Source organism: Pelophylax lessonae (genome assembly GCF_965119305.1).
Source record: "Pelophylax lessonae genome assembly, chromosome: 3".
Lineage (NCBI taxonomy): Eukaryota > Metazoa > Chordata > Amphibia > Anura > Ranidae > Pelophylax > Pelophylax lessonae.
Window position 1 is genome coordinate 427,131,884 of NC_138770.1, and position 72,089 is coordinate 427,203,972.

Below are 72,089 nucleotides of genomic sequence, written 5' to 3' on the forward strand. Positions count from 1 at the left end.
TGATTTTTTTACTTGACTAAAGAGCTTTTTTATCACCTGCGTATAAGATATTTATTATTGATTTTTTAATCAACTCAAACGTTTTTTGATTGGATACTTTTTATTTCTATTTTCACTTTATGGGGTCTTATTTAAGCTGACCAAAGCGAGTTATTAAACTATTAGCACCCAGCACTTTTACTCACTATATGTGATTAATTTTGAGTTGATTTTATATCTGTCATTTATTTACCTTACACCCACTGCAACTGTTGCATTACATTCTATCTATTGCACTTCATTTATTGTGCACTTCACGCCACCTATTGCATCCTATCTCCCAATATTTAGTTTATCGTATTCATTCACTGTGCACTTTATAGCATCTATTGCACTATTATTATATTGCACTTTATATTGCCTTATCAAATCTATTTAATTTATTTACTGTGCACTTCAAGGCACTTATTGCACTATAATTTGTACTGCACCTTATATTGCCTTATTATAGTTATTTAAAGGGATCCTTTTAGGCACAAGTCACAACTTATTTAGTGCCGTATGTTTGCTATATGTGATTATTGTTTTAATTTTTAGTGTTACTGTACAATACAGCGTAGATTCATTTTTATTTATCCTTTGCTGATATATATCAAGGGGTCACCTATTACAGATGTGCTGATTTTATTAACTTTTATATATATATATGTTTTAGAAGGCATCTGTAACGGAGCTCCAATACCCAGCCTAGGTATCTCCGCTGTATAATCCTTAGAGCTGAGGAAGTACTAAAATATCCAAGGCAAAATCCCCCCCCCAGTAACTGGACGACATACAGTTCTGGAAGTCAAACTAGACTAAGTTTGTTTATTGAAAAGACAAGGGATCTACAATCTAGGAAAACCCCTTCCTCTTCGAGCCATCCTACACACAAAACTGAACATCCCATAATAACCTTACTCACAGGAACAATAGAACAATGGAATGCAGGTATTTAACAATAACAAACCCCCACCCATCTCCTGAGGGACACTGCTCCCTCACTCTTTCAACAAAAAAACACACTCTTAGTATCCATTCCACTACAGCATCTTTATAAGAATTTTACAGGTATTTTATTAACCAACATTTTTTCCACCAATACATACCCAATAATATTTCTTTCACATACTGGCAGCGCCAATCACTTCCCTTTCCCTTCACACATCTATCATATAGCCCTTTATAGGACTATATTTCGAAGTGGGCTGCAGCCAACCTTTCTATTGTATATATACCTCCCTAACTCTAGTCTACCCATCCTAAGCGCGGAATTTTTAGTTTTTATTCATGGTTCCAGTAATCCATGTCCTTAGTCTGCTTGTCTTCAGCAAACTGTTTGCTGGCTTTATTGTGCATCATCTTTTGTAGAGGCTTCCTTCTGGGACGACCTTTTGGGCCATGCAGACCAATTTGATGCAGTGTGTGGTGTAAGGTCTGAGCATTGACAGGCTGACCCCCCCACCCCTTCAACCTCTGCAGCAATGCTGGCAGCACTCATACGTCAATTTCCCAAAGACAACCTCTGGATATGACACTGAGTACGTGCACTCCACTTCTTTGGTTAACCATGGCGAGGCCTGTTCTGAGTGGAATCTGTCCTGTTAAACCGCTGTATGGTCTTGGCCACCATGCTTCAGCTCAGTTTCAGGGTCTTGGCAATCTTCTTATAGCCTAAGCCATCTTTATGTAGAGCAACAATGCTTTTTTCAGATCCTCAGAGAGTGCCATGTTGAACTTTCAGTGACCAGTATGAGAGAGTGAGTGCGATAACACCAAATTAAAAACCCCTGCTCCCCATTCTCACATGAAACCTTGTAGCACTAACGAGTCACATGTAGGATAAATAAATACAGTATGTAGGATCATTAATAGGGTATTATGTTACACGCACAAAAAAAAAAACATGCAGCATCAATAAGCATGTAATCACTGAATGGGAAACAAATAGAGGGTAGACCCTCAGTTGATGGAACTTGGGATGGAATAACAAGATTTTCTTCATCCACAGAATATGGCTGGGTGTCAAAAAAAGACTGTTTAACCACTTGCCGAAAAAAGTGGCTTGTTATCGTCTGGCGACGTAGACCTACGTCACCAGACTCTCCCCTCTCTCTGTATTCAGACACAGCGTGGGTCGGGCCAGGGGAGGAGAGGCGGTGATCACCGCCGCTCTTCCCCAATTGTCTGGGATCGAGTGAGGAAATCCGCCCGCTTGTGTAAACAAAGCTGGCGGATCTCCTATGTGACAGACAGGGACAGATTACAGGATTCAGCATGAACCTGCGACCTGTGTCTGTGTCACACAACCCCTCCCCCCACACACGTCAGTAAGCATGAGGCATACATTTAACCCCTTGATCACCAATAAAGGTAACCCCTTCCCTGCCAGTGTCATTATTACAGTAACTGTGCATATTTATAGCACTGATTACTGTAGTAATGTCACTGGTACTTCCAAAAGTGTAAAAAATGTCAGTTAGGGGTCCGATCTGTCCGCCGCAATGTCGCAGTTCCACAAAAAATCGCAGATCGCCACCATTACTAATAAAAAAAATTAAAAAAACAATAAAAATTACATAAATCTTTCCCGTAGTTAATAAACGCAATAACTTTTGCGCAAACCAATCAAAATACGCTTATTGCGATTTTTTTTTTTTACCAAAAATATGCAGCAGAAAACAAATTGGCCTAGAATGTTAAAAATTTTAGATTTTTACATTTTTTTTGAGAATGTCATTTAAAAAAATTTGAAAAATATTGTTATTTTTTCAAAATTGTCACTGCTTTCTTGTTTATAGCACAGAAAATAAAAATCACACAGGTGATCAAATACCACCAAAAGAAAGCTCTGTTTGTGGGGGAAAAAAAGGACGTCAATTTCTTTTGGGTACAGCGCCGCGCAATTGTCCGTTAAAATCACGCAGTGCTGAATCGCAAAATAGGGCCTGGTCTTTGAGCAGCCAAATCTTCCGGGGCTAAAGTGGTTAAGCAACGGAAGCCTCTAAACTGTCCCCTGTTTAGCTTACCTGTAAGAAGAAAAACTTACCTTGAAAATATCTTGTCCAGCGCTGCCATCTCAGGTGTGGGCAGCTGAAGCCGGACCGTCCCTCTTCGTGTCCTCTTCCATGATGTCAGAGTCCCAGAATGCCCTGCTCATCACTTCCGGGGCAGGCGCAGCTGGTTCTGCGCATGCCCAGAAGCTGTAATAATCCATTGGCAGGGAATGACACGCCTGCACCGGAAGTGACGAGGGACACCGGTCAATGCAAAGTAGGAAGTGACGTCGGGGGTTGCGGCCGCAGGAGGAGGAAGTGGAAGCAAGGTAAGTTAATTTTCTGAAAAAATAAGGTAAGTGAAATAAAAACAATTATAACTATCCAATTCGTTTTCAGGATCGTTTAATTTAACGGAAGGTGCAAGGTTCAAAAACAGGGTGGAACTCCGCTTTAAATACCGCATGCGATCTGCTTTTGTGAATGAAGCCCAGCAGGTGAGAGATTTTGGAGAATAGGTAAATCATATTGTAGTATGTGTTTTTTTTAGTGACATTTTTGTTGATATAGTGTGTTTTTACTGCACATCAGCAAATATCCAACAACAGAATTAAAAAAGTTTTTCATGTATACCAGTAAAAGAGAGAAGATTTCAGGTATTATGTTATATTCACAGTAATTACAGGGTGTAAGATTGTTAGAAGATCTGAGTATATGACAGACTGTGAACATGGCTTCACACCAGAATAAATACACATCATACTTTCACACTCTTTTATAGGGATCGGGTGACATTAACTTCTTTATGCGGCAGATATCATTAAAACTGATCTTTATTTGCTGTTTGGCATTTAATAACATGTCAAGCTTTGAAAGATATCCACTAGGAGATCATGATTTTATCCTGGCCTTACAGGAAGTGTAGTGATGCAGCAAAGCCATCACTTGACCTGTTAGGCTCCATAGATAAAGTATTATCTCTTCGGTTGAGTTCTGTAGATTGATGTTCCAGTTTATATCCCTGTAGCTTTATATGAAGCCCTTACATTTCATTATTTCTTGTTAGAACAAATATAATCAGCAACTCAAAGCTTTGGAACAAAGAGGTTAGATGGGCTTTAAATCCATTTCTGACAGCTATTTGTTTCAGGTCATCCTTTACTCATATACAGACATATTTTAACACACATTAAAATGTGTGGATATATGAATATATACTACAGTCTGTGCACACATACACATGTGAATGCATTATAAATTCTCTAAATTCTGCGATTTAGCTTTTTTTGCATAGGATCAATGCAAGATTGTATGATCATATCCTTTAGTCTATCAACCCTACTGGGTGAAATGGCAAGTATTGAGCAGACACTTTATTATTTTTTTTTAACTTTATGTTGTTTTAATATTAAATAAGTAAATCTGGTCAAGAAGGACAGCTGGTTTGATGTTAAAAATAACTTTTAGGGTTTTAGTCTACTTCTTTTTTGAGTAATATGTGATGATGATGCAATATAAATCAATATGGAACAATAGGTTGTGATGTAAAAAGGCTCGTTCACACTTGACTATATATCTAACGCGTAACAAACGCTCATGTAGTGTTAGTATGGGCGTTAGACTCACGTTAATGAGCTTCAGTATGGGCGTTAGACTGGCGTTTTACACTTGTTAATGACTGACGGAATATCTATCCTCCATTTTGTTCCCTCGACTCCATCTTGTGATTAAAACTCTAAACTCAGCATAATTAAAAGCCTATCTAAACAAATGTTACTGACCTTCATCTGTTTTTGTCTTATCAGGACATTATGTCCTTGTGGCCGCTTTTTAGAATAAGCTTGATTTTGTGCCAAATACTCCCTATTCTAATTGTGATTATATGTGAATACATGATTTGAAGCCTTGAAGCGCGTGATGGAAAACTACTAAAACTAGTCATATATTACTCAATGCCAAATATACTGAAAAAGGGACTTCCCCTTTTTTCCTTCTATAAAAACAATTTCATTGTTTGAATAAACAGAGCATTCTTTGCTATTGTACCTGCAGTCTCTGTGTTTCCTTGAGTGCTATCTGAAGGAACTTTGATGCCTAGGGCCATGCGAGTCTGAATTATTGCCCAACAATGACAAGTTAAAACTACTCCCTAAACACCCTATGGGCAGTTTTGAAGCATTTGACGAGCGTTAAGGCATGTTAAAATTACTCCACAAATGCCTATTCCATTATAGGAAATAAACAAATCTTATTGCCCCGTAACTGTACCCCAACTGCCTGCCAGGGCATTTGCGAATCGTTATCATAGACTTGAATGGGAGGCGTTGGAAGGCTTCAAATGCCTCCTGACTCAACATGAGGCTTCAATTTTGAAGTGACTCAACGCTAACGCTTCATCTTTGAAAGTGTGAACAGCACTATGTGCTATCCAATGTATCATTTGCATAGGCGTTTGAGGGCATTTTTAACTACTCTCCAAAGCCTGCTTTTAATGCCAGTGTGAACTGAACCTAAAAGCAAGTATGTCACATACCTGACTGGAGGCTGAGGCGATGAGAGGGCTCCCCTTGCAGCTGAGTGTAGAGTACGCCTGAAGGTGGTGACAGAGGGTGCAATGATGCACGGGTTGCCTGCAGGTGAAGCTGTCTGATGAAACCAAATGTGAGGACACCCAATGGTAGAGAAGGTGGTCACAGCCAATGGTTCTCTGGAGGTGCTGGCGGATCTTGACAGAAGGGTAAGCAAGAACAAGGTTAGAAGCCAGGCCGGGGGTAAAGAGCAGAGGCAGGTAGTGTAGCCGAGATCAAGCCAGGGTCAAAACACAGGATATCAATCTGAAATAGACAGGAGCAGGTCCGAGAAGCAAGCTGGGTTCAGAGCCAGGATAGAAGCCAGAGCAGGTCAGGGGTAAGCTGGGTCAGTAACGGGTAATCAAACAGAAGTACAAGGCACAGGAACACAGGATACAAAGCTGAAAATACTCCAGCAATTTATGATAGCCACTGATGTGCTTATATAGGTAAGTGAACGCCGGCAATTAGCATGCTTTTCTTACGCCAATGCTTTTTGCTAATGCGCATGCGCGAATTAGCACGGCCATATTGGGCATTGGCATAGTTACCAGGAAACTCAAAAGTCATCCAGGTCTGGATAAATGAAATTGTCTTTGAAAATAAGATAAGCCAAGATTTGTCCTCCAAAAATCATTGACATCAATCCCAGTCCTAAAGAGGAAAAAACATAGATAACACTGGTTTAAAAGCCAAGCTTCGGAAGACATGACAGCGAAACTACTTACTAATGTCACAATAATGCCCTATTTTGCATGAATGCAGGAAAGGACTGGGCCAGGGAGCAGGGGGCAATTGCCCCCTGGGCCATCTTTATGCCCCATAAAAAGGCCGCAACACTTCTGCCACAGACATGTCTAAATTTTTCTGGTCAAGAGAAGTAAAAAAATCCCCACCACTGACCTACTGAGTGTGGGTTGAAGACAAGGACAGAGTGCAGCCCGTCCCCCAGCATGGATGGTGTTAACTTTGTTTGAGTAGATGCCAGTTCCATGCCCCACTGGATACTCTCCTGCAGCCCCAACCAAGCTTTCCCAGCTCCCCCCAACCGCCCCCTGCTGGCCAGGTTGGGAGCCCAGATTCAGTCGGTGAGTAGAGAGTACCTGGAGCGGAGCTTCAGCCTGGAATGGGGGTCAAGAGGAGGCCTGGAAGAGGAAGAGTGGGGCCGAATCGCTGCACCATGGACCTCTGATTTGTGCTTGCCCCCTGGGCCGAAAGTTGCCAGTCAGCCCCTGCATGAATGTAACCAATTAAAGTGATACTAAATATGCACTGTTTAATTTTTATTATCCCTTACATTTCTTTATATGGATGATGGTACTGTAAATATTTTAATAAAAAAACACCTAAGTACCTTTTTCCTAATCAATATACAGCTGTCACATAACCCAGCTCTCTCTCAGCCTGTCTGCAGGGTAACATAAGCAAGAGGAGCCTCTACTCCTCTGCTGCTGATCACATGTTCAAAATAAACAAAAACAGCCTTTGGAATGCAGAGTAAAAAAAATAATAACAATAATATCACTTTATATTGATAATCCAACCTGTTTTATTTGTTATACAAACATATATTTGAAATCAAATTTTTATTATTTTTTGGCAATAGCATGGTGTGGGTGGATTTCTGCCAGTCACAGGTGCATCATGCCCCTCCAGCCTGTGTCTTAGAATAAAAGGGAGGTGAAGTCTTCATTAATCTACATGTAATATCTTGCTCCCATTGTGTTTACCTGGTTAGTGGACATGGAGGAGAAGGGGGTGGGCAGTCATTTACCACTGTGTATATGCCCACATGTGTGACTCTTTAGTCACATGGGCTGCTCAGATGTGATAGGGAGGAAATGCTCAGCATAGAAACACACTGAAAACTGAACATTAATATAGGGACTTGGATTGAAGGGGGAAATAGAGAGCAGTGGGATCAACCAGGTTTTTGCAGAATACAAAAAACAAGTCCCATAGTGACTAAGTGAGTTTGAAAAACATATAATACACCATGTATCGATAGTTTATTATGTGGGTTTAATGACACTTTAATAATGATAATAATTTCAGTGTGGTATTATTTAATTCCCATTAGCAGGGTTCTGCACCATAGACTGTTTGCATCACTTTTTATAGGGCTGTCAGGGTGTTTAGTCTTCATGAATAAATTGCTGACATGTTAGGAAATACAGCAATTTTAATCACTTTTCAAAAAACTGCACCTTTAATCATTACACAGCTTATCCAGGATTCCAAATGAATGATGAGCGATGCCACGGCCACCTAGACAAGCAGGTCAGAAGCTGGCGGCTAAGATAAATATTTTTTTTATTTTAAAGGTAATTCTTTTTTACCTATTGTTTTAACATAGGAGCTAATAAATAGCAGTACCTTCATGAAAGGTATCTTAAATAATTAGTTATTTTTATCAAGGCCAATTGAATTAAACAATGGCTTGTACAGAAAGGCCAGTTATGTAGTATATGCTTTCTATAACTGATAGCATTATTACTAATATCTCTCTGATTTTTTTTGGAATTGTTAGCAGTACTTCAAAGATATTTAAATGCATGCCATAAATTAAGATTGTTTTTTTTTTTTTTTTTTTCAGAAGAGCTTTTAGAAATTAGATGTCTTTTTAACAATATCTTTAAAAATAAGGCATATTACAGATAGCCACCCTTCAAATATGCTTAACCATTTTACCACTAGAGGATTTTGCTGTCTTACGTCTGGGCCACTTTTTGCGATTCGGCGCTGTGCGACTTTAACGGACAATTGCGCAGTCGTGCAATGCTGTACACAAAATTTACGTCCTTTTTTTCCCACAAACAGAGCTTTCTTTTGGTGGTATTTGGTCACCTGTGCGATTTTTACTTTTTGCGCTATAAACAAAAAAAGAGCGTTTATTTTGAAAAAATAGCAATATTTTTAACATTTTTTAATATGAAATTCCCCCCCCCAAAAAAATGTAAAAATCTAAATTTTTTTAAATTTTTGGCCAATTTGTTTTCTGCTACATATGTTTGGTAAAAAAATTCACAATAAGTGTATTTTGATTGGTTTGCGCCAAAGTTATTGCGTTTACTAACTAAGGGAAAGATTTGTCATTTTTGGTGTTTTTTTTTTTAACGAGTAATGGCGGCGATCTGCGATTTTTTTTGCAGGACTGCGACATTGCGGCTGACAGATCGGACCCTTGACTGACATTTTTGACACTTTTGGGGGGACCAGTGACATTACTGCAGTAATCAGTGCTATAAATATGCACTGTTACTGTAAAAATGACACTGGCAGGGAAGCGGTTAATTTTATTGGAGAGGGAGGGGTTAATGTATGCCTGGTGCTTACTGACGTGTGTGGGGGGAGGTGACTGAGTGAGTCAGGGACAGATCGGATGTTCAGCTATGCTGAACACTGCGATCTGTCACTCCCTTTCACTTAGGAGATCCAAGAAAGGAGAGAGCGGCGCCAGCTTAGTATAGTACAAGTTTATTTAACACTGTTAAAATTGGTGACTCACTGTCCGAGGTTGGGTGAGACCGGTACACAAAGACTGTTAGGGTCATCCATCTTCCTCTTCCAGGATAGTGGTCATAGGAGAAGGTGGTGAGGTTCCAGAGGTATAGCCGAGCCGCTGTGGGGCTGCTAGTTGTCACTGGCCGCGGCGGAGCATGCACAACAGGGCTCCTTGTACAACTTTGTTCCCCCCCCACACAGCCCCATAACCCCCCCCCCCTCCCATCCACCCACATTCCTTGTACCACCTTAGGATATTAGAAGAGCGCCATGACACCCCCCACTTTCATGTCTGTACTTAGGAGATCCGCCCGCTCTGTTTACACAGGCGGGCAGATCTCCAAACTAGATTCCCCGACGATCGGGGAAGAGCAACGGCGATCGCCGCCACTCCTCCCCTGGCCTGACTCCCGCTGTGAATGAAAACAGGGGGTTATCGTCGCTAGACGATAACAAACCACATTGCTGCAGTAGCAGCAACGTGAGCAGACGTTAAGTGGTTAATGGGTATGTCACTCAAAACTAACACCTTTTTAAAAGTCAGCAGGACTTTTGAAGGGAGATCTTTATGAGACACTGACCATCCCCTTTAACATGGCAGTAACATGGCATCCTTGGTTTAAATCCATGCAATGGTACCAAACAACCACATAATTTGCACCCTGATGGAACATTTTAACAATACTGTAGTAGGTAGAATAGGCCAGGTGACAACACTGCTTGTCATAAAGCTAAGGATGTGGGTAGAGCCTTGAGAGGGAGGGAAATTATTTAACAAAAAAAAAAAGCAAAATTATTTAACAAAAAAATATATTTTTTTTTCAAAATATGATTTAACAAAAATATTTTTTGCTGTGAGAGCAAATGTACCAAAGTCAACCCAAAGAACCTAAAGCACAACTCCTGAAATATCTTTCTTTTAGTTTTTCACAGAGTGGGGAAAGGTTAGAACATTTGCCAGTTGTATACTAAGGTTTCTCTAACAATTAGAAAGATTTTTATAATTTTATGTGTAGTCGCTATTGTGTAGAGACAGTATGTGAACAAAATCTATCCAACGCAGTATTAAAACATTTTGTTTAAAGTAGGTTGGGTAAAGCTGAGCACCGTTTCGTATTTATTGTTGTGTCCCTATTAGGGAATTGTCCTCACTTCTGGTTTGGCCATCAAGAAATCAAAGTGAGGGGGAAATATACCCAGGAGAGACACAGACTACAAAAGACTGACAGAAGTTCTTATCCTCCCCTTCCCAACTAAAAAAAAACATGTTTTAGCTAGAGTTAGGTTATCAATGTTCAGTTGCTGTCACTGCTTACATGAAATATCCAAATTAAGGGCCAAAGAGAAAATTACCTAAAGAGATCCACCAATGTGTCATGCTAGGAAGTTGCTTCATAACTGCAGAACAAACACATGTAAATAATTATTGGTATGTTTTTTTTTACTTTGAGTTGTTTTCTACATGATTTTAAAATGAAATAATTCATGCACAATGTTTGGGGTAAGGTGGGAATTTCAATTTGAAATTGGCTCAGACCCATGGGCTTTTACTTTATTAGCTGTGTCAGGGGTTGCCAAACTTTCTAAACAAAGGGCCAGTTTAGTGTCCTTCTGGCTTTGGTGGGGCCAGACTATGATCAGTGGCAGTGGAAAATGCCCCAGTGTCAGTGGGAGTAAACAATGCCCCATAATTGGTTTTAGAACAATTCTCCTGCGCTCGAGTGAAAAACAGGCCAGAGGGAAGAGGAATATTTCAGACTTGAGTGGAAAAAGCTTGTGGTCTTGCTGCCCCCTCAGGATCAAGGGTATCTGAAACCAACTAGGGAACAACAACAAAAACGCCTGCTCCCATTTAATCCCTGGCCTCTCCAGAGTGTGGTTTAGCAGCATTTTTTTTTGGCTCTGAGAAACGCGTCAGCCTAGACACAGCAGCCTCATGTGGCACACGGCATACCATTCAGCACAGTGCGGTTCCTTGGCTACCTTGGAGACTTTATGTGTATTATGTTGATGTGTGTCCATTCACACCTGCTTTGTGAGTATAATGTATACTTTCTAATATTTTTAATAAAATATTTAGTGGTAATGCACTAGGTCGGTGCGCCCCTTTTCTTTTTGTTGTTGTTCCATAGTTGCAGGGAATAGTGCCCCATTGTTGTTATTAGTGTTAGAAATAGTGCCCCATTGTTGGTTATCAGTTTCAGAAATAGTGCCCCATTGTTGGTATCAGTGGAAAGAATAGTACCCCATCTTTTTTGTCAGTGAGAGAGTAGTGCCCCAAGGGCCAGATAGAGGCAAGCAAAGGGTCATGTCTGGCCCCCAGGCCACAGTTTGGAGACCACTGACCTAGGTAATGAAATGGGTTCAGTTGGTAGTAATATTAAAGAAATTACTGAATTCTTTAAAGTGATTTTAAAGGTTCAAAGTTTTTTACCTTCATGCATTCTGTGGATGAAGGTAAAAAATCCTTCTGTATGCAGCAGCCCCCCAAGCCCCCTCTAATACTCACCTGAGATCCCTCTCAATCCAGCGATGTGCAAACAACTTAAATAACTTTGTATATTAATATTGCATACATTTAGTATATAATCCAACATAATGTATTGAGATTTACAGAAAAGTACTGTGTACTGTCATTTAAAGCTTAAAAGGGAACTTTACCCATAACAACTTGATAAAAAATAATGTTCTTTAGCAAGGAACATACATTTTACATTACTAATTATGCTACCAAAATTAGTGTGTGCTGTAGATTGCCTCAAGCATTCTTCAGTTTCCTCTTGCTGGAGGCTGCCATTTTGTTGAAGCCCAGAACCCCTGAATAGCAGAAAATCATAAAGCGGAACTAAACCCATTGATTTAACAGTTTCAAAAAGTAGTTACATTCCTGGAATGTCAGGATTGCTAACTATCAACATTTGCTTGTGTCCTCAACCAAACTGTCAAACCATCAAATGACTGGCTTCATACCTGATCACATGTGAAGCACCATGGAAGTTGCAGACCAAACAGAAGCAGCTTCCTTGGCTGTAAAGGATAGGAAGGTTTAATTCCACTTTAAAACTGTCAGCAGATCGGTGTCTATAAACCTGGCAGTGCCTAAAAAGGGAGAGCAACTGAGCATGTGCAGAGCAGGGTGAGACAGTGTATTACTGGATTATAAACAGTATAGACACCTATTTTTTATGTTTTACATTGCTATACCTGCAAAAGGGGCCAACCTGATGTGATCTAGCAGGATTAAATTTTCTGACTAAAGTTCCACTTTAACTCTGGGTTTCTTGTGACTGTTTGGACCAAGCTGATCCAAATTAAGTATTTGCTTTACTAACAGATGCTCCTGCTGCCAGCACTATATAAACCGTATATAGCATTAGTGATGCATTTTGGCAGGGGTATGGGGACTTTCTGCCCCAGAACAAAATTCAGTCAGTCTAAGTGTTGAACCAATGGCTCCTGCTGCTGTGTCTCTGTGTCAGGAACCATGAATCAGACTGAGATAGAAAATGCAGTTAAAATCACACCTTTAATGCAATGGTAAAAAATGGTACAGAACAGTAAACGTAGTCAAAACATGAGCCAGGAGTCAGAAGCCAAAATGGGAATTCAGATGAGCCAGTGATCAGGAAATTAGCGTAGTCGGAGTAAGAGGAACATGATCAGGAACCAGAAGGGATGTCAGTCGGGCAAAGTCTTTCATAGTAACACAGCAGAGAAACTTCAGAAATGTTGACGATTAACCAACAGCTGAGCAGCCTGAGCACAGAGAACAGAGCTGCTGCAAGCCCAGCCCTGACACTCAGCCAATCAGGAGGGACAGTCCCGGACACGAAGGTCTCTCGTGCAACATCGCTGGATAAAGATGGTAATTATTAGGGGGGGCTGAAGAAGGCTATTGCACACAGAAGGTATTTTTATCTTAATGCATAGAATGCATAAAGATAAAAAAAAAAAAAACCTTCTGCCTTTAGAACCACTTTAACTGGGACTGTTGTTAAGTGCACCAATGATCTTAAATAGCCCCAACGATAGCTGGCAGAAGAACCTCTGAAAGGACTGCCCCTCCCGTAATAATTATTCTGCAAGCCCCATTTGTTCCCTATACTACAATCCTTCTATTTTTTGGGCCAATGCACACCCAATAGGTATTGGACTTGCAAATATAATTGTGCTCTGGCAGTATAACTCCAGCACTCGGCAGCTTAAAATGTATTACTGCTCACTGCTGAACTTGTGGCCTTGCTACTATTTGAACTAATCTGGACGCTAAATGTCATCTTATGCCTAGTCACCACTGTTAATCACTTTTTATGCTAAATTGTGTTACCATTATTATTCAATGCTTGCCTAATTACCAACCATATAGGGTGACAATATGGTAAGTTTGCCTTTACTACCTGGTTTGGTGCCTATTATCTTTGATATAACCTACTATTAGGTACTACAGTAAGTATCACTTGTACATTTCTCTGATATTGTATGTTTGTACACTTAACCTAGATTGTCAGAGTTGGCTGAGGATCTTGAGAAGGTTGAGAAAAAGAACAGGGGACCCATCCTGTCCAGCAGCTCCTATGGGCATAGCACTATATATTACTGCTTGGTAAGCACTGTTCCCTGACAATTATTACCAAATTAATTTTATCAAGTCATTATTAAACAGCTCTAGCTACTAACTCAGTGGAATTCAACAGCAACTCACCCATGCAGACTATGGAGACTACAACAATTTAGCAATGAGACGTAAAGAGTTAGTGAATATAAGTATCAATTCTGACTCATATATTATTGAAGATGAAATGCAAGGTCTTATGATGGCCTAACTATGATGAAGTGCTTCCTGTATGAAACACATTAAAGCCCTTGCAGGCATTTAAACTATGTATTCTTGTATTTCAGTCCTCAATAAATTCATTCAGTGTTCATCTATACATTTATTCCATTACAGCATCTTTTTTCTTAATACAAATAAGCAAAATACAAAGGATCAGATGCCACAGAAAACACTGGAGTAGGGTACACATTTGTCCCTGGGTATACAGATATGTTCCCTCCACAGCTGAACTCCTAGAGCCCTGTTGCAAAATGTGAGCATCGACAGACCTACAATAAACACAATTCCTTCATACAGTATAGCAAAATTGTAACTAGGGATGAAGTTTAAGTTGATCACTAGTTCAAGACAAACCCTAGTCATTCACTGTTCGGAAAAAAGGCAAACTAATACAGCTGATTTCTGCTTTAGCAACCAATGACCAATACTCTACTTCCTAGCTTTTGAACTATGGTCAGGTGGTTAGATGGGCCATCTATGGGTCATCAGATGGTTAGATGGGTCTTATGTGCCAACCCTCTCCCAATAAAAGATAGGGTTCTTAGAGTTGAATGGGAGAGCTGACAGTGTGTGAATAGGTAAAGATAATTGTGTTATGCAGTGCCAAATTGTGGTTCATTTTGTAGGGAGAGATAGTTCCTACTATACAATGCTACACAACAGGGGTCCCCAGACTTTATAAACAAAGGGCTAGCTTACTGTCCTTCAAACTTTGGGGGGGCTGGACTGTGGCCAGTGGGAGAAGAAAATGTCCTGGTGTCAGTGGGAGGGAACAATGCCCCATCATTGGTATTAGGGCGAGTAATAGTGCTGTCTGATATCATTGGTATCGGTGGGAGGAAAAATGCCCCATCATTGGTGTCAATGGGAGGAATAGTGTCCCAACATTGGTATTATTGGGAGAAATAGTGTCCCATCATTGGTGTCAGTGGGAGGAAGAGTGCCCCATTCTTGGTATTAATGGGAGGAATAGTGCCCCATCATTGCTGTTAGTGGGGGGAATAGTGTCTCATTGTTGGTGTCAGTGGAAGGAATAGTGCCCCAATGTTAGTGTCAATGGAAGAAATAGTGCCACATCATTGGTATCAGTGAGAGGAATAGTGCCCCATCATTAGTGTTAGTGGATGAACAGAATCCCATCATTGATGTCAGTGGGAGGAACAGTGTCCTATTATTTGTGTCAGTGGGAAGAATAGTGTCCCACCATTGGTATTTGTGGGAGAAATAGTATCCTATCATTGGTATTAGTGGGAAGACTAGTGCCCCATCATTGGCGTCAGTGGAAGGAATAGTGCCCCATTGTTGGTATTAATTGGAGGAATAGTGCCCCACTGTCGGTATCAGTGGGAGGAATAGTCCCTTATTGTCCCTGTCAATGACAGGAACTATGTCCAACTGTTGCTGATGATGGGGGGAATAATGCCCTGAGGGACGGATTAAAGTAAGTAAAGAGTCAGAGTCACATCCAGTCCCCGGGCCAGTGTTTAGAGACCACTGCTATACACTAAGGTATAAACTACTGTGTTGTCTTACTGTAAATTGCAGTGTTGTGGGCTACAAATAAATGTGTCCACCGAACTGTATTAACAATGAATAGACTCAACTGTACCTTATTAGGACTACCTGTGATGCTGTCTGTGAGAATCACACTGCTCCATAACACCACATCTCCCAAGCATGTATTTGAAATAATTGTTGTTTTATCCTGGTAGGTGTGAGGAGGAAGTGAACATTTGTAACGTCCTGCTCAGACCACCAGTGGAATTGTGTTGGATTTTCAAGACCAAGGGGGAAAAGAGGGTAGTAAAGAAAACATATTTTTTAGATCATTCTCAGCCTTAATCTACTCTTACCACAGCATTAACCAGGAGCTGCACGACTGGACAAAGAAAAGTTATATATTGAAAACCTGAAATACCAGCTAAAGGCATACTGTCCAAATACAAGAACTGTGTGCATTCTGACATGTTGTTCATCTTGTAAATCTTCTAGATATCCTTGCCTTGTGTATGTATTTCAAATCTGTCCAGTAATCCAGCATGAAACTCCTCTTGCACGTTGCCTATGAACAGGAGTTTCCTGAAATTCTGCTACTCTCTCTCCTTAGGCAGAGTGACTGGTTTTGTATCCCCCAATGTTAGTTTTCTGTAGTGGGTTGACCTGCCAGGCCCCTCCCACAGCTCTGCTCAATGCACAGGCTATGTGCTTCACATCAATGATATCACTGCTACAAATACAAGGGAATATCTTAGTTTGCAAGGCACACAAAGTGGATCAACACCTTTTGTAGCTATATAGAAATGCATTAAAATGAAAACTGTGTGCCCAGATTTCAGTTTTAATGTATGAATTTAAAAGGTTTCCTCATTTCAATTTTTCATGCAACAATGGCTGTGGCAAAACTGGTATAATGTCCTTTTTCTAAATTTTGTGCTAGTCTATTGTTGCCTACACTACATACTGTATTTTTCACCGTATAAGACGCTCCGGAATATATGACGCACCCAATTTTAAAGGAGGAAAATCTAGAAAAAAAAGATTCTCAGGTCTTTGCTGTCCTCAGGGAAAGTTTTGAGGAGTTTCTAGTACTCTGCTGATGTATAATCTGTGTGTGGAGAGCCAGGCTGAAATAATCATACAAAGCGCCAGTCACATGACATAAGGGTACGTGTTTATCACCTAGGGGGCTCACAGAGGTGCAATGGAGGTTTTTACCATCCTGTTTGTCTTGCCTTCACTGTCTGTGGTAACTGGTAAGCGGGTTCGTTCTTATGCTGTGCTGCCTGGAAAGCTGCTCCGCTCTCTTGCTCTGGCTCCCGCCCACAGCCCGCCCACCCACACTGCTCCAAACCAATCAGCATTGCCGCTCGCCCCTGCCCCGCTCGCCTCGGCCAGTCAGCAGCATAGGGAGGTGACACACACACTGGAGCCGAGACAGAGATGGTGGCCAGTGTTATTTGAATACTCCCGAGTACCAGCCGCGGCCGCCGGCCACAACACTTACTTTAATGGTTAGTTTAATGGTCGTTAATGGGGCAGTTTTAATGCAGGCAAAATGTGTATTTGTCATATAAGACGCACCAAGTTTCCCCCCCCCCCCAGTTTTGGGGAAGAAAAAGTGCGTCTTATACGGCGAAAAATACGGTACTTTTGAGAGTGAGGCTCCATTTACACTACAGTAGTTCAATTTCAGATGCTACTTGAGTTGCACAGAATGGCATGACAATGGAAATCACATTGTTTTTAATGGTGCCCATTCACATAAATGCAACTCAGCACAGAGCAATTTTGGAAAAGGTTCCTGAACAACTTTGGTGCGATTCCAGTGCAGTTCTGGCCCCATTGAAAATGCAAACCATATTCAAGTTAAGTCCATAATTGCACTGAAAATCTGTTTAAAATTGGATCACAGTTGTGTAAACCTAGCCTGAACCAAGGGCCAGTCTTTAAGCTTGAAAAGAAGAGGTTAATCACTCTGGAAATAGTTACAGTATATGTTTCCCATAATAACACAGCAGGAGCCTAGAAAAAAATCCTAATCTGGTATGAAAACCAGTATACTAAACAGGTAGATCTTTTCCTTAAAATGTAATAAGAAGTAGAGTTTGACTTACCCAGTGCTGTTATCCCTACATGAATCACAGTAACTGTACATGCATAATCCCAAATCCATTCCTCAACAATAAATACAAAAAAGGCACTGCTTATAAGGAATGTCGTCTCCAAAGAGATCAAATTTCCTGAGGACAAAACAATTGTGAAAATTGCAAGACTTTTATGACTAAGAAACCTGTAGCACTTTCAAGACTTGTCAAGTTTCAGGGGAGAATGATCTACTTACCTTTTCAAAAGTTTTATTGGGAAAAAAAAAAGTTGAATAGTCTACCTTTCAGTTTGGGGGGACAAGGGGACTTTTCAAATTGTGATTAAGATAAATAGAGGGTTTTTATGAAGAAAAAAAACGAAACAAGTACTCCCTGAGTTCCAGCATACTTTATTAAATGATATTTTAAAGGAATAGAGACTGATGACTTCAAAAAGTGATTGCTCACAAAATCTAATGAATAAACTCTGCTTACTTTACCCGATCATGTCCTATGGAAATTAACAAAATAGGAGTTTTACACAGAAGACACCACATTATTTATTGAATTAAGTGAATGTCCACATTGCAAGGTAAACACTAACTTTGCAAAGTGAAGTTACACTTTTGCATCAAATTAGCCTGACTTCCTAAGTACCTAACCTTAAAAATAAAACACATTAATCAAGCTGTCCAGATATTAAAATGATCTTATGTTGCTGTTGTTGTTTTATTATTATTATTACTGGATCTTGAATGTACACAGAGCTGAGTGTTTTTCTTTCCTTCGGGGCAATTTGGATTAAAACCACCAACAATTATTGTGCAGAAAAAAGAATAATGTTTTGGACAAGGCAGCAACTAAGGGACAACAGCAACCAAGGGACAAGAAAGCAAGAAAGGATGGACAGGGTAATTACCACTAAACTTTATCAATTACATCAGACTCTCCTGTTGCACATTATTCATTAATTTATCATCCTTCTTCACTTGTTCCTGCTCCAAGTCATCTTCCTACTATTCCTAAACAGAGACTTGAATGGGGGCCAGATAACACAGTGATCCGGGAAAATTTACAGCTTTGGTTTAATTTGATTATCTGCCACTGATCACCAACATTATGAACCAGTAAGGCTTCCCTTGAATTTGACTGTGTATAGGCTACAAGAGGCAAAACTATAAGGGCTTGAGTTTGCTTGAGTTCATAAGTGGTTGGATCACTTGATAAAGAGAAGCAGTAATGGAGTAAGAGTAAAGCTTGGTTCACACGACTAGTTTTTGTCCTCTGACAGCTTTGGTCAGAGCCGCTGTACTAACAATCCAACGTTAGTGTAGAGAACTCCCCAGTTGAGCTGTTATGTTCTGACAGGCCCCCCCCCCCACCAGAACACTCCGATCAGTGCTCTCAGATGTTGGCTGAGAACACTGGCTGGGAGTGGGAGCCGGTCGGATCTAGGTTTTATAGCATGCTCATCCGACAGAAGCCAGCCAAACAGCTGTTGGACCAGTTGACATACACGCAGGCCGAATGTCGGGCAGTTTTTATTGAACCACTGTTGTCACCCGACGTTCCGCCCGCATGTACAGGGCTTTAATGATTTGCTATTATTCATTAATCAGTAATTGTTGTCCAAAGTCTTACTGGATGAAGCAGTAATAGATGACCCATTGTCATCTTCTTTACACAAGTGGTCAAATAGCAGTTACAATAAAAAAAATGAATTATTGAAAAACTAGTTTTAAGCTGCCACTTTTTAATATTTATTGTCAATAAAATTATGAAAACTATTTTCAGAAAGGCTTTTTTAGGGTTCACATAATGTGTTAGTTACATTTACCTCAGTATTATCCTTTCAAAAGATACAGCACTTTTACAACCCCATTTTGAACACAGTGGTACCAGTAGCCAACCGCTTTAAGTCCCTGCCTGTTAAATGATTTGACATAAATGGCCCCATAGACTTCTAATATGCCATCTAATTGAATTCAAGTAAAATGCAGGGCCCAGACTTGGTGGGTATATGGTACTGCTGTACTGACGGAATTTTTAAAGTGTTTTACTGCAAAGAGCAAAACAAGAAAGAAGGTGTTATTCTACAAACGTGTGTTGCACATCCTTCAAAGCTTTTCTCAGTATTTTTTGGAGTTCTTTTTATATTAGAATAAATGTGAAAAATTCAAAGTTACCTAGGTACTTTCTATTTGACCAGGAAGGCGTGGTTTTAAAATCAAAAGGTCCAAGTTCATCAAAATTTTCCAATCTGTAAATATAAGGGAAAAGGTAACTCATCCTGAGAACATAAACAAGTTAAAATGCCACATTCCAGACTTGACCTACATTGAGTACATTTATGAAAAACGATATTATTCATTTTGTCAATTGGTAAACTAGTAACCTGTTTTTATATGATCTGATTACTTTTTAAAGCAGGTTTTTTGCTATTTTTTTAAATTAAATTGTAAGTGAACTTTTCATATCCAACAATTTTTAATGCTGACATAAAAAGCTGAAAGATTACACATAGTGCTGGATGGACACTTGAGTAAGGAAGTGACCTGCGGCAAAACAGTGGGAGGGGTGTAAGGGGTGCGATAATACTGTACACTGACACTGTACTAATGACACTGGCTGGGAAGGGGTTAACATCGAGGTGCAATCGAGGGGTTCATTTTATGTCTAACAATGTGTAATGTGTGCTGCTTTTACTTTATAATCTGGCTGTTTTGTCTCCCTGCTTTACAGGGAGAATAAACACCCATTGCGCTGTGCTTATGCACACAGAGTTCTGTGTTTTTATAAACACAGAATGCTGTCTGTGATTGGACACAGCCAATCAGCTGATTTCAGCCAAACTTGTCTTGGCACTGGGCTCTGCTCTGGGATTCAGTCTTAATTTACTGGGACTCTAGGATTTACATCAAATCTCCGCATGGTCCTGCTGAATTCAGTAGGTATGGGAACAGAAGACAGGTATTTTAAAAATTAGAATCCCCAGCAAGTGGCTGCTTAAGCTGCCTTATGCTGAGGCTGGCCCTGACCGTATTCAACTTCAGTGTAAAGTAAATGAAAGACAGGCTTAAGCTCAAATCCTCTCCCATCAGTCACGCCCTTCTGACATGTTTCTCCCACATTGAGCCTAATCTTAGCAGTCACAGATTGATGTATACCCAAATAAGGTAACCAATGGTAAAGAACAAGGCTACGCAGAGCCCAGATGAGGTAAGTATGGTATACAAAAATTGTTGCTTATGGAAGAAAAGAACATAAAAATAAACGAAAAAAGAACCACCAACACAGAAGCATTCACACAACACCCAACACTCAAATCAGTGCCACTCTCTCCCTCCCTTGCTCTGATAAGGAGATAGATGCCCAGTAAGAATTTTTGGCAATAAAAATTACATGATAGAGGAAGACATTTGTGACGCAGTAACATTCCCCCCAGAAAGAAACCGAGATATCAAACCATGTCTGCTAGATTTTACAGAACGTCTTAGGACAGGCACCTCCTTGATAAATCAATTTAAATTTAGGTATTTCCCAATTTTCTATTATGTATGCATCTTAACTGTAAAATAAATCAAACATTTTTCAAGTAAAGTACACTGCATATTGTATATTGAAATAGTATGACTGATGTCACTGTAATACAAAGCAGAGAAAATGCGGTTCTTGGTCTAAAATTTTCAAAGTGCAAACAGTTTAATGAACCAAGCCCATTATTTCATTAATCAAAGATCATCCGCATAATGTCAAGCATGTATGACTAATTTATTATTTTATGCACCCAGATCAAACTCATTGCCATTTACTAATTACAATTTATAACCTATTGTACATATGACCTTTCAATGGCTTCTTCTCTTTGGCAGGTGGCCACAAACATTTCATCCATGTTGCTTAAAACTTCTATGGACACATTTACAGTGCTCAGAATACTCAAGCAGAAAATATAAAAATCAAATCTGTTATTAATTAGTTTAATGTTTTTTCCTAACAAAATAAAACAGATAAAAACATTTTGGAAACATATCCTGCCAAACAACTGGGCACTGCAAAATATGTTCCTTAACTTAAAAAAAATACAATGCACTAATGAAGAAAATGTTTTGTTTTCACAGAATGTAACTTTATGTTTTTGGAGGTCTAGGGCGCTACTTTAAATATCTGTTTTATCTGTGGTACAGTGCAGGGGGCAGAAATGGCAGCTCTAAGATTACCACCTTTTAGTTAATGGATAATCAAACAAAATAGGGGTTATTGTTGTGGCATAGTTAAACTATTGAGATTTAATTAATAACAAGAATGCTGAAACATAGGAAGGTTTTTTCTTAACAATATGATAAGCAACATTCATTCTTTCACCTGAAGCTAAAGTAGCTTAAACCATCTATCTGTCTATCTGTCTGTCTGTCTGTCTGTCTATCTATCTATCAATCATTTTCAGCTACTTATAAGCTGATATTTCACTGTGCTTGTTGTGTTCGGACCTTGCTTTGTGCACTGGTCCAAATCATTTGGTGGAGGGGGGATTATGGTGTGGAGTTGTTTTTCAGGGGTTGGGCTTGGCCCCTAGTTCCAGTGAATGGAACTGTTAAGGCATCAGCACGCCAGGGCATTTTGGACAATTTCATGCTTCCAACTTTATGGGAACAGTTAGGGGATGTCCCCTTCCTGTTCCAACATGACTGTGCACCAGTGCATAAAGCAAGTCCATGAACACATGGAGAAGTGTGTTTGGGGTGGAGGAACATGACTGGCCTGCACAGAGTCCTGACCTCAACCCCATAGAACACCTTTGGGATGAATTAGAGAGCAGAATGCGAGCCAGGCGTCCTTGTCCCCATCAGTGACTGACCTCTCAAATTCTGAAAGAATGGTCAAACATTCCCATAGACACACTCCTAAACCTTGTGGACAGCCTTCCCAGAAGAGTTGAATTGGGTCCTAAGTAAGGAATTAAGCAAAACCTCTTCTTTCCTGATCAAGCGTGTTGATCCCCCTACACACAGGGGATGCTCTAGTATTTGTTCTTTCTTTTAAAGAAAAAATTAACATTTAAAAAAATGGAAAAAAGAAAACAGAAGTAGACATTTACCTATAGGTAAGCCTATAATAAAGTGTAGTGTACTGTTTAGGAGATATTTACATTACATGCAGCCAGTGACATCACTGGTGCATGCGCTCTGAAGGAACGGCCATGGGTGCCGTTTCTTCCGAGCCCTGTGCTGTGAACGGTGGCTCCCACGTGACATCATCGCGGCTCCGGCCAATCACAGCGCTGGAGCCGGCAAACCCGGAAAAATTTCGGAGAAAATGTCAGCTGTGTCAGCGATGTGTGGGCACCACTGGAACAGTTTCATTCTAAGGTAAGTATTACATAATGACCTAGTATGCAATGCATATGCCTTTGTCTTATAGGGTTGTTTTTTTTTTTTTTTGCAGAGTTTACAACCTCTTTAAAGATATGATTTTAACATGAATAAACTTGTCTGTCCCATCCGTACCAGTGACATCCGCCAAAAAAATTGGGATTTAGATATTAGGCTTCTACAGCAAAAAATTATAAATGCACATTTCATTAGCTGCAAAAATTGTGCATTTATTATTATTTTTGTAAAAAGGTGAACTTATCCTTTAATATCTCACATCTAGGCCATAGTCTTTAAAATAATACCTCTGTGGCAGTTTACTTCCTTGCACTAAATGTTTTAATAATAGATATGGGTTTTAGGATGCATATAATAGCTGTAAAACACATAGAATCGAAGTAGTAGATCTGGCAGTAAAAGTGAATTCTGCATAACAACCCATAAATATCTGTTCTTCACTGTTACTAATATTGTAGGTACAGCATATGATATAGCACATTCTCTGGTGTTTCATTTCACACTCTACACCAATTGTTTTAATTTTTATTTAGTACTTACCTAAGTGCCAGGACACATATGGTGTAGGTGAAATAATACACTGTATAGAATACAACAGTGCAAATACAAAGGTTCTGAAAGACAACCTGCCAGAAACAAATATTAAGAAATTTAGATCTTACTTGCATTTCAAATATTCATACTATGTATATCTGCTAGGGTTCTAAGCAATGTCCCCACTGTGACTTTAATGACCATTTTTTTAAGACTAAAGCCTCTTGCATGGTGGACGTTTAACCCGTATGCATCCAATTCCAGCCTTTTAATATACCTAGAAGGCACAGGTACAGCATCCAGCCCAGCCCAGATAGTCTTCCTGGTCACGATTGCAGACTGACAGCGGTGAGAGGCGGCAGTGCGAAGGACGGTCTATGTGGACAGCTTTACCCCGGAAGCCTGCATACTTAGATGTGCCTCTTTTAATCATCAACCATGTGAGTTGCTAAATGTTGAACCTTCATTAAATGTAGCCATATTGCTACACTTAGAGGCACCTCTCTTCTCTTTAGTACTCAGTTGTAATGTGACGTTACTTGTATATCAAGACATTGCTTGTTTCTCAAGTCAAAATTTTGTTAAAAAAATGTAACTCTCAATCTAAGGTTTTACTGTATACAAATAATTTCATACATCGAACACATATGATTGAAAGTAATACTTTTTTGAAAGGTGCTTATTTTTGAATTTTCAAACATGGTATATGAAATTGTAATATTTCGAGTACAAAAGTATGAATACCCAAATAAGGTAACCAATGATGAAGAACAAGGCTATGCAGAGCCCCAATAAGATCATCATGGTATACAAAAATTGTCGCATAGGGAATAAAAGAACAAAAGAACCTAAAGATAAAATAAAAAGAATCACCAACACACAACACTCAAACCGCTCCACTTTCTCCCTCCCTTGCTCAGATAATAAGACAGATTGCCATTATGAATTATTGGCAATAAATGTTACATGAAAGTGGAAGACAATTGTGATGTAGTAACATCCCCCCAGAAAGAAGCCATGACTGCCAAATTTTATAGAACTTCTTAAGACAGGCCCGTCCTTCAAAAAGCAACCTACATTTAGGTATTTCCCCATTTACCAATCGGTAGAACTGCTTCACTGATGGGGGGACAGCACTCCTCCAATTTATCAAAATAACCTTAGGGGCATAGAAAATCTATTCAAAGAAAAGTACTTGTATCGTAAAGAATCCCCAACAGTCCCACTTCTGGAGTTTGTGAATTTGGAAATTGCAAAGTGATTTCAAAAAAATAAAATAAATCTTGCCAAAAGGTTGATAAATAGGGCAGGTCCAAAACATGTAAAAGATCTGCGTCTCCAAGCCCACAATGTGGGCAAAAGAATGCCGATCCAATTCCCATACAGGCCAACTTAGCTAGGGTATAGTGCAAATTATGGATGAACTTAAATTGTATAAATTTATCAGTAGTACTACTAATATCTTGAAAACAAACCTCAGTAGCCTCATTCCAGCCCTCTTCCGTAAGCCCAGGAACCAGGGCCAGCCATTTCCCATGAGAAGTCATGGAAAGTATCACTTATAAGTATCAAGTATCCCCATAGCAAGCTGCTTGCTGTGGGGGCACTTAACAGGAGGGAGGGGACAGGAGCAGCAACAAGGGACCCAAGATCAGGAGGATCCAGGCTGCTCTGTGAAACCAACTGCACAGGGGAGGTAAGCATAACATGTTTGTTATTTAAAAAAAAAAAAAAAGAGACTTTACAATCACTTTAATTCATAAAGAACATTTTTAAAAACACAAGCAGTGTCTATATAGTAGCCTAAATGTTATGTTTCCATCAGTCTGATACTGTAAATCAAATTATTATCAGCAGCATAATAGTCTCTGTGGAAAAGATGATATTGGCCATATGTCACTTATCTCCCAGGTCAGTTTATACCACAGAACTGCAATCCACTTTTATAATAAAACAGCCAACTGGTCACCATATGTGCTTTCCCACACTTTAATATGTCTTGACTATATATCATCAGGGCAGCATAAATCCATTCAGTTTTTGATGAAAATTAGAATGTACATTCCCCAAGCACCATTATGCTTAAAGTGACCCTAAGAGATATTCTTATTCTCCAAAAATAATCTATAAACATCTACTACTTAATTGCCCTGTAATCTATGTTTGCGTTAAATCGTTTTTTTACTATGTTTTTCTGCCCCCTTGTTACATCCTCTGTGAGATTCAGAATCTCTCCTTTTTCCTGCAAAGTACTACAAATCCCATAGTTCATAGCTCATAGTCCATTGTCCCTAGTTCATCTCAGGAGCAAGCAAGGGAGGGTGGCTACATTTCCACATACAATGGGCCCATTGAGAATGAACATAACCTCCCTCTAACAGAAAGTCAGATTACAGCAGCATAAAAAAAAAGAATTTGGAGATTTGGAGAGTAAAAGGTACATTTTTTGGGGGGTAAGATTACACACAGGTTCATTTAAAACTGAGGAGTGCAAAATCAGGTGCAGCTCTGCATAGAAACCCATCAGCTTCATTTTTTGTCAAAACTTAATTGAACAAGCTGAAGTTAGACGCTGATTGGCTACCATGCACAGCTGCACCAGATTTTTCACTCTCCAGGTTTTAGTAAATCGACCCCCACTTGTTTTTTTTCAACTAGAGCTTAATGTCAATTTAATAAAGTGATGACACCTGTTCATGAGGTAGCTAAGCAATAGGTGCAGATAACGGGAAATGTCCTTACCGTAATTTCCCTTTCTTGATGCACTCCATGGCAGCATACATATGGGTTAACCCTGCCTCCACTCCTCCCCTATATGACCCCTCCCCCATCAATTTTTGCTCTGGGCCAGAGACCGCGTTCCGTAACTAGCCTACTCATGACTCTGGGAGGGAACTCCTGCTGCCATGGAGTCCATCAGGAAAGGAAAATGATGGTAATATTTGATAGGAGATTTTCTGTTTTCCTGACATACTCCATGGCAGCATACATATGAGAAATAACTAGCCATACACACCAGAGTGGGCAATTAGAGAACAAAAGAAAAGGGTTTAATTGACACTGTCACCAACATTTCTTGCAAAGAAAAAAATAACAGAATATAAAGAGGCGGGCTCTACACAATAATGAGCCATAAATGTATTGATCGGGGACCACAAGGCTGCTCTACCGATTACATTAGGAACCACATGTTGCAAAGCTGCCCAGGATGTAGACACACTCCTGGGCGAGTGAGCGATCACCATCCCCAAAGGAGCCAAGCCCTCAGCTCTGTGAGTCTGTCGGATGGCCCAGACAACCCATGCCACAATTGTCCTAGATGAGGCATGTTTCATTTTGTCCTTTCCAGCAAAAAGAATGAACAGGCATTTTAAAGCCTGAAGGAAGCTGTAGCTTTTAGATTTAACTTCATAATATCTGAGGGATTCCTAGAACCAAAGGAAGACACTGCTAAGATTCAAACTCAGGATTCCCTGTTTACTAAACATGTACTTTTATCAACTAAGCCACAGCGCGACCTCTTCCATGTTTTAAGGACGCAAGTTAGTACTCCAAAGGTTAGTAGAACAATTTCCTGGTTCCCATGAAAGACTGATGCTCCTTTAGTAATTGAGTCAAGAACAGGTAAAAGCCCCGGTCGATCTGGAAAAACGTAAAGAAAAGTTCTTCATGACCAGTGAATAAATGACCAGTGAATAAATCTCTGAGGCTTTTTATGCCAGGAGAAAGGGGAATATGACAGAGAGGCCTTTAATGGAGATAGCCCTAGAACACTCTGTTCCAATTCCCAAGAGGGAGTTGAGAACAAGAGGGAGATTCCATTTGGAAAACCTCTGCTTACTCCGAGGTCTGAGCCTAGTTGCTCACTTGAAGAATTTTTGGACAGGAAAAGATGTCTTGACCTGAAAAGGCCGATAAAGCTGATACTTGTACTCTGAGGGAGCTGACCGATAGAGCCAGCTCTAAATCCAACTGGAGGAAACCCAGAATAATTATAACTTCTAGATCACTACATGATCCATCAGCAGCAGACATATATTGCACAGACTTTGACCAGATTTTCCTGTAAACTTTGTTTCTGTTCACTCTCCTTGCATTCAAGAGAGATGAGATGACTCTGGAGGAGAAGCCTAGGACCTCCAATCTCTAGAACCAGACCATCAGATGTAATTGTGCTGGTCATGGATGTAGAAATGCACCCAGTGACAGAAGGTCTGGCCTGATGAGAAGGGGCACTGGGTTCCAGGAGCTGAACAGTGCTAGCAAGGGGAACCATGGCCTAAATGGCCAATAGGGCATCACTGCCACTACTTCCACAACTTCTGTTCAGGGTTTTCGTAGAAACCCGAGGATGACCAGGACTTGAGGAAAAACACAGGACCCGCTGCATTTCCAATGATTAGTCAGGGCCCTGAAAAAACCTACACATGTAGAGACCGTTCAATGTTGTCCAACTGGACTCTGGAAAGAAAGTCTGTTAGAATATTCTGGACTCCGGGAACATAAGTCTCTAAGATGTAGGCTTGATTCTTCTGAACCCAAGACATAATTGGCTCCACTTCCTGTAATAGAGAACAGGCTGTGAGTCCCCCCTTGTCTTTTAACGTAGGAGACCGCCGTAGTGTTACGGACACACACCAGGCTTACCCTGCCTGGTAGTGCATGGGTCGGCTCTTGTTGTCGGCTGACCATGTGGAACCCACTTTGAATTTACCTGCCTCATGCTATTACTGGATGATACATAGTTGGAACGTCTGGCTTTGTATAAGCTACAGAATATGTGGGTATATAGTGCCCCAATGAGATGCCCCCACACACATGGTTGTATGCTGTCATTGTGGTATATTGAGCAGCCACCAAGGCTTTTGTGGGGTAAAAGCTAGTAGGATTCCTAGCATAGGTGCGAGTATTTGTAGATGTATCCTTATACCTTGAAGATTACAGTATCATTGCCTCGATATGGCTTTGTGATCATTACCATGGAAGCTTTATATTGTGGTCAGCCTGATTGTTCGGTCCACCAGTCTGCTCTATCTGCTATGATCTGATTCGCAGTGGGGAATATCGGTCTGTCTTGGTCTCTCTTGCCCTGAGGAAGCCTTGTGTGAAACGCGTCGGCTTGCTAGGAACCCTTAGACTGTGCTCCATCAGAGACCCCAATACCATCTTCTGATACCCAGTATCGGCATTCCCACACGGGAATTTATTTCTGTACATGCGTTTCTTTCTTGTTTTATATACGTTATGTATGGGAATTTTTCCCCTTTGATGCACATTTTTTTTATCTAAAAAGATGTGTTTTATACAAATTGTGTGATATCTGTCACCCTCCTCCTCCCATTGGCCTTGAAAGCCCCATCTTTTTCTCTTTTTTGGAATTATTTATAGTTAGGGGTATGGGCCAAATATCACGGTAATTTGCTATCAATAGTATATGCTTATTTTTACCTCAGAGTGAGGCAAATTCCCTGAAAACTAATCTGAGATGAGGAGGACTTCTGGTGGACCATGCGTGTCCTGAAAAGACCGCTTTGACATTCCAGTTCCAAACTCAGTAGCTTCTTGGATACTGGGGGTCAAGCTTTTAACATACTTCTGAGGGGATATCTGGCCTCTTCACCAGCTCTTCCTAAAATCCAGACCTGGTCTGTAAAAACACCCTCGCACACTCTGAACTTTGTCCTCTATACTGTGTCGTCTTCCGGCCTAGCAGGTGCCGATCCTGAGGCAAGACCCAACTTGCCAACTGTGGCTCGGGTTACTGTGCTGTCCAGCTTGCCAAAAGATGAAGCTGCCTTAAAGGGATCTTACACTAGGCTTGTTAAAGGCTGGATCAGCAAGCTTAGGCCCCAGCCATAGCACTCACTTTGCCGTAAGGGAGCAAAACCCACACCACTATGCAGATGATGTCAATAGGAGCCTCACCATGGAAGGACACTAGCTCCAACTCCTGAACTACCGAATTTCTGAAAATGCTCTTGAATACTCCTTCCACATTTCCATCACTTAAAACATGGCCACATGAGCCCAGGCCGACTTTCAGGTAATTTGCTGCATCTTCCAAGGAAGAGCAACATGCTTGCTTGCCTCATCAAAGCCTCAACAACTAGAGAAGCAGCCTTTAGATTCTTATCTCTGAAAGGATAGAGCGTGTCCATCTTGCTCAGAAGGGAGGTATATCTCACGACCTTACTCCACTCATCCAAAATGATGTCCCTTATTTTCGTTAGTAATGGGAAATTAGAACACTCTCTCTAGAGGTGCTTAAAGAACTTCCTATTGCTTTGCAGGAGACTCTACAGGTTCTTACTCGTGTAAATGTCCCCTTCATTGCCTTGACCAAAGGCGTCAAATGGGCAAAGGGAATCATCTCACTCTGCCTCGCTTTCTGAGGTCTTCACAGATGGATGGCCTGGTTAGGGCGGTTCCAGTTCTTCCTAGCCATCCCTAGTGGGAGAACATGCTGTAACAGCTGTTGGACTTTGCGTGTGGCTTGTACCCCACACTTTAGAGGGTTTTCTGCACTACGGGCCTTACCAGAGATTCCATTTGCTGGAAATTCCCACCCCCTTTTCCAACTGCTTGGGCTTAGTATGACTCACACAGAGACTTGCCCTCTTGGACCTAAGGCCTGCATCCCCAGCAGGCTCCTTCCTTGGAGCGGCTGACAAGTGGTGGATGTGGTGCTTAAAGGAGGATTCAGAGCTTTTGTTATGAAGGCTGGACCTTGACGGTGACCAAGGACGACTAAATCTGGAAGAAGAATGTTAATGTAGTGACCTAATGAGGTCTTTATCATCTTGTGCTGTGTATTGTCAGTCTGACCTAGAAGGACCTAAAAACCTAAAAAGAAAACAAAATAGGGTAGAAAGCAAAGGTTTAAAAACCCAAAAGGAGTGCCCAGGAAAGCAAAGAAATGAAAGAGTTAAACACACCCTCTCATCCCCACTACACAATGCTGGCCACAAGGGGAGGCAGTGATACATCCGTGGTGTAGAAACTGCACAGACAGCCAACCTGCACAGCTGATAGAACCATAAGGATCAAACACACACAGGCAACACACATGGGTGTTATTTCAGAGAATATACCTGTGATGATTGCACACAGCATTTAGGGAAACTGCTGCAAGCTACCCATAGAGAAAACCCAATATCAACAGTACTGACCGCTGACTGAATTTCTCCACTGTAATGACACCATCGCCGCCCACGGTGCACATGTGCTGAGTCCCTGGGCAGGAGTAACCCATGGATGCCAGGCCGGAAAAAGAGAGCGGTGCCTTGGAATGCAAATGCACTCCCGCCACCATAGGCTTGAAGACACTAGAGCCAGGGAAGAAAAACAGACAAACACACGCAACTGCTGCAATGGAATATGCAAAATAAAAGTATACATCACCGCACACGACATCCCCATGACCATGCCTGGATCCAGAAGACGCTGCTGCAGGGGCCCAGGGCATTTGTGGCCACCTGCTAATAGCAAGGCTCTTAGGCTGTACTGCCGCTTTGCCTGCCAATGGCCAAGCTTAAGATCTTCATGGCAACGCATCCATTGCCCTTCTCCGTCCCGCTAATAACTGGGGATTGCTGGAGACTCCACATGGCACTGAATCCATTGCCCTTCTCCACTCCGCTAATTGCTGGAGACTGCTGGGGACTCCATTTGGCACCGAATCTATCGCCCTTCTCCACCCCGCTAATAGCTGGGGACTGCTGGAGACTCCCCACATCTTCCGGGGCACAACTTGCCGAACAACCAGGCCTCAATCGGCAGACACTTCATCCAAGGTAAGACTTCAATCATTCTGGTCCTTTGGAGGAGGACAAAAAAGGAACGCGGCCTGTGGCTCAGAGCAAAGATTTATGGGAGTGGGGTCCTAAAGGGGAGGAGTGGAAGCGGGGTTACCCCATACGTATGCTGCCATTGAGTTTGTCAGGAAAATAAATTTGTTTAAAAGTAGATGAAAAATATATGGAAATAGTTTGATTTTTGAGAATGCTGTGATAACTACTGTATTGCACTGAAATACTTTAGCAATGGTAGTGGGTAGTGATAAATAGATCTCTCTGCCTGAAAATAGATTTGCACTGAATCGAGAAGATCTCTGGCAATAGCATGATCACTGCAGATTAGTGATCCACTCTATCATGTGCCCTCTAAGGGAATTGGTAAATGTTTTTTTTTTTTTTTAAATTGTAACCATTCCTTATTTGCGTGCTGTTGATAAAAAGCCCAATCTTCATCTGGCACCCAACCTCTCTAACCATTTAATGGTCTTTAAGTCATGATGACATTTTTCATTTAGAAAATGCATGTACTACCATGACTGTATAACAGACAATCTGGTATGGACACTCTTACATGAAGAATGGGGTGTCCCAATGCCTTTAATGCGGTGTAGGAAATAGAAGTTAATTGGAGCCCTTCACGTATAGCTGGTGACCTGCAGTGTAAAGTTCTATCATAACTGTATTCATCGCATTCAAATTTTAAAACATTAGTTCCCATGTTTAGAAAGATTGCTGGAAGTTTCATCACCATATCTAAATTTGTGATTTCAAAGTCAGAATCTTGTCTGCTACATCGTAAAGAGCTGTATGTAAGGTGCCAGCTTGTTTTTTTGGATGGTATAGGCCGGAAGGCATTTCAGTTATAGTTTTGGGATAAAACTAATAGATTTACAACAGTAACCAATAAAAAACAGGTACACATTTACTGTAAACAGAGAAGCATATGTCATATTCTGATTGCAATAAGTGTTTTTATAATTATTTTAAAATCCAAAATGTTTATATGAAGTAGCTGAAATGAATGACATTAATCTAAAAAAATTGAAATACATGTTGACAATATAAAATTGTAATATATGTGATATTGATAAACTATTTGTATTACAAGCAAGCTAATTTAATAGCATATGTTTTGCTAAATAAGATAAAATATCTTGTTACATTTGTCTATATATATTAAGCATAATGTTGCTTTACCTTAGTATCAGATACTTGGATCTTGAGTGCCATCAGAACATATTAGAACGTGTAGAAACGTGGTGTGTAGATTCATAAACTAAGCAATGCATTCTCTCTGTGCTGCTACAATGAAGGTTGTGTATCTTGCCAGCTAAGCAGGATTGAACCAGCAAAGTCTTAGACCATCTGCTACTAATCTGTAAAGGAAAAGTCCATGCTATTGGCAGTTCACTGGTGAACTAGAAATCATTCTATGAAGTTGTCACAATAAAACATTCTTTATTTTAATACATTTAACATTTAACTTAAATATTAAAATAAAATTATACAGTATCAATAAACCAGTAAAATACCGCATTTAAACTTTTTGAGTTAAAATGGGAAATGCCATTTTTGTCTTGTATTACTTGTCTTAACCACTTTAAGACCGGAGGATTTTCCTGCTTAATGACCAGGCCACTTTTTTCAACTTGGCACTTTAACTGACAATTGCGCGGTCATGCAATGCTGTACCCAAATGAAATTTACGTCCTTTTTTTCCCACAAACAGAGCTTTCTTTTGGGGGTATATGATCACCTCTGCGCTTTTTATTTTTTTGCGATATTAATAAAAAAAGAGCGAAAATGTTGCGATAAATTTACATTTTCTACTTTGACAGTTAAAACATATCCAATATATTAAATTTTTGTCATATATTTAGGCTAAAATGTATTTCGCTACATGTCTTTGACAAAAAAATTCTCAATGAGTGTATTTTTAACCACTTTAAGACCGGAAGATTTTACCCCCCTTCCTGACCAGGCCATATTTTGCGATTCGGCACTGTGTTACTTTAACGGACAATTGCGCGGTCATGCGACGCTGTACCCAAATAAAATTGATGTCCTTTTTTTTTCCTCATAAATAGAGCTTTTTTTTGGTGGTATTTGGTCACCTGTGCGATTTTGAATTTTTGAAAAAAAGAGCGACAATTTTGAAAAAAAAAAACAATATTTTTTACATTCTGATATACAGTGGGTACGGAAAGTATTCAGACCCCCTTACATTTTTCACTCTTTGTTATATTGCAGCCATTTGCTAAAATCATTTAAGTTCATTCTTCTTCCTCATGAATGTACAGACAGCTCCCATATTGACGGAAAAACACAGAATTGTTGACATTGTTGCAGATTTATTAAAAAAGAAAAACTGAAATACCACATGGTCCTAAGTATTCAGACCCTTTGCTGTGACACTCATATATTTAACTCAGGTGCTTTCCATTTCTTCTGATCATCCTTGAGATGGTTCTACACCTTCATTTTGAGTCCAACTGTGTTTGATTATACTGATTGGACTTGATTAGGAAAGCCACACACCTGTCTATATAAGACCTTCCAGATCACAATGCATGTCAGAGCAAATGAGAATCATGAGGTCAAAGGAACTGCCTGAAGAGCTCAGAGACAGAATTGTGGCAAGGCACAGATCTGGCCAAGGTTACAAAAAGATTTCTGCTGCACTTAAGGTTCCTAAGAGCACAGTGACCTCCATAATCCTCAAATGGAAGACGTTTGGGACGACCAGAACCCTTCCTAGAGCTAACCGTCCGGCCAAACTGAGCTATCGGGGGAGAAGAGCCTTGGTGAGAGAGGTAAAGAAGAACCCAAAGATCACTGTGGCTGAGCTCCAGAGATGCAGTCAGCAGATGGGAGAAAGTTGTAGAAAGTCAAGCCCTCCACCAGTCGGGGCTTTATGGCAGAGTGGCCCGACGGAAGCCTCTCCTCAGTGTAAGACACATGAAAGCCCGCATGGAGTTTGCTAAAAAACACCTGAAGGACTCCAAGATGGTGAGAAATAAGATTCTCTGGTCTGATGAGAGCAAAATAGAACCTTTTGACCTTAATTCTAAGCGGTATGTGTGGAGAAAACCAGGCACTGCTCATCACCTGTCCAATACAGTCCCAACAGTGAAGCATGGTGGTGGCAGCATCATGCTGTGGGGGTGTTTTTCAGCTGCAGGGACAGGACGACTGGTTGCAATCGAGGGAAAGATGAATGCGGCCAAGTACAGGGATATCCTGGACAAAAACCTTCTCCAGAGTGCTCTGGACCTCAGACTGGGCCGAAGGTTTACCTTCCAACAAGACAATGACCCTAAGCACACAGCTAAAATAACGAAGGAGTGGCTTCAAAACAACTCCGTGACTGTTCTTGAATGGCCCAGCCAGAGCCCTGACTTAAACCCAATTGAGCATCTCTGGAGAGACCTAAAAATGGCTGTCCACCAACGTTTACCATCCAACCTGACAGAACTGGAGAGGATCTGCAAGGAGGAATGGCAGAGGATCCCCAAATCCAGGTGTGAAAGACTTGTTGCATCTTTCCCAAAAAGACTCCTGGCTGTATTCGATCAAAAGGGGGCTTCTACTAAATACTGAGCAAAGGGTCTGAATACTTAGGACCATGTGATATTTCAGTTTTTCTTTTTTAATAAATCTGCAACAATGTCAACAATTCTGTGTTTTTCTGTCAGTATGGGGTGCTATGTGTACATTCATGAGGAAGAAGAATGAACTTAAATGATTTTAACAAATGGCTGCAATATAACAAAGAGTGAAAAATTTAAGGGGGTCTGAATACTTTCCGTACCCACTGTATAACATTCCCCAAAGAAAATTTACAAATCAAAATGTTTTAACATCTTAGGCCAATTTGTTTTCTGCTACAAATTTTTGGTAAAAAAAAAAAAAATCGCAAGCGTATTTTGATTGGTTTGGGCAAAAGTTACTAACTACGGAAAAGATTTGTCATTTTTATTGTATTTTTTTTTTTTTACTAATAATGGCGGTGATCTGCGATTTTTTGCGGTACTGCGACATTGCGGCGGTCAGTTTGGACCCCTAACTGACATTTTTGACACTTTTGGGGGGACCAGTGACATTACTACAGTAATCAGTGCTAACAATATGCACTGTTACTGTAATAATGACACTGAAAGGGAAGTGGTTAACACTGTTGGTGATCAAGGGGTTAAATGTATGCCTCATGCTTACTGACGTGTGTGGGGGAGGGGGTTGTGTCACACAGACACAGATCGCAGGTTCAGCTATGCTGAATCCTGTGATCTGTCCCTGCCTGTCACAGAGAAGATCCGCCCGCTTTGTTTTTCACAAGAGAGCGGATTTTCTCAGTCTTTCCCCGATGATCGGGGAAGAGAGACGGTGATCACTGTCTCTCCTCCTCTGGGCCGACTCCCGCTGTGTCTAAACACAGCGAAAGTGAGCCTCCGGTGGCGCACGTGCCACCGAGACAGCAGGGAATCTAGTGACGTAGGTCTACGTCGCCAGACCCAGGGCTGCCATCTTGCTGCAGTAGCAGCAATGTGAGCAGTCCTAAAGTGGTTAATACATGTTGTATACCTAGTAAAAATAAGATTCACAATTATGTTCCAAAACACTATTGCTTTTAGGTGCTTGCTTAAAGCATTTGTTACTCCAACACTTCATATTCCTGATATGTGTCTACTGTACCGTGTACTTGTATGAGAAAGTATCAATACCCAACAAATCAATCAGCACAATCCCGGTGTGAACAAAATGAATAAAAGACGATGATGAACATTTTGTGTACAACCCCAAGTGGCACTGAAACAGTGTTTTCATGGCACCTAATACAATACACAAAACTCAAATACAGTGCTGCGCCAATAGGTGTGATAAAAACTATCAACAATAGTTGAATATAAAATCCAGTGCTAATCAAAACAAAAACATTGTATGAGAAAGTATCCTGTTCTCTTTGTATGCTTCCTTTATGTAAAGTCTCTGGTGTTCCTGCCAGTCCCTCTACTTTCCTATTAAAAAATTGACCACACTAAGCAGGAGAACACACTGTGCTCAGTTCTCTAGCTATGCTGAGAACTCAGGTTGCTCTCCTCCAATAATCAGACTTGTCCTGACACGCCCCCCACTGCACAGACATTCACTGTGAAGCTCAGTGTTCTGCTGCTTCTCCTCCCTCAGCTCTTGTGCAGCCGAGAACAGATGAAATGTGATCACCTATAAAAAGGGGAAAAATATATTTATGTTTGTTATATCCTTAAAAAAATGTTTTGCCTTTCATTTCCATTTTAAACTGAATGGGTTGTTTTACAAGGTAATCGTTTACAATCAATCATTTGAACTGCATTGAGAGGGTGAATAGCTTACTCGCTATAGACTCAATTTATCAAGCTATATACAAGCCTAAACACTCTGTTTTCAGCTATAGGAATGTAATGCCCCGGCGTGCAATGCAGGCAATAGACTAGCTACTTCAGTAATGGAAGGTTTTACTTTTGCTATGCAGCACTGCACTACTTTAACAACTTGCCGACCGCATAATGCCGTTATACGGCGGCAGGTGGCTCTTTTGTGCCGGATCACGTACCTAGTACTTTCAGGTAGGAGGCCGGCTCGCCGCTTCTGCTGTGATTAGTTAAAGCAGATGCTGATCAGAGGGTGCCGGCCAATAGTAGTCTGCCATTACCCACTGATTGGTAAAGACAAAGACAGAACAGAGCTCTGCTTATGTAAACAAGGCAGATCTCGGTCCTGTCGGTGGGGATGTGCTGGATTTTGTTTCCCTGCAAAGCATGGAATAAAATCCAGAACATCCCTTAGTAAAAGCACCACATATTAAACACAAAAACACTGCTTAGGCTTACATTTAACCCTTTGATTGCCCTAGATGTTTAACCCCTTCCCAGCCAGTGTCATTACTACATGGATAGTGTATATTTTTAGCACTGATCACTGTATTAGTGTCACTCATTCCCACAAAGTGTCAAAAGTGTCAGTTAGAGTCAGATTGTTTGCCGCAATAGTCCTGCTATAGGTCACTGATCACCGCCACTACTAGTTTAAAAAAATTCCAGTATATATATCATAGTTTTTATAATGCTCTAACTTTTGCGCAAACCAATCAATATACACCTATTGGGATTTTTTTTTTTTTTACCAAAAATATGTAGCAGAAGACATATTGGCCTAAATGTATGAAGAAATTAGATTTAAATTTTTGTTTTTTATTGGATATGTTTTTTAGCAGAAAAGTAAAAAAAAAAAATATATATATATATATACACACACAATTGCAAGGTTTATTATTATATAAACAAAAAAATGCAGACAAAAAAAGAACAATATTTTTTACTTTCTGCTTTAAAACCTCATAAAAAAAATAAAAAAAATAAAATTTCTTAACACATTTTGGCCAAAATGTATTCTGCTACATGTCTTTGGTAAAATAAAAAAATAAAAAAAATCTGAAGAAATGTATATTGATTGGTTTGCTTGAAAGTTATATCGTCTATAAATGTTGGTATATACTGTATACGGAAATTTTTATTTATTTTTTATACTAGTAATGGCAGTGATAAGCAATAACAGCAAGAAATCAGACACTTTCTGGGAATCAATTGCCACTGACACCACCAGTGCCATTATTACAGTGATCAGTGGTAATAATATGCACTGTCACTGTACTAATGAGTCTGGGCAGGAAGGGGTTAACATCTAGGTCAATCAAAGGGTAAATATGTGCCTAACAAGTTTTCCCTGCTTAGCAGGGAATGAAAAAGCAACAAGATCCCTTGTCACTGAACATGAATGTAAATAACACAGAGCTGTGTTCAGGGAAGATCAGAGCCGATCACCAGGTGCTGGCAGTCAATCACTGGCCGGGTCCCTGTTATTGGCATGTGCTTGAACGAATCACAGCACAGGCGCGTGAGCGCCCCCTACCCAGAGATGCAGAATCACGTATATGTACGTGATTCTGCCAAGCCGGCCTGCAGGGTTGCAGTAAATGTACAGTACACGGTGGGCAAGTGGCTAGATGAAAAATAGGCCAAACTCGCATTTAAAAAGCCTAAAATCCTTCAGCAGAGCTCATGATATTACTCTCATGTAGTGACCAAAAGGAGAAATCGTTCAATGAACATAATTGAATCGATTCATCTTTTGGTTTGTTCACATTAAAAAGAGGTGACAAAATTAATTTGATCTTTCCACCTGGGCTCTCCCTCCTGCATATTCCCGCTTCATTTGTGTAACTGAACTCTGACCCACACTGTACTTGTGGTCTTCCATCAGTATACGGCTTCCTCCCAGTCGTGAACGTATATACCAGATTTTCCCAGCCGCCCTCATACAAAACTAGCCGACAACTTAGCTTGTACTGGAATCACTCTTTTATTGAACAGTCACACAGACCTGGACCTCCCCCTCCTGATCAGATTGCCACACACAGGTCAGGGGTTGTCTGATTACATTATCATATGCAGAGGAAATTGTATACAGAAATATAATTAACATATATAAAGAACAACCAACACAAACAGTATACTATTTCCACTCAGCAACTAACAGATGACAATTATTCAATCAACCTGAGCCAATTAAGTAGCAGACAGCCGTCCTCGAGCTCCTGGAATACAATACACATTATATCAATACACAAACAATAGGAAAAGCCTGTCTCTGACATTGAAGGACATGGAACAGAAGCCAATGTGATTAGCTCTTTCAATAAACATGTTCAGAATCAAACAGGAATAGTCCTCACATATTTCTCAAGACACATGGCTGACAAATATTACTGTCCCGCTTGAAGCAATCCAAACCATTAAGTATATGTCTTTCACTCCCAGTGACGGTGGGTACTGTCACATATCTTCCCCCCAAAGGTAGACTAACCAGGTACAAGACCTCCAACCAGTCTGTGCCTGAGTTAGTCAGGTAACAAGTCCCAAATGGTCAATCCATCATGGCAGCTTCCTTGACAAAGTTCCACATAGTTTGTACGTTTGTCCCGGCAGGGCGCATGGAGCTCTCATAGTCGATCAGTCTGTGGAAGTCTGGTTTGGGCATGCCAGACTGGGCTTCTTGGTTGTCCTGTGTGCCTAATAGACACAGGGTGACTTAAACATAAAAGGGGCCTAAGGGGCTGAGAGAGGGATTTTCCAACCTCTCCAAGGTAGGCTGTGTTCCACGGGCCCTCCCAATGTCTGCACTCAGCCAGTATCCCAAACAAATTGTCTGGAAAACAGCATTACTCACCCACCCAACCTCTGCCTCTCTCGTAGAACATAAACACCACTGGGGATAAGCGTGGACTCGCCCTTCCCTTGGGAGTCCTTTCAGCCGCTGGAGAGAAGACAGGGTGGTGGGGTTCACTTCGTCAGGCTGTTGGGGATCTGGGCCGACTGTCCAGTATCCCTGGGGTATACAAGTGAAGACTGTAGTTCCTTCCACTACCACAGGAACTCCATCTTTTGTTAGTTGTGGGCAGAGGCCACCTGCACTCTGCCTTGTTGCCAGCTCTTCTGCTTTGTTGCTGTCAGTGAATACCGAAATCCCATCCACCGATATCAGCTCAAGCTGCCATTGTGAGGTGCCAATTGCATTCTCTCCCTGGAACTCCTGCGGAGTTGATTGTTATGAGCAGAGGCCAGTAGCATTCTGCCCAGCTGCCAGCTGTTCCACTGGGAAATAAAGTGAAACATCGGTGGTCTTGCACAAATCCTCCAGGGCTACTGATTGTTGTATGCAGGGGTCAACAGCGTCATGTACTGAAGTCCGCTCTTCTGCAGGAGGCTTACTGGGTTGTTCCTCCTCAGCAGAAAAGTCTATTAAATTCCCAGTCTCTGGTGGTGTCTGGGGATTGAGATTAACCATCTCCTGTCTGTTGATCCCAGAAGATGTTATCGGTACTGGCCAGAGGCTAGCAGAGCTCTGCCCTGTTATCAGCACTTGCTGCATCTGCCATAAGACCTCCGCATCCAAGACCGTGGGTGCAAGTGAGCAAAGCAAACATTACTGTGCCATACTGTCGATTCTTCAGCCAGAATTTCCAGACAGTCAGCTGGTACTTCTGGATATTCCCAGACAAGGGGAGCCCAGCCCTGGCGCTGAGCAGATTTTAGCAGCCATCTGTAGGCGATCTCCAGCTCCCATTCTTTAATGGACAGAAATTCCATATCTTCCAGTGCCCAGAGCACTTCGGAAATGTTCAGAATCCTTTCTCTGTAATCCATAATTTCCTCTAACTGCCACTCCAAATCGCTCCCAAAGTTAGGGTCCCCTGACAGCTTCTCGTACAACAGTCCCCAGCCACCGTAGCCAAAGCCTTCTGTTGGGCTGTCATCTGCTATCCAAGGGCATGTTTGGGATACATGCCACCGGAGGGCTCAATAGCGCTCTTCCAAGTGCATCTCTGCCCAGTCCAGCCTGCTTAACTCAGCTGTCTGCTCCTTGTGCAGTGTATCTCCCCAAAAACAGCTTCCGCAATCCATACAACGACCAGTACCTTTTCTGGATGGATGGGAGGATTTTTCCCTGGTGGCACTGCTCACAGGTTAGCGTTTCCTTCCAGAGATCCAAGCGCACAGAATCATGCCATCCTAGCAGGACCTGCTCTGACACTGGTCCTCTGTGCTGTATCCGCATCTCTCGCAACCTCCTTCCGAATTCCTCTTCCATGGCGACTGATATCTGTACTTCTCTTCTTCTGCTATCCGGACCTTGGATCCCAGTGGAGGTTTGGATGTTCCAGACTGCAGGAAGCATCCCACCTTTTGCCACCAATGTAACGGAACCTCAACCCACACTGTACTTGTGGACTTCCGTCAGTATACGGCGTCCTTGCAGTCATGAACATTGATATCAAATACTAGCCGCCCCCATACAAAGCTAGCCGACAACTTAGCTTGTACTGGAATCACTCTTTATTGAACAGTCACACATAATTTATATACAGCATGGACCTCCCCCTCAGCAACTAACAGATGACAATTATTCAATCAACCTGAGCCAATTAATTTGCAGACGGCGTCCTTGAGCTCCTGGAATATAACACACATTATCTCAATACACAAACAATAGGCAAAGCCTGTCTCTGACATTGAAGGACATGGAACAGAAGCCAATGTGATTAGCTCTTTCAATGAACATATTCAGAATCAAGCAGGAATAGTCCTCACATATTTCTTGAGATACATGGCTGACAAATATTACTGTGACACTTGAAGCAATCCAAACCATTAAGTATCTGTCTTTCACTCCCAGTGACGGTGAGTGTCATCACAATTTGTGTGGAGAAAAAAGTGTTCATTACTGAAAGAGCTTTCTTTGCCTTTTCATTAGCATCCTCATATATTTCTAACCATTTTAGATTGTGTGAATGAGAGGACCATTGTAGTACAAATAAACCTGCGCCTTTAAGGAGCAGCGAACTCGAAACACCTGGAATGTAAAAGCAATATATACAACAAGAGTCGCGCTAAATAGTCTAGATGATGTGTTATCTTATGGGCGGACCTCTCAAGTCTCTAAAAGACCAACACAATGGACACTGAAAAGCATCAACAATAAATGGTGAAAAGAGATGCAAAAGTCCTCTAAAAGTTCAAACGGACAATGATGGTTCATAAAGGTGATGCTTTAAATGGATATACACCCTGGTGTGTGTTAAAGATGACACAAAATCACTCTGTGAAAACCTCCACCACATGAAGCCTCTTACCAGAGGATGAAAAGTAATGAGCAGTGAGTAGTTATAGGACTTCCACCACCTATATCAAGACAGCTCCAGTAGACTTTAAATGTTATCCGCCAAAGGGAAGAGACCACCAGGAGGAACTCCAAATCAGCTGGACAGGCTGAATTCACTTAGATGACGAGCTCCTTCCGGGGATCCGTTTCTGTGCTTGTGCTTGTGTACCTGTCAGTGCCAGTGGGTATTCCTGCAGCCATGCAAAGTACTGGCAGGAATGCCAGGTCTTCGGACACCTCTGCTGCAAACAGTGTCCTGACAATTACTGTAAATGTCATAAAGGAACTATAATATGTAATAATTTCCCTGTTATATTTTATAATGGGCATGTAATGGCATCATTATATGTCCTAAATATATGTAATATTTTATGTCATATTGCGGCCATTATGTGTCATAATAGGCAATGATGGGGTTCTCCTGTTCCCCTGATGATGCTGTCTGACACGAAACGTGTTGGGTGGAGCCTAACTACGCCCGCCGAGTGGATGGTGGCGAGGCATTTGTTTCAATGCGCCGTTTGTGAATTATCTTTGTAAATACCTGTTACATTTTTAGAGGTTTTACACTATGTAAGGCCTTTGTTCTTTTTAATAAACAGTGATGTGCCGGCCTGGTTTGCTGACTTTCTGAAGTTGCTTAATCATAGTGGGAGTGGGTAGTGGGAGTTTGCTGTAAATACCATTTTGTATTTGAAAGGTTGGTATCCACATGTTGGCTTGATCTCTTTTAAAGGGATCCACTCCTTTTGGTAAGAGGCCATTTATACTTGGGGTGATGGGCACCAGGTGTTTAACTATTTAATTCAAGAGTCACTTCATCAATGGATGTTGCACATTCTAATTTAAAGGGACACTTGGTGTTTTTCATCAACAAATTGTTCGATAAGAAAATCTTTATTATTGAACTTTTAATTTACAAACCATATTTATACTATATGTATTGTTGTTATTGATTTGTTCTGTGGGGATGCATACATATTATTAGTACATATTAATAATGGGGAATATACTATATGTGTCAAAATGGGGTCATAATTTTGTAATTATATGTTAAAATCGGTTGTTATATGTCACAATGGGGCCATAATAGGATCATTATAAATCATAATTCAGCCATGATATGTCATAATGTCTCCACATTACAATGTGTGTGTATGTGTGTGATTGTGTGTATGTATATATATATATATATATATATATATATATATATATATTCTATGGGAACAAGCTGTGCAAGATATTGTAAATATATCATAGCTTCAACATAAAATGTAAATGTAAATGCAGCATATACACTATATATTGTTCTGCCAATCTACAGCTCCAGGCCCAACAAAGTATGGTGTAGGATGGGTCCTCTGTTCTTTGCCTCAACCTCCTTAAAGAGAAACTTCAGTCAGACTTTAAAAGTTGTAGAAAAAATACATGCAGCATGTAAAAAACTCGAACATGCGATTTATACACTATACTCTTGTAAATCTGCCATTTTTAGGTATAAAAAGTTGTTTCTAAACACACAAACCATAAATGTCATGGCTTTAGCTGCCCCCAGTTTTCCGGGGAATTCTCTGCGCTGAACAGCGAGTTCACGCATGCGCAGTGCACATCAGAGTCCACACTTGAGCAATGCACGTTGCCTCCGTACGTGATTTGCCTGTCTCCGACCATCTCTTCCTGTCCTCCGCCCTCCTCCAGTTCTTCTCTGGACTCCTTCAGCTTCCCTTCACGCTCCTCTAGCTCTTCCCCGCCCTCCTTAAGCTCCCCTCTGCCCTCCTCCAGATCTTCCCCACCCTCCTCCAGCTCTCCTCCCCTCGCAACAACAACAAAAAAAAAAGCCTAAAGACTATTAGAAATGAAATTTAAAATTAGACTGAAGAACCACTTTAAGAACTTCAGCCCCTCTGACACACTAGGTTGAATGTACAAAGCATGCAATATCACAGGAAATCGCTGAAGGTAATACCCAGTAGTAGTACTATATCAAAGAAAACAACCAGTTAGTAAAGGCAAACTTAATATACAGTATTGTCAACTGATATGGTTAGTAATGAAGTTCAGTGCTTTGAAAAAGTATTTGCCCCTTTCCTGATTTTATTTTTAATTTTTTTGCATATTTGTCACACATAAATGATTCATCAAACAAATTTTAATATTACCCCCACCCCCAAACAGGAGTATCGTGTGCAAGAGGCCTAAACCTAATAAGGCCTCTTGCACACGATACTCCTGTTTGGGCATCTTGCGGCTTAAAAATGCTCAGTACAGCTTTTTGAGCTAAAATACAGCCCATTAATTGTAATGTGCCTATGCACACAGGCGCTTAAACAAGCGCTGTGTATTCTTCAGTAAGAACAAAATAGAAAAATCTGCATTTTTGGTCAGTAATTTAAGCCTCAATACTCGCGAATACACGCGAATACACGCGAATACTCTCAAATACTCGCAAATACATACAAGAAAAAAGGTCTGGAAAAAAGTAGATGCTCAAACAGGAGTATTGTGTGCAAGAGGCCAAAAGGAGATGCTCAAACAAGAGTATCGTGTGTAAGAGGCCTAAAAGTTTGTTTGATGATCTAAATCATTTGGGTGTGACAAATATGCAAAACAATAAAAAATCAGGAAGGGAGCAAATACTTTTTCACAGCACTGTAAGCATAGAAATTAATTAACAATTTTACACACAGGGTGATTATTAAAAAGGACTAGGCATAAAATGACACTCAGCATCCAGATCAACATAAACAGTAGTAAGGTCACCAAAATTACAGCACTGAGCAGCAGTAAAGCTTAATACTAAAGGGCATTGATGGTGACTATGCTAGACCTAGACCAACTGGATGGGCACTGTCCATTAAAATAAAGAGAGAAGGGAACAAAGTGGACTTTCAGGAAGGTTCACGGGAGGGGCTGTCTTTTGTGTTGTTCTTCAGCTGGCTATAACTGGAGTCCTTTACGCAGCGTTGGTACACTTAATGACAGTTTTAGTAAACCAGCATGCAATATAGGTGCAGTGAATATGCAGTAAAGGTGTTTTATAGGTGTGGCACAGGTGTAGTTTACTTAATGTTCCACTTCCAGTAGCAGTCCCTGCTAGCAGTGTAAATAATGGGCAGTGCCATCTCATCCTCCCTGTGGTGTGGCTGTAGAAAGGGGGCCGATTAGTGGTGGGAAGTGGAGGATGAGAGGATGCTCTACATGTGGCAATAGTGCAGGTCTGATTGCTGTGGTCTGTGCTGCGCTGCCCCGGTTGTCCTGGCCCCCAATGCTCAGTCTCTTGCTCTGGTCACTCATCCACTGGATGATCCGTGTGTACCCGAATTGATGTGCACACCTCAGCTCCTGTGCTGCCAAGAGGAAGAGATTTCCAGTGCAGTCTGATAAAGCTGTTCCACCCTTCCCTATCCCCATTAATGCTCTAGGGAACTGTATTGTAATGGTCTATAAGTCCTATTCTGTGTTTGATATTTCAGACTACGATTCCCATAAACCTTAGTGCTCTGTATAGACTTCCAGAGTTTTTTCTGGCTATAGTTCTCCCTCTGCTGACTAGAGGGGATAGTGCAACACAATATTCAACATAAAATGAAAGTAAACTGATTGTAAAAAGGGAAATGTCTTCTTATCCATGTTTCTGTAGTCCAACACCTGGCTATAATTGAATATGCCCACTTAGTGACAGCTTAAAGGTGAACTTCGGCCTCCTCTCTAGACTAGCTCCCTGCCCTCTCAGGTTGCCCTTTTTCCTCTACTACATTCATATCTCTGGATTCTGCTTCCCTCTGCATAGCCTACCCTGCTTCAGGGAGCTCCAGGTTATCCTTCCTAGCCTTCCATGCTACACTCCTCCCTCCATCCTCCCTTTGCTTATGGTGAAAAAAATGGGGCCATAATGGTGCAGATAATGGAGCAGTCTTGATGTACCATATAGAAAAAAAAACCCACCAGGAAAAAGCACCTCAAAGGCAACTATTGGTGGTATAAAATATATTTTTTGGACATCAAAAATACAAACAACCATAGACCAGGTAGGTCAGTCACCCCAGAGAGGAGGATCCCAAAACTCAACCAGCCCCTCATCTACATCCCCCCCATCCCACCTATGCAACATCCCACCCACTTGGTCTTTTCTGCTGCCATTCTTCTATGTTTAATAACAAATCAGGGTGAAGCCGCCTCTTTGACACTTATAGGCACAGAACTACCGTATTTACTGGTAAACCTGTCCCTGAATTTGATAATATACACAATTTTAATGTAATAACGTAATAATCACAATAACACCATAATTATGACAATGACATAGCATACATCATCAGTGATTTCTATAAAAAAAAATATAACCAACTTTTAGTTAGGTCTCAGATTTTAAAATGCATTATACTTGCAATGAGGTATTGTTGTATAATCCAGAATACTTGAACACTTTCACTGGCTCTATGGCTACAGTGCATTTACAAGTTTAGAAGTAGAATTACTATTCCTTATGTGCCTACCTATAGATCTTTTACAGGCTGATATAGTTATTTTATTTTGTTTCCAAAAGAGTGGGTTTGTGTTTGTGTATTTCCTCTTTTACCTACTCCACAAAACCACTCTAACATGAAAAGCCATTATTAGTGTCCATTTGGTATGTGAATCAGTATCTGAAAAATTCCACTTCCACCCACAACAACATTCTGTTTTGTGGACTGTGAGTCACACACATTGCAGGTCAAAAATAATTAGTCTATCATGACAATGACTACTTTAAGACATACTTATCAATTAATAAGTAATACTGTACTTGTTTCTGTTACATTTTAGCACACACATGAAGAGGGGCTGTCTGTAGAATTCTAGTGTTAACAGGCATTAAATCCAAATCATGTTAGAAGAAACCCATCATTTACCTCCCAGTATGAACTTTTATTTATTATTTTATTATGGTCATTTATTCTACCTTCTACTTTAGAACATGTTATTGCTGTCAACACTGTGTGTTTACTGTATATTTTAAAACTAATTTAGAGAAGAAGAGAAAGCGCTGTTTTTGCTTACTGACTTTGCAAACAGATTAAACTTGATATTATATTTCAATGTAGCATATAATTCTGATTTGTTTTATCCGGTTCTTATATAAAATTATTGTCTGTTAATAACTAGTGATGTGCTGAACCCCCCCCCCCCCCCCCCCGGTTCATTTCCTACCAGGACTCCCGAACATGGAAAAAGGTCGACCTGAACCACAAACACTACTAAAGTCTGTGGGACCCGAATTTGAAAAATAAAAAGTCTCAGTTTTTAAGGCTTATATGCAAGGTATTGGTCATAAAAAGGATATGGATGTCTGGGTACCGCCCTGGGGTACATGTACCAATGCAAACATTTAAAAAAAAAAAGGTTGTTTCTAAAGGAGCAGTGATTTTAATGATGCCTTAAATGACAGTAAAAATGAAAAATTCCTTTAAATATAGTGCCTGGGGGGTCCCCTTAATCTGCCTGTAAAGTGGCACATCTGTACTGTGTATAGAATCTGCTGCAGCAAAACTGACATATATAAAGAAAAAAAAAAGACATTTAAATTGATTTTCCTGGCTGCAAGTTTTTTTGGAAAAAACCTAAGGGTCTGTTATGGATTTTCGATGTAAACCCCCTCGAAAAAATTTAGGAAAAAATAGGCATGCCACCCCCCCAAAAAAATCCACACCAGACACTTATCCAAGCATACAGCCTGGCTGGCCAGAAAGATGGGGAGAGCGAGCGCTGCCCCCTCCTCAACGATACCAGGCCAAATGCCTTCAACATGGGTGGTTGTTTTGGGTCAGGGGCCCCCCGCCCCAAAGCACATTGTCCCCAGGTTGATGGGGACAAGGGCCTCTTCCCCACAACCCTGGGTGGTGGTCTGTGGGCAGGGGCTTATCGGAATCTGGAAGCTCCCTTTAACAAGGGCCCCCCCCAGATCCCGCCCCATGTGAATAATTATAGGGTAAACTGTACCACTACTCATTCACCAAATAAAATAAAAAAAGTGTCAAAAAAGAAATAAAAAAACACACACACACACGCAGTTATTGACAATTCCTTTATTAAAAATAAAAGGGTGCGGCCACCTGATGACATCACCTGATGACACCGCCCCATTGTGATATCACCGAGCCAGCATGCACCGGTCAGTGACGTAACATGAGGCGGTGCCCCCAGGGGACATTGTCAGGTTGCTCTGCCCCTTACCAATTTAAGAATTGGCAGACGATGGAGCAGGCAGGTGGCGGTAGCCTTCATCGTGGGCTAAGCTTTTTTTTTTCGGGTCCGCCGATGTGAGGAGCATTGTGATTGACGATGGATCTACATCGGGGGGTCATTGTTTTTTAGTTTTAAGAAAGGAGTTGTCAAAACAGTGTGTGTGTGTGTGTGTTTAATTCATTTTGACACTTTTTTTGGTGTACCAATGTACCCCTACTCATTCACATAGGGGGGTGGGATCTGGGTGCGCTCCAGATTCTGATAAGCCCCCTGCCCACAGACCCCCACAACAGCCACCCAGGGTTATGGGGAAAAGGCCCTTGTCTCCATCAACATGGGGACAAGGTTCTTTGTACCTAAGGGTCTGCTATGGATTTTAGGGAGGACCCCCACACCATTTTTTAAAACAATTGGGGTTTGGGGTTCCCTTTAAAATCCATACCAGACCCAAACTGCCTGGTATGGATTGGGGGAACCCCACACAGGTTTTATTTTGCTAATTCTTGTATTGCTGGCAATGTTTTTTTTTTCATTCAGCTGTCAGTGGGGAATGACTCATCGTTGATAACAACCAGCTATTCACTGTGCGCTTATTGGGCAAAGCCTTGCACCTGACCAGCCAGTCAGGGCTTAGAATGCACTGTGCACCCGCAGGGGCTCTGCTTGGGGCCAAACCGATGCTTGGCCTGAACCGTTCGCTCATCACTAATAATAACATTCTTTTTATTTACTATTTAGCATTTCTGATGGATTTGTAAGGAACCAGAGGCTTATGCTTACCTACTGGGGGGACAGCTACATACCTGTTCGTCTTATGGTAGACTCTTGCTAGTGTCTTTTTGCTAATGCTGGGCATATTGCTCCTGGATTATCCTGACAACATCCTCTGATCTACTACACTTTAGGAAAATTCTGGAATTGTTTTTCTGTGAGTCCCCCTGTCTTTTAAATTTCCCTATTGACATACTGGGATTTACTACTACTTGAGCATGTAACATCTTGTGCAGGTCTGTATTGAAACCAATCAGCTTCCAGGTTTCCAGCCTAATTGAACAAGGTAAAGTTAGAAGTTGATTGTCTACTATGCACAGATGCACCAGATTTTGCGTACTCCAGATTTAGTAAATCAACCCCACTGTATTCTAGCCACCAATGGTGTCATTCAATGGCACTTTGTGGCACTATGTCACTCAGTGGCGTCACAGTGGTGTCACCCCCCCCCCCCTAAAAAAATATATTTTCCAGTTTTATGAAAAAGCGCCGAAGATGCAGCATGCAAGACTTTTGGTGTGCTTTCAGAAAATGCAGAAAAGAACGTGCAACCTAATATAAATCTATAGGACTGCAGCTATAACTGCGGATAAAATGTAGGAAAATCCTCTTTACATTACACAGCCCCTGCACCTCTGGACCCCTTTAACACAGCCCCCTCAACTCTGGACACCTTTACATTACACAGCCCCCACACCTCTGGACTCCTTTACATTACACAGTCCCCTCACCTCTGGACCACTTTACATAACACAGCCCCCCACACCTGTGTTTTCCTTTACATTACACCCCCTCCCCCCTTCCCTCAGCTCTCCCCCTTCCTACCCTTCTCAGGCATGCAGAGTGGGAGAGAGACACAGCAGAGCAGAGCAGGGAGCAGAATGAGAGGCACAGCAGATATGAATAGACAGCAGGATTTTCTGGAGTTAATGTTTCAAATTAACAAGCTGGGGATTGCTTGTTAGGACCACCCAGTAACCAATCACCTGCTGGTTTAACTTGGAAGGTTAACCCTGGCAGCTCCCACTGTCTATTCAGCTCTGTTGTGTCTCTCTCTTCCATGTTCTCATTCTGCTCCCTGCTCTGCTCTGCTGTGTTAGTGAGCAACAGAGCGAAAGCAATCTGGTGGCTGGCCCTGGGTGTCACCCTATGGTGGGTGTCACCTGGGTGCAGTCCACACCCCCTGCACCCCCATAGTGATGCCACTGATGTTACTATGTAATAAAACATTATGTTTAACTTTTTGGGCCACAAAGGAGCACCCCTCATTAGGTATCACTGACAAAGGCATGTGGAACGCATGTATACCCCCAGTGAAACAAGACCACACAAGATGACATTGTTATCCTGCCTACAAATGTAAACAACATCAAGTAATAAATTGTGATACATGGTTACTTATGGTATTCCAAACAACACAGAAGTGATACACCTGATAAGTAGGAGTGAACCTGTTCTATGTAACTTGTGATTGCCAGTAAATGAAGAAAACAAACCAGTATTATGGATTGCTAACAGTGGTATTCTATGTTGATACCAGCATCATCTTGCCTGGTATGCATGTCGTTACATCATTGAAGCATGTGTAGCAATCTTCACACACCTGTTACCCTGAACATATCACCTGTTACTTAAAGTGGAAGTAAACCATCCTATCCTTTTCAGCCAAGAAAGCTGCCAAGTTGGCCTCTGTTAATCTTCAACTGCCATAATGCTGTACATGTGATCAGTTATGACAACAGCTATTAGATGGTTTGACAGTTTGTTTGAGAGCACAGAAAATGTGACAGTTAGCATTTCTCGCACGCCGGGAATGTAACTGTTTTTTTAAATGAATAAATTGATTGGTTTACTTCCACTTTAAGAATGGGAAAGCAGAGGTGAGTAACCATTACAGTGGTAGCAATGTCCTAATATTGTCTAAATACAAGAGGCATATGTGTTCTTACCTAACCACTTAGCGACCGCCCGCCGCAGTTTTACTGCGGCAGGCAGCCGCTCCCAGGCAAAGCGACGCAGTTCTCTGTCACTTGCTCCCGCCGCTCTGGTCGCGCTCCCGCATGCCCCCGGCCCTGCTGATGGTCTGATTGGTTTCAGAAGCTATCAGTCATCAGGTCCAGGCCAATGATTTTTGGCCTGGACCTGTTGATCGGTTCTGACCAATCAGAGACTGACCTGTGCCTGTGTAATGTAAACACGGGCACAAAAATTGCCCTCTATCTCCTCCCAAAATCCTTTATGGATTCATCGAGAGAAGAGAGAGGCATAAAACTGTGAGTACTGCACCGAGCACACTGTCACACACCTAGCTAGACACATTTAACCCCTGATCACCCACCAGTTAACCCCTAAACCCTCTGTCACATCACACACTATATACAATATATAGCTGTTTCCTATATTTCTGTATTAGTGTGACTTGTGACTTGGTTTAGCGCTTGCCACCTTTACTTTTAGGCTTAGGATACCCGTCATTTCCCCCATAAAGATTTAACCCCCTGATCCCCCCCTGATCACTCCCAGTTAACCCCCTCCCCTCTGTCACACTGCACACTATATGCAGGCAATATAGTGGTTTTCTGTATATCTATGATAGTGTGATTGTGACTTCAGTTAGCGCTAGCAAGTTAGTTTCTGTCCCAAGTAGGTTTAAGGTCCCCACCACCCCCCCCCCCCATAAAGATTAAACCCCTGATCACCCCCAGTTAACCCCTACACCCCTTTCACATTGCACACTATAGACAGTATATAGCATTTGCCTATATTTCTGTAATAGTGTGACTTGTGACTTGGTTTAGCGCTTGCGACCGTTACTTTCAGGCTTAGGATACCCACCACCCCCCCAATAAAGATTTAACCCCCTGATCACCCCCAGTTAACTCATTCCCTCCTGTCACATTGCACACTACATTATATACAGGTAATATAGTTGTTTTCTGTATTTCTGTATTAGTGTGATTGAGACTTCAGTTAGCACTAGCGAGTTAGCTTCTGTCCCAAGTAGGTTTAGGGTCCCTGCCACCCCCCCAATAAAGATATAAACCCCTGATCACCCCCAGTTAACCCCTACACCCCCTGTCACATTGCACACTACAGGCAGTCTATAGCATGTGTCCATATTTCTGTAATAGTGTGACTTGTGGCTTGGTTTAGTGCTTGCAACCATTACTTTAAGGCTTAGGATACCTGCCACCACCCCCCATAAAGATTTAACCCCCTGATCGCCCCCTGATCACCCCTAGTTAACCCCTTCATTGCCCTGTCACAATGTCACTTTTATAGTGTACAGTTTTTTTTGGATCACTATTATTAGTGTCACAGGTGACATTAGTTAGTGTTAGCATCAGTCTAGGACAGCGCAGATCCCCGGCGCATAGTTAGAAATATTAGTTAACCCCTTGATTACCACATACACACACACATACATCTCCATTACTAGTATAGTATCTGAATAGATCAATATCTTTGATCTGATCAGAACTATACTAGCGTCCCCAATAGTTTAGAGTTCCCAAAATGCAGCGTTAGCAGGATCGGTCACGACACCTGCCAGCAACTGTATTTAGCCCCTCCGCCCAGCCCACCCCACCCCTCCCCACCCCACCCAGGCAAGTGCAGTAATCAATAGATTACTGTCACTTCCAAAAAAACACAAAACACACAAAACCGCTGTGTTAGCAGAGTCAGGCCTGATCCCTGCTAGCTAGCATTAGCAGTTTTTTGGTAGCGGTTGAAATAGTCCTTGACAACCAGGTGCTTTTTTACCTGTGAGTCACACTACTGTACCTGTAAATTTAGCTGCTAAAATGACTACTGAATGGTGGTATAGTAGTGAAGAGGCCTACAGCATACTGACCATGTCAGTTGAGAGCGATGAGGAAGCCTCATTGGCAGAATCAGGGTCAGTATACGAGCCTGTAGAGAACAGTGGCTCCCTGACAGATAGCTCCGACGACGGATGGGTCCCTGCTAGGATCAGGCATACCCGACCCCATTCTGGAGTTGCTGAGGTGCAGGAATTGCAGGGTGCTCTATTGGAGCAGAGTGTCGGTACTACTGCCGCACATACTTCTGGTGAACCGGCAAGCACCAGTGGCCTAGTACACCCTGGACCTACAGGTATAACAACCAGCACTGCAGTATCACTTGGTGACATGCTGATTCCCAAAAGTGCAGTTCAAGCTGGTGTGGTGGGTAGCACAAGTAGTGGCCCGCAGTCACCGCAAATTCGAAGACAGGCCCATAGAGCCCATAGTGCCCTCCCTGATGCGCTGGCATATCCTAATTGGCAGCTCACTGATTCTACAGCGCCCATACTTCCCACATTTACTGCCCAACCTGGAATCCACGTGGAAACAGCCAATTTTACTCCCCTGAATTTTTTTGAGCTGTTTTTCACGGAAGATCTTTTCAGATCTATTGTGGACCAAAGCAATTTATATGCTGGTCAATTTATCCTCACCAACCCAAATTCGTCCCTTGCCAGACAATTCAGCTGGAAACCTATAACGGTTTCCGAGTTTAAAACCTTTCTGGGCCTTTCCCTTAACATGGCCATAACCAAAAGGAGTGAGTTGCGGTTATATTGGTCCACCATCCCAATTCACCATATGCGCGTGTTCTCTGCTTCCATGTCCAGGGCGAGATACGAGCAAATTCTGCGGTTCATGCACTTCAATGACAAGGAACTCTGTCGTCCTTGGGGAGACCCTGAATATGACCGGCTCCACAAAATTCGGCCCCTCGTAAACCACTTCAATCAGCGGTTTGCAGCCTTGTTTACCCCCCAACAAGTTGTCTGCATTGATGAGTCCCTGATTAAGTTTATTGGCCACCTCGTATATGGGGTAGGTACCTCAGGCCTAAAAATGGGGGGGACTTTATGGGCAAAGTGACAAGAAGTAAATCAAAATGCAGATAGTAAAAATAAGGTTTGTTTACTGTATAAATATCATTTTATATACAGTGCAAAACAATATAAGTTAGGGGTTGTAGACCCCCTAAGTGAAAAGAGGTGATAAAGTAATGAAGAAGTGACAGTTGTGAAAGTTGTGACTTTATAGATGGGAAGCTTCTCTATGGGATTAGAGAGTTTTCCTATGTTCGCGTCCCAGCGCGTTTCGGCTCGATCCTGGAGCCTTTTTCAAGGGTATAAGTCACACTTTTTTCTGTAATAATCATATAGATAGTCTTAGTTATCAGTTAGTAAATACCATTGATTGATAGATCAAACTGTGGTATTTCCAAAAAACATTGATACATACATTCTTATTTTGCCATGAGCGGTGATGTTGATCCCTCAAAACAGCGAGAGCGCGAGCCTTGTAACCTGCAAAGTATTGGCTGGGTTCAATAAGATGTGTTCATCGTGGAGGGTGATATGTGTAATAAGTGGGGTTGAACTTAGTGACTGTATCACAGGTTTTTGCCGCCCCTTTTACCGGATAGAACGTCAGATAGTCCCATCCGAATGGTGATCTGGTGTCTGGTGTATTCCACTCAGGTTGGAACTTTGTGTGTCCAGCCTAGAAGTGTCGGTATATATATATTTTAAATTCTGAGGGTAAGCAAAGCGGTACATCAAGTATGTCTGAACCCTTTCTAGGTGTATACCTTGTGGGGTTCCTTTTTCCGCAAGAATAGGGTATGTGTCCCAATAAGTGCTTGTATGCACATATGCCCATGTGCGCAGGTGCACCCTCAGGGTTGTATGCCCGGGTTGGTCACTTGCTATAGAAATGTATATAAAACAGAATTAGTCCATATGTCTGGCTATATCTTAATACATGTGCGGAATACTTGTATATTCATATACCTTCTTGCGGGTGTTTATGGTACGTCCTTCCTAGGGTCCAATCCTAGATCGGGCAGCTTAGGTCACTAAGGATGACAAGGATTGTGACAGGGGAAAAGTATATGTGGATGTTCCCAGGGATCAGGGGTATCCAAATTGCCTAAATGGTTACTGTAAACCGGGTTGCTGGTAGGGCTATTGTCGTCTACATAAGGTAGAAAAGTATACAAATAATATATGATATAATGTATGGTGTATCAAGCACCATATATAAAAAATCATTCTATGTGACATTGTCAATATAAGTGCAATGCAGGAGTTTAAAGCCAGTTCCTTCTGGCTTAATGCAATACTGGTGATGACAAGGCAATTGTTTGTGGAGCACATTGCTGTGGACATGGGTATTGAATGCAGGTAAGTCAGAGATTGGTACCAAAAAAGATTGCTGTGGGACACCTCTCTTGGCAACATGATTGTTGAAATGCTGGCAATTATCGGGGCAGAGATTGATACCAAAAAGGGATTGCTGTGGGACACATTTTGTCAGCATGATTATTGAAATGCTGGCAGTTGTCAAAGCAGGGATTGATACCACAAGGATTGCTATGGGACATATTATGGCAACAGGATTATTGAAATGCTGGCATTTGTCATGGCAGAGACTCACGTTTGGCTTGCTGGTGTTTCACTGGCAGGTGTACTTACATTTATGGCAGGTCGGAACTGGCTCCACCGGGACCTCTCACCTCTCTGGGTAAATGAGAGTGAGAAGGGCCTATTTATAAGGGACGTGTGTGCGCAGATCGCGCCGCACGTCTCTCCAGCTGATTCACTTCAGCTGACGCGGGTGTGTAGGGCGCGTGCGCGGATTGCGCGCGCACCCTCCCCTACGTCATCCAGGATACCAGCACGGCCTGTCATGGTCTTACCTTCTTGCTGCTCTCCTTCGTTTGACATGTGCTGGCGGCCATCTTGGTTTCTGGGTTTCTTGTAGCCTCCCACCCTGCGGCTCCTCCTTCCCACTGGGAGGAGCTGGATGCCTAGCTCATATATATATAGGAGGTCTGTGGCTTCAGTTCCCTGCTTGGTCCTCCTGTGTTCACATGCTTCTCAGACTGCTGCTGCTTCTGGTTCCTGTTCCTGGCTTCGTCTGACTACCCTGCTGGTTCCTGATCCTGGCTTCGTCTGACTACCCTGCTGGTTCCTGTTCCTGGCTTCGTCTGACTACCCTGCTGGTTCCTGACCCCTGGCTTCGCAAAAGACTCTGCATCAGTTTCGCCATCCGTTTGGACTTTTGCTTTACAGCTTGTTTTTAAATAAAGCTTTCTATTTTCACTTATCTGTTGTTGTACGTCTGGTTCATGGTTCCGTGACATTAGGACCAAGCCATGAATTCTGACGGTACAGGGCCATCCTCGCTACCCACGCTGGTTGCCAGACTTGATCAGCAGGATCACCTGTTGGGTCGGTTCGCCGTGGCGTTGCAAACCCTGCTTGAACGCACGGTACCACAGGCCATGAATTCTGACGGTACAGGGCCATCCTCACTACCCTCGCTGGTTGCCAGACTTGATCAGCAGGATCACCTGTTGGGTCAGTTCGCCGTGGCGTTGCAAACCCTGCTTGAACGCACGGCTCATTTCGCTCCCGTTGCCGATGGGTCGGTTGTCGCTCCTGGGCCCGCTCCTACTGCTGCTCCGGTTGTTGCGCCAGAGTCTACCCCGACACCTGTTGTTGCGCCTGCGGTGTTTCGGGGTATGTCCGGTTCTGCCCCCCTTCCACAGCGCTTTGGGGGAGAGCCAACTCAGTGCCGAGGTTTCCTTAACCAGGTGGGCATTTATTTTGAGTTGCTGCCACATGCCTTTCCTACTGAGAGATCAAAGGTGGGCTTCTTAATCTCGCTGCTCTCGGACAAGGCCTTGGCCTGGGCCAGCCCTTTATGGGAGAACAACAATCCGGTGGTTGCCGAGTTTTCCGGTTTTGTTGCGTCTCTTCGGAAGGTATTCGATGTGCCGGCTCGTGCTGCCTCTGCTGCGAAGCTCCTTATGTCCATCAGACAGGGTTCACGATCCGTAGCTGAATACGCCATTGAGTTTCGTACCCTGGCAGCAGAGGTGGGCTGGAATAATGAGGCTCTAGTCGCTGCTTTCTCTCATGGTCTCTCGGATGCCTTGAAGGATGAGGTTGCAGCTAAGGACCTACCAGTGGAGCTCGAGTCTCTTATTTCTTTCCTGATTTTGATTGACACCAGACTCAGGGAGAGACCTTCCTTTAAGGAGAGTCTGCGGAGGCCTCCTAACAGATTGGCGCCTACCTTTGTTGTCCCACCCGTGCCTCCCTCTCCTCCCACGCCTCCTGGGGATGACTTGTCTGGGGGTGAACCCATGCAGCTGGGGTTTGCTCGCCTGTCCGAGGGGGAGAGGGTACTCCGGAGACGCGAGGGCCGATGCATGTACTGTGGTCTCGGTGGGCATTTTCGGTTGGCATGTCCGAACCGTCCGGGAAACGCTCGCACCTGAGATCCTGTCGGGGCAGATCTTGGGTGGAGTCTCCTCGTCCCCGGTTTCCCGTGTTGACAAACCACTGATCACTGTTGTCCTCTCCTGGGTCGGGGGCTCGGTGACGACCCAGGCGTTGGTGGACTCTGGTGCTGGTGGTTTGTTCATTGATAGTGTGTTCGCTGCCGCCAATTCCATTCCTCTGCAGGCTCGAGGTTCTCCTCTGGCTCTTGAGGCGATAGACGGCAGACCCCTTCTGCCGCCACACGTGACTCATGAGACCCTTCCAGTGGGGTTAGCCATTGGTGCCGTCCACAGAGAGTCGGTCTGCTTCCAGGTTATTTCGTCTCCACACTACTCGGTGGTCTTGGGGTACCCCTGGCTCCAGAAGCATAATCCGATTTTCGATTGGAGATCGGCCGAGATCCTCTCGTGGTCACCGCAGTGTGGGGCTAGTTGCACCCATGGGCCTGTCAAGTTGCTGTGTACTTCCTCGGACTCTCTGTTGCCCCCTGAATACGAGGAGTACCGGGATGTATTCGATAAGGTGCGCGCGGTTGCCCTACCTCCGCACCGCCCATACGATTGTGCCATCGAGTTACAATCTGGTGCCGTTCCTCCTCGTGGCAAAGTCTATCCACTGTCGGTAGCGGAGAATGAGGCCATGGAGGAGTACGTGAGGGAGGCGCTTTCACGCGGACACATTCGCAAATCCTCGTCCCCGGCAGGGGCTGGATTTTTCTTTGTGAAAAAGAAGGGCGGTGAGTTGAGGCCTTGCATCGATTACAGGGGTCTCAATCGCATCACGATCAAGAACGCTTACCCGATACCCTTGATTTCCAAGCTGTTCGATCGCCTTAAAGGGGCCACGGTCTTTACCAAACTCGACCTGAGGGCGGCATATAACCTCGTAAGGATCAAGGCGGGCGATGAGTGGAAGACCGCGTTTAACACCAGGACCGGTCATTATGAATTCTTGGTTATGCCCTTTGGGCTGTGCAATGCGCCCGCAGTCTTTCAGGAATTCATCAACGATGTTTTCCGTGACCTGTTGCAGCAGTGTGTGGTGGTCTATTTGGACGACATCTTGGTATATTCTGAGTCCATGGAGACCCACATTCTGGATGTCAAACGAGTGTTGCAACGGTTACGAGAGAACAAGCTGTTCGGTAAGCTTGAGAAATGCGAATTTCACCGATCCCAGGTAACCTTCTTAGGTTACATCATTTCCGCTGAGGGGTTCTCCATGGATCCTGAGAAGGTTTCGGCTGTCTTACAGTGGCCCCAGCCCAGTGGTCTTCGCTCCCTGCAGCGCTTTTTGGGCTTCGCCAATTATTATCGGAAGTTCATCAGGGACTTTTCCATGCTAGCCAAGCCTCTCACGGATCTGACCAGGAAGGGCAGTAATTCCCAGGTCTGGCCGCCCGAGGCCATCCAAGCTTTTGAGGCTCTAAAGTCCGCCTTTGTGTCAGCTCCGATTCTGTCGCATCCCAACCCTGGGTTGCCCTTTGTCCTCGAGGTGGACGCGTCTGAGACGGGAGTAGGCGCCCTTCTGTCTCAGCGTAGAACACCAGAGGGTCCTCTGCTTCCTTGTGGGTTTTACTCCCGGAAACTGTCTTCCGCGGAGTGCAACTACCAGATTGGTGACAGGGAGTTATTGGCCATCGTGCAGGCTCTTAAAGAATGGAGGCACTTGCTCGAGGGTTCGGTGGTTCCGGTCCTCATCCTGACGGACCACAAGAATCTGACCTACCTCTCTGAGGCCAAGAGATTGACACCACGTCAGGCCAGATGGGCTCTGTTCTTGTCACGTTTTAATTACGTGGTCTCCTACTTACCCGGTTCCAAGAACATCAGGGCGGATGCCTTATCACGGCAGTACTCCGACCTGTCCAGGGAGGAGTCGATTCCGACTTTGGTCATACCTCCGAATCAGATCCTGGCCGCCATTCGCACCAGCCTGACCTCTCCCCTGGGTGAGCAGATTTTGGCGGCTCAATCTGGTGCTCCCTCTGGGAGACCCAACGGCAGATGTTTTGTGCCTGAGGAGTTGCGCACTCGGTTGTTGCGAACCTACCATAACTCCAAGACCGCGGGGCATCCTGGAAAGAATCAGCTGTCCTGGGCTGTTTCACGTCTGTTCTGGTGGCCTTCCCTACGTTCCGACATCGCCGCATATGTAGCGGCATGCTCCGTTTGTGCCCAGAGTAAGTCTCCTCGGCACCTTCCGTTGGGCCTTCTGCAACCCTTAGCCACCGGGGAGCGCCCATGGTCACACCTGGGGATGGATTTCATTGTGGACCTCCCTGCATCCCGAGGCCATACGGTCATTCTCATGATTGTGGATCGGTTTTCCAAAATGTGCCACTGTGTTCCTCTCAAGAAGTTACCCTCTGCACAGGAGTTGGCCACGATTTTTGCCAGGGAGGTCTTCCGGTTGCACGGTTTGCCCAAGGAGATTGTGTCGGATCGGGGGAGTCAGTTTGTGTCCAGGTTCTGGCGCGCCTTTTGCTCCCAGTTGGGGATTCATCTCTCCTTCTCCTCGGCCTACCACCCTCAGTCCAATGGGGCCGCAGAACGATCCAATCAGGCCTTGGAGCAATTCCTTCGTTGCTATGTCTCCGATCACCAAGACAATTGGGTTGACCTCCTGCCTTGGGCTGAGTTTGCCAGGAACACGGCGGTGAATTCTTCCTCTGGGACGTCTCCCTTCATGGCCAACTATGGGTTCCAACCTGCCGTGTTACCGGAGGTATTCTCTCCCCAGGATATTCCGGCTGTGGAGGATCACCTTTCCGTCCTACGTGCTTCTTGGGTACAGATCCAGAGGTCCCTTGAGGTTTCTGCGCAGCGCCAGAGACTCCAGGCTGATCGCAGACGAGCGCCTGCTCCTTCCTACCAGGCCGGAGACCGTGTATGGTTGTCCACCCGCAACCTCAACCTTCGAGTGCCCACTCCCAAGCTGGCGCCTCGCTTTGTTGGTCCCTTCCGAGTGCTTCGCAGGGTAAACCCGGTAGCCTATGCCCTTGCGCTTCCTCCTGGCATGCGGATCTCCAACGTGTTTCATGTCTCCCTGTTGAAGCCACTGGTGTGTAATCGTTTCACTTCCTCGGTTCCTCGGCCTCGTCCGGTCCGAGTGGGCAATCGTGAGGAGTATGAGGTGAGCAATATCCTGGACTCACGCCTGGTCCGCGGTCGGGTGCAGTTTTTGGTTCATTGGCGTGGTTATGGTCCAGAGGAGCGTTCCTGGGTTCCCTCCGCAGATGTCCATGCTCCTGCCTTGCTCCGAGCCTTCCACGCACGCTTCCCTCAGAAACCGTTCTTTACTCCGCGGAGGAGGGGCCCTTGAGGGGGAGGTACTGTCATGGTCTTACCTTCTTGCTGCTCTCCTTCGTTTGACATGTGCTGGCGGCCATCTTGGTTTCTGGGTTTCTTGTAGCCTCCCACCCTGCGGCTCCTCCTTCCCACTGGGAGGAGCTGGATGCCTAGCTCATATATATATAGGAGGTCTGTGGCTTCAGTTCCCTGCTTGGTCCTCCTGTGTTCACATGCTTCTCAGACTGCTGCTGCTTCTGGTTCCTGTTCCTGGCTTCGTCTGACTACCCTGCTGGTTCCTGATCCTGGCTTCGTCTGACTACCCTGCTGGTTCCTGATCCTGGCTTCGTCTGACTACCCTGCTGGTTCCTGTTCCTGGCTTCGTCTGACTACCCTGCTGGTTCCTGACCCCTGGCTTCGCAAAAGACTCTGCATCAGTTTCGCCATCCGTTTGGACTTTTGCTTTACAGCTTGTTTTTAAATAAAGCTTTCTATTTTCACTTATCTGTTGTTGTACGTCTGGTTCATGGTTCCGTGACACGACCGCCGACACAGAGAAGCGTGCAAGCTCCCGTGGGTTCGGGAGGGGGCGTGATGTCCGTGGCCTCCTTGCATCTGTGTGCCCCTGCCGTCATGTATGAGCGACCACAGGGGCTTTCCGTGCCGGGTGCTCTGAGGGGTCACTCTAAACATGACACTCATGGTTACAAGACATACTTATAGGTTGATGACACAATAGAAAAAGAATGTAATAAATACATAATCCATGTCAATGGTACACATGTATTAAGTAAGTATAAGTAGTATTTAAGTAGTATTAACAGCAGAATATATTTGTGAACGTGGGTATACATTGAGTGGCAAAAAACGGGGGGGGGGGGGTTTGGGGAGGGAGAGAAATTCAGGGATGGTAGCCTGAATTTTAATTGGATTGGAATCGGGGATTGCCTATTTTCTGGCTTCATTTGACCTCTCTTGGGGACAATAATTCAAACCGTTGATGATCTGGTGTGCGATGACAAGGTCATGATGGTGGTAAAAAGACATGGGTAGTAAGCACGGGTCACACACCAGTTGCGAACTCATGTCTGATAGGGAATTCTTTAAGGATAGGTGTGATAATAATGGGAAAAAAATGATAATGATAATGATAAATCGAAAATTAAAATTAAGATAAAAATGATAAATCCAAATTGGCCACCTTACTATCAAGCAGTATCTTCCCAGCAAGCATGCCAGATACGTGCTCGAGCTGTATAAGCTGTGTAACAGGGCTACAGGCTATACAGTTAGTTGCTTGAAAACTGACAAATTGCTTGCAGTGAAGTTGATGGATACACGGAATGTTTTCGTTCTGTCCTCCCTTCACGCAGACATGATGGTCCAAATTCCTACAGCAAATGGTGTTTTGCAGAAACCCCTCTGTGTCCATGAATATACACTTAATATGGGAGGGGTGGACCTCAACAACCAGCTTTTGATGCCGTACTTAGTTGCCCATAAGCCAGACGCTGGTACAAAAAAGTGTCTGTTTATTTATTCCAATCGGCTATGCTGAACGCCTTTGTGCTATATGCAAAGCGTCAGGACAAACTGGATCCTTCCTAGAATTCCAGGAAGAGATCTTCGGAGCCTACCTGTATCCAGAAGGTGCTCCTGCCCAGCTTCCCCTACCAGATGCAGTGAGTAGGGATGATCGAATGGTTCGGGTCGACCACCGGTTCGACCCGAACATTGGCTGCTCGAAATTCGGCCGAATTCCGAACTTTTTGCGCTAAAAGTTCGGAATTCGGCCCCCAGAACCGCCCAAAATGCAATGGGACAGGAACTGGGCTTTAAAAGCCCGTGATTGGCCCAGAAACATCAGTAAAATGTGATTGGAGTGACTACGGGGTCCAAAGGCCAATCAGGAGTGAATACGCCCCCCAGTATATAACATAGCCCTGCCAAAACTCTAGCACTGTAATATAGAGGCTGTGGAAGATAGTGGAAGCAGTTGTGTTTCTCCTGCTGCTTGTAAAGCTCCAGTGTCATTTTGCAATTATTAGTGTGAGGAAAGGGATATGTAGTGTAGTTAGGGTACTATATACCACTATAGTTAGATTAAAAAATCTAGTTTTTGTAGGGATAGTATTAAGTGTCAGGGTGACCGTAGTGTAGTTTAGGTGACCTGACTCTGCCATGCCAGGGTGACTGTAGTGTAGTTTAGTGTGAACTGACTCTGCCATGCCAGGATGACCATAGTGTAGTTTAGTGTGAACTGACTCTGCCATGCCAGGATGACCGTAGTGTAGTTTAGTGTGAACTGACTCTGCCATGCCAGGGTGACCGTAGTGTAGTTTATTGTGAAGTGACTCTGCCATGCCAGGGTGACCGTTGTGTAGTTTAGTGTGAACTGACTCTGCCATGCCAGGGTGACCATAGTGTATTTTAGTTTGAACTGACTCTGCCATGCCAGGGTGGCCCCACTATGCAGATTGTGGGTTAGGGGTATATATATATATATATATACACACACACATATATATATATATATATATATATATATATATACCCCTATACCGAAGTTAAAAAAAAAACGCCCAAAAAACGCCTGAAAAACGCCCAGGTGTGAAAGGAGGGTAACACCATCCCCGCGCTACTGAAATTCTAATAAAAATAATCAGTTTTTTTCTGGTTCTGGACATGCTACAGAGCTGAAATTTCACAGGTACACCTTTCAGACCCCCCCCCCCAGACACTAAATCCAAAGAAATCTCTTTTTTTTTTTTTTCAATAATTTTTTCAATAATTGGCTCTCTATCAAAAACGACCATTTTTTAAGAACTTTTTTTTGCCTGATTCATAGCCCCTGGGGCATGACCTTCAAAATGGTGTTTTTTGATTCCAGAAGTTCGGGTCCCATTGATTTCTGGTCGAACCGAACTTTTCAAAAGTTCGATCATCCCTAGCAGTGAGTCAGTTGCATGAGAGGCATTTTCCACATGTCCTCCCGAGTACCCCTACCCAAAGACACCCCCAAAGAAGATGTCGTGTCTGTAGCAAGCACGGATTTAGGCGTGACACTCATTTTTATTGTCCCTTCTGTCCTGACCAACCTGGTCTCTGCATCGGGGAATGTTTCCAACGCTACCACACACTAGTGGAGTATTAGTGTAGGGTACAGCACGACACAGTGTAGGGCACACTAACACGGGGTCTCGAAAGATGTTCGATGGCTATCTACATTTTGAGAGACCCTAACCTGGAATGTTGCAGTTGAAAAAAAAGTGTAAAAAAAAATTACAAAAAAAGTTACAAAAAAAAAAATATATATAAAATAAAAAAGCCAAAAAAAGTTGTCGTTTGAGTTATTTTTCTGTTCTTAAGCCCCGTACACATGTACCGATTGTCGGCCGTAAATATTCGGCCGACGACCGATCGGCCGATTGTAGGCTTGTTAGTATGATGCTTCCGACAGCTGACAGCGCATTTTCGGCCGAACAGAATCTGTCGTGCAGGCATTAAAATTTTTGTTGGCCAACACCAGAACGGCCGATTGTTTGCCAGTCAGTACAGATTTCGGCCAACAGACAGCCGATTAGCAAGACTGGGCATGCTCAGAAAAGAAAAAAGACAAGGAAAGTAAACCATCACATGACATCACTTCTGCAGTCGGCTGTTTTTGGCCGACAAAATTCATGTGCAGTCTTTTGCAGTTTTCAACAGACACGACAGCCCTGGACAAAAGACGGCCGATCGTTCGGCCGACAATCGGTACGTGTGTACGGGGCTTAACTCTGCTCTTTTACTTCTACTCTTCCTACTTTACTTTTACTGTACTTTGTTACTGTTTTTCATTGGTAACCATTTTTTACTTTTCAGGTACCAATGTAATCTTTTCTTTCTATTCTATTGTTAACCAGTTTGCCTTACACTCATCCAGTGGCGTAGCGTGGGGGGTGCGGCCGGTGCGGGTGGCACCGGGCGCAATATCTAGAGGGGCGCAGAAAAGTCCTGACTCCCGCCGTCCCGACTCCAGAGTGTGCCCTGTTGTGCTCCCCGACACTGCCGCTCTCCATAGTATAAGGCTAGTGCTGTCTGAGCTTCCCTGCCTGTCTGGGCTTAGCCGAAGCCCTCTGTGATTGGCTGCACTCTGTCATGTGCTGCTGTGGGGGTGGGCGGAGCTGGCTGTGATCGTGGTTGGTGCAGCCTCCCTCTTGCTCCCGCCTCGCTGTCCAGGACTCACTGATGGCTGGGCGGGCTTCAGGCTCCAAATCTCGTCCACTGCACTCAGCATGGGAGAAAAGAAGAGTCTAGGTTAGTGGTGGCTGTGCACTGTCATGCTGGAGCCAGGCTGGATGGAGAAGAGCAGGCTCAGCAATGACTGGGGCATTGAATTAAAGGGGGGAAGACATGTCTTCTCACAATCCTATGTTAGTGGCTGGTCACTGGGCATACTCTTTTTACACTTCCGCAGACTGCTGTTTACTAGATTCCTGAGTCCATGTAATCAGGAATCTACTGTATGTCTGCAGAACTTTACACTCAGAGACAGCCAGATTGAGAGCATTTACTGGGAGCACTTTCAGAGGCAGTCAGGAATGGCCTCCCCCATAATTCTCTCAGGACAGGTTTTCTGCATGTTTCTGACTAGAAGAGACTGCTGTCACTTTATACTGCTAAAGAGAACCTGTCATGTAATGTATTTTTTTCACACAGATTGCAGCATTCTAAGTATTGTGTCATTGTAACACATCCAAATATTTATTGCATCTCACAGAGATCACAGGACCCCCCTGACATTGCATTTATCTGATTTTCTCTCCAGAAAGGACAGGGCCACCTTTGTTCAGGCATCATCCAGGGTCACAATCTAAATTTCCGGCACAGATATTCCAGCTCAGAGATGACACAATCATGTAATTCCTGGTGCCTGTGCCGTTCTTTGCTGTGTTCACAAATGTATGACACAGATCATCCCCTGCTACAGCCTCTCACCTTGTGACTTACTAGCTGATGTTACACAGCTTTCCATGTCATGTCAGAGCTGTTGACAAAGGGCAAACAATGAATTAATGCCCAACCCTTAGTTCCCTTGAAGAAGGAATAGAAGGAGAACCAGCGACCAGCCAAGAGCAGGGTGGGCTTCCAATGGTATATCTGAACATACCCCTTGTCTGCTAGGGGACACTGGGAACTTCTAGATCAGAGGCTGGCAACCCCCAGCATGCATGCCAGAAATGGCCCCTAGCATATATTTTTGTAGGCATGCAAGGGATCCCTGGGACACAATCCCACACTGCAGCAAAGCTGACAGGCACAAGAGGGAGCACAGCTGGGATCACCTCATTGCCCTCCTGCCTCTGTTCCTGCCCACCTCACTTGGCTTGCATAAGCCAAAATATAAGCAGCAGATAACCAGATCTAGGGGGTGGAGTGGCATGCCGCAACCCTGCATGAATGCTGGTAAGCTCCTCTTCACATCCTCAGACTACACTCAGGCTTGCCATGGGACATCCCGCTTAGCGGCTCTTCTCCTGCATACAGCCAATCTGTTTCTTTTTTTGGGTGATCTGAGGTATGAAGGTGCAGGAATTGGGGTGATCTGAGGTGTGAAGGTGCAGGAATTGGGGTTATCTGAGGTGTGAAAGTGCAGGAATTGGGGTTATCTGAGGTGTGAATGTGCAGGAATTGGGGCTGATCTGAGGTGTGGAGGTGCAGGAATTTGGGTGGTCTGAGGTGTGGAGGTGCAGGAATTGGGGCTGATCTGAGGTGTGAAGGTGCAGGAATTGGGGTGGTCTGAGGTGTGAAGGTGCAGGAATTGGGGTGATCCAAGGTATGAAGGTGCAGGAATTGGGACATATCTGAGGTGTGAAGGTGCAGGAATTGGGGTGATCCAAGGTATGAAGGTGCAGGAATTGGGACATATCTGAGGTGTGAAGGTGCAGGAATTGGAGCTGATATGAGATGTGAAGGTGCAGGAATTGGGGTGATCTGAGGTGTGAAGGTGCAGGAATTGTGAAGGTGCAGGAATTGGGGTGATCTGAGGTGTGAAGGTACAAGAATTGGGACACATTGGAAGTGTAAAGATGCAGGAATTGGGGTGTTCTGAGGCCTGTTGCGCAGGATTTGGGCTGATTTGAGGAATAAAGGTGCAGAAGTTAGAGCTGATCTGAGGTCTGATGGTAAAGAGATCTAGATTGATCCAAGGTGGGAAGGTGCAGGATTTGTGGTGATCTGAGATGGGAAGATGCAGGTTTTGGGGTGATGTGTGCAAGGTGCAGGGGACTTCCACTCGTTTCACGTCTCCTGCCACCATCTTCCTGCACCTCCTGGAGGACACACCATCCCCCTGGGCTGAAAATGTAGGTAGCTACTATGTGCACTACTCTCCATAAAATAAAATAACAAATGAAAATAAATTTGAGTACACTGGTATTACTTTAATTACATCAGTATTTTCTTAATATACAATACATGTGCTTAGGTAAGGGGTTTAATACTGTTGTAGTGGAAAAGACTCAGGTACTGCTAAAATTCCACGGGTTAGGGGGCGCAAATTACTTGCCTTGCCCCGGGTGCTGACAACCCACGCAACGCCACTGCACTCATCAGCTGCCACACTGATTTTATATATTCTGACACAAACGGTGTTTGCGCTCAGGATATATGGAAATCTCTGATGGCAGCGCTGTAGGAGGTGATTTCACCACCGCAGTTAAAAAACCATTAGGTATACATGAAAATTATCATGTATACCCATCATTAGAAAGTGGGTTTGGATGTTTTGGGCGGCTAATGGTGCGTGTACTACACAATTTTCTTGCAGAGATTTTGGCCCACAGGCTGCATGAAGAAAAAAAATAACCTACACTATATGCCAAACAAGGACCAGCAATGTACTGGTACATTGCTGGACTTTGAGTGTTTATACCAGGATGATGCCTGCAGATTTAGGCATCATCTTGGTATCGTTCTTTACAGCCAGCGGTCGGCTTACATTTAACCACTTCCATACCGAGTCATGTAAAATGACGTCGGCAAAGTGGTTGTCTAGATCCGGGCCGCCGTCATATGACGGCGCGATCAGGGATAGCCCATCCCTGATCAAGGTAAACAGCCAATAGAAATTGGCTGTTTACCACGTGATCGGCTGTGTCAATCACAGCCGATCACATGAGCGCGGCTCCAGCACGAGCCGCTCGTTCTCTCTGCAATGCGCGCCCCCGGGGGCGCGCAGAGCAGCGATCGGGGACGAGGCTCGTCCCTCGGACAGAGTCGATCCCCGATCTAGGTAAAGAGCCAATGAAATTGGCTCTTTACCACGTGACCGGCTGTGTCCAATCACAGCCGGTCACAAATGTCAACAGAGAACACGGTAACTAGCTGTCACCGTGTTCTCCTCCTCACACACTGATCCTGTGTGAGGAGGAGATTGTGGTAACAGCTAGTTACCAACTACAGTGCACCCTAAACACACTGATTGCCCCCCCCCCCCCAATAAAGAGCACCTGTCACTAGCCTATCAAAGTACCCGAGTACCTGTCACCAGCCCATCAGGCCATCAGGTACTCAGATGACAGGTACTTGGGTACTCTGATGGGCTGGTGACAGGTATTCGGGTACTCTGATGACAGGTACTCAGGTACTCTGATGACGGATACTCTGATGACAGGTACTCGGGTACTCTGATGACGGGTACTCGGGTACTCTGATGACAGGTACTCGGGTACTCTGATGACGGGTACTCGGGTACTCTGCTGACGGGTACTCGGGTACTCTGCTGACGGGTACTCGGGTACTCTGATGACAGGTACTCAGGTACTCTGATGACAGGTACTCGGGTACTCTGATGACAGGTATTCGGGTACTCTGATGACGTGTACTCGGATACTCTGATGACGGGTACTCGGGTACTCTGATGACAGGTACTCAGGTACTCTGATGACAGGTACTCGGGTACTCTGATGACGGGTACTCGGGTACTCTGATGACGGGTACTCGGGTACTCTGATGACAGGTACTCGGGTACTCTGATGACAGGTACTCGGGTACTTTGAGTACCTGTCAACGGAGTACCCGTCATCAGAGTACCTGAGTACCTGTCACCTACCCATCAGAGTACCCGAGTACCTTCCACCTGCTCATCAGAGTACCTGACGCCTGAAGTACCCGAGTACTTGCCGCCTGCTCATCAGTACCCATCACTACTCATCAGTACTCATCAGTACCTATCACGTATCAGTACTGATCATCAGTACCCATCAGTACAGTATCACCTATCAGTATCAGTACTACTCATCAGTACCTATCACCTGCCTGTCACCTGCCCATCAGAGTACCCGAGTACCTGTCACCTGCCTATCGGAGTACCCGAGTACCTGCCACCTGCTCATCAGTACCAGAGTACCTGTCACCTGCCCAACAAAGTACCCGAGTACCTGTCACCCTTCATACAGCCACCATGTCCAAGTCCAAAAAGGTTTATATACGTCCTCCGTTTAAACCTAAATACCGGTGTTATGGCAGCAGATAGCTGCCATAACCCTGGTATTTTTTTAAACGGTGGACGGTTGGCTTTCCGATAAGGGTGGTCCCAGCGGCGGATTCGCCGTGGGATCACCCTTCCGGGATGGCGGAAGAGGCGCCCCCCCCTCCCGCCGCGTTCCGGTCCTTTTCCCCGCTTACCGGACCCGCCGGCAGCGGGGAAAACGATCCGGTCCCGGATCCTTACAGACAGGATGTCGAGTGAGGGCAAGCTTGCCCTCACTTGACTCTATGGTCTTGGAGGACCGGAGCTACGGAAAATGTTGTTGCCTAGCAACCGGTTTAAAGGTCCTTTTTTTTTTTTCATTTTATATAATATTTTTTTTTTTTTTCTATCTTTTAGTGTACTTGTGAGATCTGAGGACTTTTTGACCCCAGATCTCACAAAAAAGAGGTCCTGTCGTGCCTATTTCTATTACGAGGAATATTTACATTTCTTTTAATAGAAATAAAAATGATCAATTTTTTTTTTTTTTAAACGGCGTAAAAATAAAAAATAATAAATAAAATAAATAGTAAAAAAAAAAAAAAAAAAATTAAAGCGCCCTGTCCCCGTTAGCTCGCGCGCAGAAGCGAACGCATACAGAAACCCCGCCCACATATGTAAACGGTGTTCAAACCACACATGTGAGGTATCGCCGCGATCGTTAGAGCAAGGGGAATAATTTGAGCCCTAGACCTCCTCTGTAACTCAAAGATGGCAACCTGTAGACATTTTTAAATTGTCGCCTATGGGGATTTTTAAGTACCAAAGTTTGTCGCCATTCCGTGAGCGTGCGCAATTTTGAAACATGACATGTTGGGTATCTATTTACTCGGCGTAACATTATCTTTCACATTATGGAAAAAATTTGGGCTAACTTTACTGGTTTCTTATTTTTTAATTAAAAAAAGTGATTTTTTTCCAAAAAAATTGCATTTGGAAGACCGCTGCGCAAATACGGTGTGATAAAAAATATTGCAATAATCTCCATTTTATTCTCTAGGGTCTCTGCTAAAAAAAAATATATAATGTTTGGGGGTTCTAAGCAGTTTTCTAGCAAAACAACTGATTTTAGCTTGTAAACACCAAATGTCAAAAATAGGCCTAGGCAAGTGGCTAGGATGCATGATGATGCTCCTTGGATTTTGGGCCCCTCTATATGGCTAGGCTGTGAAAAAGTCTCACACATGTGGTATTGCCATACTCAGGAGGAGTGGCAGAATGTATTTTGGGGTGTCATTTTTGCTGTGTACATGCTATGTGTTAGGAATATCCTATAAATTGACAACTTTGTGTAAAAAAAAAAAGTTTTCATTTTTTCCCCACATTTTCCAAAAACCTGTGGAAAAAAATGATATGTTAAAACGACCCATAATGCCTCATAGAATATACGTTGGAGTGTTTGCTTTCCAAAATGGGGTCATTTTGTGGACTTTTCCATTGTATTGGGTCTCTAGGGCCTTGAAAAGTGTGATAGGTAGTAAGAAAGTTTTATGTGTATTTATGCTCCTAGAACGCCTGAATGTGCTTCTTGGACGTGGAGTCCCTTTTTGTGGCCAGGCTGTGTAAAAGTCTCACACATGTGGTATCGTCATACTCGGAAGGAGTAGCAGAATGTATTTTTGGGTGTAATTTTTGCTGTGTACATGCTATGTGTTAGAAATAGCTTATAAATTGACAACTTTGTGGGAAAAAAAAGAAAAAAAATTTTTTTTCTTCATTTTCCCAAGAATTGTGGGAAAAAATTACAACTTCAAAAAACTCACCATGCCTCTTACTAAATACCTTGGACTGTCTACTTTACAAAAAGGGGTCATTTGGTCGGTATTTGTACTGTCCTGACATTTCAGGGCCTCAAGAAAGGAGATAGGCAGTCAGTACATCTGGTGTGATCAATTTTCAGTAATTGGTACCATAGCTTCTAGACTCAATAACTTTCACACAGACTAAATAATATACACTAATTTGGGTTAATTTTACCAGAGACATGTAGCAGTATACATTTTGGCCCAAATGTATGAAGAAAAATTAATTTTTTGCAAAATTTTATAATTTAAACTAAAAAAAAGTGTTTTTTTTTCAAAATTTTTGCTCTTTTTTTGCATATATCACGAAAAAAAAAAACCCCAGTTGTGATCAAATACCACCAAAAGAAAGCTCTATTTGTGTGAAAAAAATGATAAAAATTTTGTTTGGTTACAGTGTAGCATGACTGAGCAATTGTCATTCAAAGTGTGAGAGTGCTGAAAGCTGAAAATTGGTCTGGGCAGGAAGGGTGTCTAACTGCTCTGTATGGAAGCGGTTCAAAGCGATCCTAGTAGGTAATTACAAGCAGTGGGAGGGGACGACCCCCCCCCCCATCCCGCCGCCTTCCGCGTTTTGAGAATGGCTCCAATCATCTCTATGGCCTAAGATACCAGAAGCTACGAGCATTTCATGACTTCTGTTTCACCAGAAATAAACAGCGCCCTTGGGAAATTGGGAAAGCATCTCATCACACCAATCTTGGTGTGGTTGGATGCATTAAGGTCAGAGGAGAGATCTAGAGTCTAAAAGACCCCAATTTTTTTTAAAAAGAGTACCTGTCACTACAGATTGCTATCATAGGGGGTATTTAAATTCACTGTGATAACAATAAAAATGATAAAAAAAAAAAAATGAAAGGAAAGGTGTCAAAATAACATAAAGCAAAAAAAAATCAAGCCCCCCTGCCCCCCCCCGTGCTTGTGCACAAAGGTGCACGCAAGCGTTGGTCTAGAGTCATATGTAAACAGCAATTGCAGCATGCGTGTGAGGTATCACCGCGAACGCCAGGTCAAGGGCAGTAATTCTTGCAGTAGACCTCCTCTGTAAGTCCAAAGTGGTAACCTGCAAAGACGTTTAAAGGCTTTTAAAAATGTACGTAGTCTGTTGCCACGGCACAGGGTGCACAATTTTTAAAGCATGTAATGTTTAGTATCTAAGTACTCGGCATAAGATCATCTTTTAAATTT

At 43.1% G+C, this 72,089-nt stretch overlaps 1 protein-coding gene across 1 annotated transcript; it reads right to left on the bottom strand.

Moving 5' to 3' along the window:
* Window positions 1-6,143: 6,143 nt before the first annotated feature.
* On the bottom strand, window positions 6,144-32,456 carry TMEM244 (transmembrane protein 244; the record flags this gene model as incomplete). Its single annotated transcript, XM_082252483.1, has 6 exons — window positions 6,144-6,238; window positions 10,442-10,486; window positions 17,537-17,662; window positions 19,693-19,766; window positions 23,437-23,522; window positions 32,424-32,456. 6 exons carry the CDS (start codon window positions 32,454-32,456, stop codon window positions 6,144-6,146), a joined length of 459 nt encoding a protein of 152 aa, XP_082108609.1.
* Window positions 32,457-72,089: the final 39,633 nt, after the last annotated feature.